A 72089-nucleotide genomic window follows, 5' to 3' on the forward strand; every position below is an offset into this window, starting at 1 on the left:
TGGATTTCATTGGTGTTTTGGAACTGATCCAGTAAACGTAGTAAATCCGTGGTGTCTTGGATGTATGATGGTATAAGTTTCACTAGAGGTTGGAGGAAGTGATCGCAAAATTGCGAAAGGGGTTCAAGAATGGAGTCAATCCCTGACACTATCGGGCGCCCTGGTACTGGTGTGGTCCCCTTATGAATAAAAATAGGGGATCCTGGGTTCTTTTTTTATGAGGAAGCCGGCCTCCTTCTTGCTCAACCAACCTTGACTCTCTGCAGAGTCCACCATACCCATGATAGTCTTCTTAAGACGTTCAGTTGGATTCCGGGATATGGGTGTGTAATACTTCCTATTGCCCAGTTGTCTTAGGCACTCCGTATCGTAGTCTGTAGTTGCCATTATGACTGTGGCACCGCCCTTATCGGCTTGTTTAATGGTGATAGTTGTGTCATTAGCAAGTGCTTCAATTGCCTGTATCTCTTTTTTAGTGGTATTGTTGTAGTGTTTTTTTCTCGTCATAGTTTTCACATCTTTGAGTACTGCTTGTTCATAAGTCAAAACCTCATTGGATACCATCCCGTTATGTAAACCAGAATCCTCATCAGAGGTATATTCCTTCCCTTCGAAGAAAAATTTGAGGCGCATTTTGCGAAAAAATTGATGTCATTGTTTGTGAGAAAAGATCAACTCGAGGAGTAGGAACAAATCCTAGTCCTTTCTGGAGGAAGTCGTCTTCTGTCTTAGTTAATTGTCTGGATGACAAGTTAACCACTAGGTTTGTTTTCTGCTGGTATGGCTCCTGGTCTCCATTCCTGCTTGGGGAGGTTCTTCCCATTGTACTCTTTTCTCCTGTTGGATGCCTCTTTTTCGCCCTCGCCCTCTGCCCCAACCTCTGCCTAAAAAAGGCTCTACCTTTGTACTTAGTCACCGAAATGGAAGTAGAAAAATTCCCGTGTGATTAAGTAGAAAGCTGTAGCCGCAGACAGCTCCATGCGGTCCGATACCCTTCTGGTGAAGGACGGCTGAAACGGATTTACTGCTACGGAGAAGAATTAAGCGAGAGAAGCCGCAAGGTCACTCCAACCAGTGATGCACCTTGGCGAGCAGGTTCTTTCCCAGCCTCCTTGTGGCATTCAGAGCATCTTTTGGGCAAATTATGTACAAGTCTTCAGTTTTAGAAAATAGCCATCCGAGCACCTTTGGCACCTCAACCCAAGGGTCCAGCAGCGATGAGACACCTCTTGGTGGTTCAGGACGCACTTAGGCTGGCTCCAGGTGTGAGTTTAAGATAGTGGGAGACTGTTATGTCCCTGTGGTGCAAAACAGGAGGCCAGCTAACTAGTTCTTGGAGTCACTTCTGGTAGTCTTGGGTGCAGGTGTAGATGCACAGCTCAACAGCAGGGCTGGTGTGTGATGGCTCAAAGCAGGCTCCAGGCAGCAGGTCAGTCCTTTCAGGTACAGCAGTAGTCTGGCAGAGTGCACAGCAGGTGACAGCAACAGACAGTCCCCTGAGAGTCCTTCCGCAGGTCCAGTAGTGAACTGAAGAGTGGGTCTGAAGGTTCTTTTTTTATACCCTGCTGCCCTTCTTCTGGAAGGTGGGAGAAGTTTCTGTATGAGTTATTTGAAGTGCATGGAATTTCATTACTCCACTGCCCTGGTTCCAAGTTAGCTGCAGTGACAATGCAGGGTCATTAGGCCCTTTCTGTGAAGGCAGAGCACAGGTTATTCAGGTGTAAGAGGGGCTGCGCTAAGCTTCGCCCTCACCCTGCCAGCAGATGACCCCTTGAGGCACCCCTAATCCCTCTGTTGTGTGACCGTCTGGGAGGAACTCATAAAGTCTAATTGTCAGCTATTTCCAGTCATGTGACCAAAGACAGGCTACATATACAAAGGGCTGAGGGCAGAAAAATGTCAGATTTCAAAAATGGCATTTTCATAATTGCAATGAAAAATCTGACTTTACCATTAAAGAGGGTTTATCATTACATTTTCATAGGTGCCAAACATGGCATATCTACCTGCTCCCAACTAGGAATAACAGCTTATTACATGTTATAAGGAATCATCTATGTTATCCTATGAGAGGGATAGGCCTCATAGGAGTGAAAAGCTAATTTAGGTGTTTTTCAATACCAGGACATGTAAAACTAAAAAGTACAAGTCCCACGTTTTAATTACACATCACCCTGCCCTGCGGGCCCCCTTGGGCCTACCTTAGGAGTGCCTCATAGGTAATAAAAGGTGAGGTTATGGATTGTCAATGGGGTGTTATTGCCAAGTCGACATGGCAGTTTGAAACTGCTTTCGGGTTGCAATGGCAGGCCTGGGATATGTTTTAAGGTGCTGCTTAAGTGGGTGACACAAGCCCACTGGTAGCATTTCATTTACAGGCCCTGGGTATATTCTATACCATTCTACAAGGGACTTATAAGCAACTTAAATATGGCAAATGGGTATATGCCAATCAAGCCATGTTTAAAAGAGTGAGCACAAGCACTTTAGCACTGGTTAGCAGTGGTAAAGTGCAGAGACCAAAGGCCAACAAAAATGAATTCAGTAAAAATTGGAGTTAAGTAGGCAAAAGGTTTGGGGGAAGACCACCCTAAGGCTGACAGGTCTAACATTACATTATTTATTTACCTTTAAACATGATGTATTTATAGACATTGCCTGTAGTTGGTGGTGACACAGCACAAGAGGACACAGAAGAGCTCTCTACAAGCCATGAATCACCACATGCTAGAAGATCAAAAGGTGGAGCATAAACATAAACCTGTGCTTCTTGTTGGTCCATAGACACAAAAGTGCCAACTACTCTGCTTGTTGGAAGCACTGCCTATGCAACCACAGTTTCAGTTGGTGCCACTGTAACAACCACTGCTTCTGTGTACCATAAACATTAAAGTGTACCAAAAGTGATGCATGGATTAATCTCACCCACTTCCCAGTTCATCATTATTGTGCATGCCATGCCACCTCAGTTTGAACCCAGCTATAAGCAAATCATTCTTCCCCCATGTACCAATGGGAACAGTCCAGCATGATCTTCGCAGCCAGATCCTCCCTGAACCAGAACACAAGCAGCCCAACAGTGACAGTTCCTCCACTAAGGCGGAGGAGCGTCACCTCACTGCCCTCTGCGGTATTAAAAAAGGAAAAATAAAATGATAATAATGCAATGTTATTATAATTTTATTCTTCCGGACTTACTCAGTCCTCGGGGCGGGACGGGCGGGGCTGGGCTGTGAGGAGGAGTGGCGAGCACTTTCTAAGTGCGCATGATGGTTTGGCTGGCCGTCTTAGGCCACCCTAACTGTCATGTGCACTTTGCATGTTCTCCACCGAGCTTTAATGCACAGTTTGGGTGGGCAACATACACAGGCTCTTGGTCCCGGTCTGAGTGCCGAACCACAGTGCTCAAACCAATCATGACGCTGCTGTAATGGTTACAACAGCATCATGATTGGATTAGGGGAGTGTGAGAAGTTGGCCTAGCATATGCTGTTCCTAGTTATAGGGACACCTTGCACCAGTCCAATTCGACTCTTATTGATGATAGGTTTAAGACAACCTTTAAAGAAAGCTATCCTAGTGGTAGCTGTGGAGAGCAGCCTTCAGGCTAAGTCTTGAAGGAGTGTTAAGCTTATTGTTTTACCATAATAACCTCTTGAATAACCAAATGAAAGAGTAGCCCACACAGGTATATATATAAAATATATGTATTTATTCTAGACAGATTCCCACAGTCACTTTGTGTGGCTAGTGGCAAAGTTACACTTCAAACAAGCATTTATAAACACAATAAATAGCACGGAAATCAATGGGCCCCGGGGGGGGGGGGGGGGACCAAACTATATACTAAAATAGTGGTATAAGAACCACGACAATTCTACAGGCAATGCCTAGGGCATTCAGGATCGCTTGCCCCTTCAGAATCCACCCACAGTTATGAGGAAGGGGACCCACGGGAGACGCGTGCAGTGCAAAGAGCTGCTATCGGGATCGCAATGTTAGCCTATGGAGAATGTCGCGGTTTGAAATAAACAGATGCCGTGAAGATCAAAGATGTGAAGAATGTAGAGAAGAACCTGAAAGCAGAGGGGACAGAGTCTGGGTCACGGCAAAGTGACCAGGAGGCTCAAAGCAAGGAGCCCTTCGATGTCGGATGCTTCAGGTGAGAGGTGCTGTTGCTTGGATCTGCAGCCACGGGCTCCGGGAGGCTTCAAGGAAGGCCAGTTTCCGGAGGGCGACTGTCCCACGTCGGATGAGGGTTGCTGCAATGTTAGTCTCCGGATTGGATCCACTAAGCCTTGGCAACCGCAACCCACGAAGGATAAACAAATCAGCTACAGTGCAGACACACGAGGTCTGGGAGAGGTCTCCTTCAAGGAGACTGTAGAACAGGCCTAGAGCAACCAGGGGAACTCTTGTTTTCAAAGATAGACCTTCGCTAGGGCCCACAAGTTGAGAGACAAGGGACCGCGGGAGGCGGCAATTTGGAGTGCGTAAAAGGGCAACCACGGGCCACCGGAGGGGGCTAGAGCGCTGGTCTTTGGCACAATTGCTGTAGAGTGGTTGGCTCGTAAATGGGCCAAAGCACAACTTCCCCACTGGTCAGGGTCGTGTGCTATGCAAGAAGAGGCCGGGGTCTTGGGGTATTGGGGATCTCGGCACCCACACGGTCCACGGTGCCCAAACTCGTTGAGCACACTCACTAGCCTCTGGGATATGCTGGAAACCCACCTCAAGGTTTCTGGAAGTCGTCAAAGTTCATGAGAGCAGTGAAGTTCCAACCGGGTCACTTGCAGTGTTTCAGGTGCCTGCCAAGCAGGGGGATAACTCCTTTATCCCAAGGGAGATTTCTTCCGTCAGCTGGGCAGCAGCTCATCAAAGGTTGGTTCTGTAAAGTTCCAAATTAATCTGAGGCTCTGGGGCCACGTTATTCACCTTTATCCCCAAGATTAGGGGAGTGTCCAGAGTAGTGTCCACCAATAGCTGGTGAGGCGGGAAAGGGTGGCTACACCCTCTCCCCTTTGTGTGTTTCCCGCCTGGGCGAGGGGCAGGATGCCCCTGAACAGGTTCCAAGCGGTATATGCAGAATTAGGTCTCTGCAGCTGCCTACGTGCAACTCTGAAAGGACATTTGGTGCACCCACCCTGTTCCAATCCACATTATCCTGTCTGGGAAGATGCTAGCACCTCCCTGCCATAGGAGCCCTATTGTCCAGCTGGCGAGGCTGGGGTTTTCCCCAGCAACAGCCAGCCAGGTCTTGTAGGGGGCGGGCAGTAGCCATTTTGTGTAACTTGTGCACTTTTAAATTGGTGTCTAAATTCTATCGCCCTTCTAGCAAGGGGGAATCGTACCCTCATGCCCATGGCTGGACTGGGGGTATGATTCCTACATGTTTGACACCAAACACGATATGGTTCTGTGTAGCCATTCTCAAGTTATCGCGATGACGCGATTTACTTATAATGCGGTTAAGAGTATATGGTATGGCTACACTACAAACAACCCAGTAACGATTTTACGAAGGTTGCAGAGAGGCCCTACTCACGTAGGGGTTCCCCCTCACACATACCTCAGCACCCAGCCCTGTAGGATTACCAGGGCCTGCCATAGGGGTGACCTATGAGAGTATATGTGTTGTAATGGTGTGGGATATAGGGTACCTACATCCCTGTAAGGGGTGCTAGCACCACCTTACCCAGACTACAGTAGTGGTCTGGTGGTGTCAGTTTGTAGGGCTGTCCCAGGGTGGCACAAGAGGTGCTGCAGCCCTGGTAGGCCTACTGGGGGACCCATGCCCTGGGTACCTAGGGTACCATCTACAAGGGACTGGTAGGGCATACCCAGCATCCAATTAGGTTTGTACCTAGAGTACTCACATCAGTTTTAGGGAGAAAGCAGATAGGCGGGGGTCCTGGATAGCAGGATCCCAGCCAGACTAGTCAAAAACCACTCAAATACCAGGTAAAAAGTTGGGGGCAACCATTAGTCAGATTCCACTCTCCTACAGGGAGCATGTGTGCTTCCTGCTTCGGACCAGGAATCATAAGAGATGAAGAGAGGTGGTGTGGCAGCACCGTACCCAGGTAAGTTATTTTTACTTTTTTCCACTCCTTCCTCCAACACCCCCACTCACACCCCCGTTCGGGTGCAGCCGCCACTGCAACAAAGGTCCGGTTTCACCCTAGTTATGGGCTCATCAGCCAGGTACAGCTTGGTCACAGTGACAGTGTGCACGGGACCCAAGTCTGGGCAAACCTGTCCCACTTAGGGAGACACACGATAGTATACAAAAAATGTACCATCAAGGGTGTCCAGAAAATGGACCATTTACCATTGTTACTATGGCCCTCTCACCTTGTCAATTGTGTCAGGTCCTCTTCGTCAACAGCAGAAACACCAGTGCAGAGGAGGAGCCTAGCATGCATCCAAGATGGTCGCGTGAGCACAGGGCTCCCCGGACCCTCGCTGCTCCTCGGAACTTATCCTGACTCTATCCTGACTTGGTTGACGGATTCTGGAAGATGAACGTTGGCTGTACCCTAAACTCTTTTCAGAAACCAAATCGGACCTGGGAGACCTGATCTATGGTGGTTTGAACTTTTGAGGCCCAACTGATGGCTGTGCCCGGTGCGAAGGTGAACTGTGGAGCCGGGGCATAGTTGAACAACAACGGCATCGGGGCTGTGCCGGCGGCCGTCTCATCACTTTCGGTTTCACTTTTGGATCTCTGAGTGGCTGGACAGTGGAGTTGCTTTGTGCGGCTGGGTTTTTACTCGGCCTTCGCTTCGTGCCTTTGCCTCCACCTGAACCCAGTGTGCCCATTGACTTTGATCCTCTCGCACCGCCACATTGCGGTCCCTGGTACGGCTCGTGTCGGCTTCGCCCGTGCCACTTTGACGCTTGCTCGGTGGTCCCCTTCGGCGAGCGTGGTTCCACATGGGAGGCAGAGGGGATCCCGAGAGGCGTAAGACCAAGACATCCCTACGTGGGGGACCGGACCAGACCAACAACATGGACCGCTACACTCAGGGTAAAGGGTCCCCTGGGACGGCCAGTGTTCTTCCGGATGACGCTGGGGGTGTTCCGTCCGCCCCTCCGGATTTGTCCCTGCAGGACATCATGGGCGCCATTAATGGCATCAAGGAGACCATCGCTCAGCAGTACGAGGCCTTGGCCCGTAAAATCGACACGGTTGCCATTGATGTTACGCTAATTCGGGCGGATCTCTCTAAGACCAATGAGAGGGTCCAATCGCTGGATTTGCGGACGTCCACCCTTGGTACGGATGTGTCGGACCTGCAGACTGCTCTCGGCGACCTCAAGTCGACCAACGACCTGATGGCCCGGCGGCTGGAGGACTTTGAGGGACGGGCTCGACGCAATAACATCCGCGTCATAGGTGTTCTGGAGACCTCCAACAATCGCCCGGTGGATCTTATGGTTGAGGAACTCATCCTCAAACAGCTTGCCCCCGCTGGCCTGAGTAAGTTCTTTGCCGTGGAGCGGGCCCATCGAGTCCCAGGCGGTCGGCCGCGACCGGGAGCTCCCCCGAGGCCTATTGTCGCAAAACTTTTTCACTACAGAGACCGAGATGCGATTCTGCAGGCCTCACGGGTACATGGCCCGGTCCGATATGGGAACTCATCCGTTAACTTTTTCCCGGACTCCACCCAACTGGTCCAGAAACAGCGGATGGGTTTCCAGGGGGTGAAGCGCCGTCTCCGGGACCTGGGTCTTAAGTACTCAATGCTTTTTCCTGCTAAGCTCCGAGTGGAATACGAAGACCGGGCTACCTTTTTTGACTGTCCTGCGACTGTGAGTGACTGGCTGGATTCTCTGCCGGACCGGGGTGACCGGCCTGGGCCTTCTGGTGGTGCCGAGGGTGGCGGGCCTCCTTCGGAGTGACTTTTGGTCCTTACTTTGACATTTTGTTTTGTTCGGCTGGGTTCTACTTCTTTTGTACATTTTGTTTAATTATGATCTATGTTGGGGGCGGGCAGGGACGGGTCCCTTTCCTCCTCCGGGGTCTTTTCGTAGAATGGGGTTTGTAGGGCGACAGGCACACTGCAAGTTGGGGTGGTTTTCTGGACCGCAGGGGTGCAGGGTGGGGGGAGTTGAATTTGGGGGGGGGTTGGTGGGTGGGAGGGGTTGTTTGGATTTGTGTTTTTTGTTTTCAAGGCGAGGTATTGGCTCTGTTTCAGTTTCAGGTGTCGCGCTATTTGCTGGGGGACCTTTGATCTATTGGAGGGGATGGGGGGGGCGGGTTGAGACTGATGTTTTGGAACGTCAACGGATTGGGGGATCGTATCAAACGGGGTGTTGTGCTGCAGTATTTGCGTCGTTTGACTCCTGATGTGGTATTCTTACAGGAGACGCATCTGGTTGGTAATGTTTGTCATGCCATGAACAGGGAGGGATACCGACTCGTGGCCCATTCCGGTTTCACCACTGGCTCTAGAGAGGTGGGCATTCTCCTACGATCTTCACTTCCGCTAGAGATCACCAGGGTTGTCCTAGACGATAGAGGGCGCTATGTGGCTCTGATTGGGAGGTGGGAGGGACAGTCCCTTTCCTTGGTTTCGATTTATGTTCCCCCGGGCCTCCAGAACTCCACTTTCTCAGACTTGGGTCGTATGCTGCTTGAGCTTCCTGACAGTCTTTTGCTTATGGGTGGGGATTTTAATTCGGTTGTTTCGGGTGATTTGGATCGCCACCCGCCCAGGGCCCTCCCTGCTGCCCAGGCGTGGCTCGGCGGACTCTTGGATACCTTCGGTCTGGTGGATTGTTGGAGGTTAATGCATCCGACACAGTGTCAGTACACATTTCACTCTGGGGCCCATGGGAGTCTCTCCAGATTGGATTATTTTCTTATGCCCGCGGCCCAGACTGCCCGGATTCGAGAGGTCAAGCACTTGGCCCGGGGTATCTCTGATCATTCCCCACTGTGGTTGCTTTTCGACACCGGGATGCGGTCCGCTGGGCAGATCGCCCCTATTAACCCTTGGTACTTGCGCGACTGAGGTTCTGGACTTTTAAGAGTCCAGAGGTGTCAGGGAAACAACACCCAAAGACCCCTGAGTTCCTCCTGTCTCGGTGCACAAATAAACAGAGACACGGGCTTCTCGATGGTGGCGTCAAAGACCAAGGTTTATTTACTGCAGGGACACAGAAGTCATAGGAACCACACAGAGGCAGAATCTACGAGACTGTTCAAATTGCATTAAGTGGGTTGTTCTTTAAATACACGCAAAATGTCTTTAGGCAACATTACACGAATATTTCTCATGCCCAACCCGGTATCCCAAACAAACAGTAAATAGACATCAAATAATAATTAGTCGTAGGATTTCGGTATTCGATCAGATTCCCTTGACAGTTTTCCATTCTTTGTCCGATCCTCCCCATCAAAAAAATCGTAACCTCCCCATTGTAAAAGCCCAGAAGGAGAGGAGCAGTGCCAGGTGCAAAGGATTGAAAAGTAGGATAAGAGGTGTTTATGGATCATAAACGGGCATGGCTACCGTCTTCGGCCTTTCAGTCAGGACAACGGACACGAGAACCAGTATAGCAGGACTGGCCTCAGGCAGGGGAGGCAGCTTGATTCTGCCTAGTCATGTAGCGTCAGCCTTTCTCGGGGCTTGAGCTTACGTGTCCTTAACAAGGTGACTCTGCTGGGGTCATCGCCCGTTCATTGACTATGTGAGGGCAAGAAACAAAATGGATGCCGTAACTAAAATGGATGCCATGACTTTACAACAGAATGCCCTATTTCTCAGTGAATTCATGATAGTTGCGTAGCGAAAACACTGTCATGCATGTAATGGATCATTTGCGGTTCATTGGTACCGAAATCGTGTCAGTACTACGATACCTAATTCACGGGTTCGGATCGCTACAGAACCTCAGACCGTCCTTTTGCCCTTACATAGGCAATAACTCACTCTATGTCAGAATCCATTTCTATGTTCATCAGGTCACTGATATGTTGTTGAAGCATTACTCTATCCCGTGACGTATCTCTAAAAACAGGTGGTCTTCTTACGCATGTTGAAATGCAGAGGTTACATAAGGCAGGACCACACTGAACAATGAGACAGCACGAAAATAAAAATACCAACGCAACACCAGTGACTATCAGAACCTTCCATCCCCACGCAGACAACAGGCTCCAGAACCATCCCATTAATGACCAGTCACCTTCCTCTACATGAATAGAGTCAGAAATCTTATGTAACTTAGAGATGGCCTTGTACACCGTTGGCGCATTATCTGGGATAAAAACACAGCAACTCGATTGGATCATCTTACACACTCCACCTCGATCTGCAAGTAACACATCAAGAACCATACGGTTCTGTAACGTCATGAGGCGATCCGCTTGAAGCTCAGCTGTCAGGTTACTAAGGGCACCCGCAGTTTCGGTGATAGTGGATTCAACTACTCGTGTTAGTTGACGTAAGTTTCTACTGTTGGCCATAGGCCCCCAGAACGGAAGGAAACCTTTGAAGAAGTCTCCTGCTTCTTGGCCAGCAGTATCTTCCTTACTGAAAACACCTCTCACAACTCTAGTTTTGTGATAGTCCGGTGCAGCAGTGTATGTCGGAGGTAGCAGTTGAGCGATATAACATGAGCCTGAGAAGTCAGCAGGCAGCCATGTGTATGCTCTGTCTTGGCAAACAAAATAGGTACCCTTAGCAGCTAAGAATGCAGGGGAAGACTGTGACGGGAAAACATATGTTTCGATACAGTCACTCTTCCCTAGTCGAGCTTTCGGATTCCTCCGATTTCCTTGCAAACAGACCTGACCTTGGTGGGGTACGACCCAGATCGGAGTCGAGCTTTTACATTTGTTCTCACCCAGAGTAATGCCATATTCCGTAACATTCCAACCCATGTAAACTCGCAATTCATCCTTGGGAATGAACGGAGTATTATTGACATCTCTAACCATGTCAGTGATTCCTTTTACCAAGGCTCTATTAGCAGAGTTATACCGAGTGGAACGCGGAGGTCGTGGAGGATAGGTCTCTAGGGCATAAGCGAACATGGTCTGAAATGCCCAGAATGATCCATTATAACTAAAGGGCAGAACCAGATAAGGGATGCCCTTGTCCATGGTATGTGGTATCAAGCCACACACCCAGCAGTTTGTTGTGTTAACCACTAGTTGATGTTGGTGCAAGAGCTGAATGAAAGTGTTATTTATAAACTCAGAGCGTCGAGCTTGCTCGTGGGCAGGAAAAGGATGGAAAGAATGGAGAGAAACAACAGTCGGAGAAACAGGAACATGGGGAGATACTGTAGATGTAACAGGTGTAAAGATCAACTGAATACCAAAAATAATTCCGCCTACCAAAGTTATCAAAACAATTAGAAGTGTCAGAGTACATTGCATTAGAAAACATTTACTATGTAATATGTCATATAGCTTTGTCTTGTGCACATTTATGACATTAACCCGTCGCAGTTCAGGAAGCTCCATCTTCTACAACCGTTCGCAACGGATGGTTTGTACCTGTTAAAAACTTGCCTCTGTTTACCCTGGGAGTTCCCAAGATAGACAGAAGAAACCGACCTTATGTCTGATTCCCTGCAAATTAAAACAAGGCACACGTTACGACCCTACGGTAACCCAGATGGTAAGGTGAGAGAAACAAAAAAAAAAAAAAAAGATAACAATTTTGAGCAAACTTCCTGACTGAATGGAATGCAATAAGATCAAAACAGTTTTAAAACAGAAAGGTAATTATGCAATGTCATTAGTTCATAACATGAGAACGTAGATTATATCTGTACTTTCCGGGTCTTGTCTGATCTTGAAATAGCTGGTCTACAGGTGCGGAAATGTTCGACTCCACAGGTGGCAAATGTTCACTTTGTACAATAATCGGTCCAAGATTCAAAGGAGCGATTCCTGCTGAGGTGTCAAAGTTCTGTGTTTCAGTTCGTGGGTGGTCCGTTATGTACTCTGCATCACTGAAAGGGATGTGCCTAGGAACAGGTTCTGTCTCGGATACATCAAATCCCTGTCTAACCCAATTGTCATAGCGGAGTGGGAGAGGGACACGCTTCGTATGGCTAACGTGCACCCAATTTTTCCTTCCAGCTAGGCGTACGGCAGTTCTTGTTGTGAGGAGTACCTGGAACGGACCCCCGAATCTTGGCTGGAGGTTCCGAGTTCGTTCGAAATTCCGAACTACAACTTGGTCGCCTGGTTTCAACGTGTGGCCTGGACTCTCTGGCAGTTTAGGCAAGGATTCGAATACCTGTTGATGAATAAGGCTTCATTTAGCAGTCAGATCATAAAGATAATCAATCAACATTGGGTATTCAATCTGTTTGAATTCCTTTGGCCTAGGGACTCCCCAAACATTAGCAGGACGACCGAACACAATCTCATATGGGCTAAGCCCTACTCGAGAGTGTACAGTCGCTCTGGTGGACAGTAGAGCTAAAGGCAGTGCGTCTGGCCAAGAGAGACCAGTGGAAGCTTGAATTTTAGCAAGTTTCAGCTTCAGGGTGCCATTGTACCCTTCAACCAAACCCGCTGACTGTGGGTGATTCGCACTGTGAAATTTCTGGGTAATACCCAGACCCGCACACACACTCTTCATAACTTTCCCTACAAACTCACTTCCATTGCCCGACCAAACAATCCGTGGCATACCATACCTGGGGAAGTATTCTTTGAGGAGGATTTTGGCAGTGGACATAGCAGTGTTATCCTTTAACGGATATGCCTCAATCCATCTTGAAAAGGCGCAGACTACCACTAGGACGTATTTAAGATTGTTACACCTATCCATGTGGATATAATCCAACTGAATCACTTCAAAGGGACAAGAAAGGGAGCAAAATGACCAGTTGGGGTTGGGGTTCCCTTGCCAGGATTATGCATCAGGCATATCATGCAGTTTTTCACCACTCTTTCCGCACACTTAGTAATTCCATCGTTCTTCCATACTGGAGCTAACATTTTACAGATCCCTTTCGAACTGATGTGCGCCGCTCCATGCGCCATCGTGACTACCGCAAGTACATACGCATCAGGTATCATCCAACGTTGCTGCTCAGACAAATCAACCCAACATCCACTTGAATCCATTTTACCCGTTTTCTCCTTCCATTCATTCTTCTCATTTTCAGTTGCTTCATTCTGGATTGCCTTCACACTTTCAATCGTATTCTCACACATCCCTGATTCGGCAATCCATCTTGCAGACGTTGCAACATACATTCGGCTCGTCATGTTTTTGGCCGTCTCTTTGGCGACCTCATCAGCAAACGCATTCCCACGGCCAACATCATCCGTAATCTTCCGATGTGCACTGCACTTCACAATCGCAACTTCATTCGGTAGGGTCAGGGATTCCAATAGATCACTGACTAACTGTCCATGTTGGATCTTAGTTCCATGAGACGTGAGAAAACCTCTTTCTCTCCAGAGACGTCCAAAGCTATGTGATACGCCGAAGGCGTATTGGCTGTCAGTAAACACATTCACTCTCTTTCCCTCAGCAAAAACGCACGCTCTTGTTAGTGCAATTAATTCTGCAGCTTGGGCAGAATTCTGACTTACTCTTGCGGTCTCAACAATCGTACTCAAAGTAGTAACTGCATACGCGGCCGTCACATCACCATTCTGTAATTTAAAACACGACCCATTGACATATAAGGTGCCGTCTGGTTCCAGTAACGGAGTATCTTTCAAATCAATCCTACCTTTTGTCTCTTCCTCAGTTCTAAAACAACAGTCATGGGGCTCTGAATCACTCGACTCCTGAGTAGTCGGCAACAGCGTTGCTGGATTCAATATGTTGCATCGCTTGATCTGAATGTGACTTGCCAAAAGCGTCAGCTCATAGCCTGATAGTCTAGCACTGGTGAGGTGCAGAGTTTTCGTTCGATTCATGAGTGTATCCACAGCATGTGGAACCATGACTACTAACATGTTGTTCATGACTAGTCCAGCAGACTGTCGAATAGACACTGCAGCTGCTGCTGTAGCTCTCAAACTACTTGGCAATGCTCTGGCTACCGGATCTAATGTGGATGAGAAATATGCGCAAGGTCGCTGTTTGTCACCAAATTGTTGCGTTAAAACACTCAGCGCACAACCTTCTCTTTCATGGACATATAAAGTAAACGGCTTACTGTAGTCAGGAGTACCCAACACAGGAGCTGAACACAGTGCCTCACGTAAGTCGTAGAAACTTTGTTGACATTCATCAGACCATGGCAAAGGGCTCGGAACACCTTTTCCAGTCAGGGCTACCAATGGTTTTGCCATGAGAGAAAAATTTGGGATCCATTGCCTGCAGTATGACGTAATACCCAAAAACGCACGCACTTCTCTCTGTGTGCTTGGTACAGTCATCTGCGAAATTGCTTTGATTCTCTCTGGGGTCAACCTTCTTCCCTCCTTTGACAAAAGATGACCTAAGTAGGTCACTTCTTGGCAACAATATTGCAGTTTAGAAGGTGACACCTTGTGATGTAAGTCTGACAAATGACGTAATAAAGAAATTGTAGCTGCTTTGCAAGTTTCCTTGTCATCAGCGGCTAGTAAAAGATCGTCTACGTATTGGATCAGAGCAACACCAGGAGGAAGTACAAGAGCATCTAATTGACTCTTCAATGCTTGACTGTAAATTGAAGGGCTCTCACAGTAACCTTGTGGAGCGCGCTTGAATCTGAAACTGCGACCTCCTAAGGAGAAACCAAAAATGTCTCTACTTTCCTCGGCTATCGGAATGCTGAAAAATGCATTTTTCAAGTCGATAACTGTAAACCATGAGGCTGAGGCAGGAATCAACGTCAATAATGCAGTGATATCTGGGACCACAGGAAACTGCGGAATCACGATTTTGTTTACTTCTCTGAGGTCAATCACAAATCTGTAGATTGGAGGTTTGGAAGGGTCAGTGCGTTTCAAAATCGGCAGAACAGGACTATTGCAGACATTTCCTCTAGTTTCCTCAATCACATCTTTCTGTATTAAGTCTTTCACAATCAGTAAGAGTGCTCGTTCACCTTCATTCGAAATCCGATACTGTGGGATTCGTGGGAATTTAACATTCGCTTTCAGACTTACCACATAAGGGGGAATTTCCAAGAGGCCTACATCGTTAGGACCAGTTGCCCAAAGAGTATCAGGGAGAGAACGCAGCTCCGGTGGGAGCTTATCCATCGACATATACATTGGAGAGATAACTCTTTTGCCTAATGTGAGCTGTACTCCCGAAGGAGAACAGTACAGTGTCGCATGCAGGCGTTTCAACAGATCTAAACCAAGTAGATTCTCATTACAACCGGTTGTTAGGATAAGGGGTGCTTCTAGTTCGCATGGCCCAACAGATATTGACAAAGGATTAGAAACAGGATTGTGAACAGGGGCGCCTGAGAAACCTACTGAAGTGTTCGTTAAGCCAGACAAAGGTGCGCCAGGGAGTTTCGCATGCATAATTGAACTTTTTGCCGCACCAGTATCCAACAGAAACGATTTGACCACGCCTGAGGTAACTACTGCGACATAAGGTCCACTCTGATCAACTGGAACTGATACTACTCCCTCTCTTTGCCTGTGGCTGTCCTAGTACTCGCTTCTCTGAATCTCCTCATTATGATCATGATAATCTTCAACATGATACTGTGGAGATCTACCTGCTTGCGCAGATTGTGCATTTCGCTGATCGAAATAATTCGATTGGCGATCGGCCTGTGGTGTCATAGTACCACGTCCTCTACCTCTAGGAGTTTGCATAAATCCAACAGTACCTCTCTGAGCTGGGACACCACTAGTCTGTGCGTGCAGTACCGGACACTCATTCTTATAATGGCCCTCCTTTTTACAATAGGCACACTGATTCCATGCTAACTGTTGTCGAGAAAAACCATAATTAAATCTTTGGGACGTCCCTTGCTGGAATTGTGGCTGTTGCTGAAACTGGGGTCGCTGCTGTGAATCTGACTGATTCGAACGAGGCGGATACGCCTGTTGCAAAAGAACTTTAGTCTTTAAATCTTTTGTTTTCTTTTCTGACTTTTCCTTCTCTTCTTTCTCTCTATTCTCGTAATACTGAGCAGTTGCAAGTATCTGTGCTGTTGTCGACACTGCCCATGCACTTTCAGAATCCTTTAACTTGTTACTAAGTTCTGGTAGTAAATTAAACACGAACTTGTCGACGAACAATCTCTGGCCTCCTTCAGTACTCATATCTTGCCCACTGTGGTCTACGAAGGTCTCTTCAAATCTAGTGAAAAAGTCAGAGACGCTTTCGTCCTTCTTTTGTTTGCATGCCGATAGTTTATCCCAATTGACTCGTAACGCTGGCATCAGCGTTTTCATCAGATTAATTATTCTGCCAGGCAAGGCAGCAATCAGAGGTTCAGGTTTAGCACCGCCAACTTGTTGCGCATCTGCTGCTACAATAGCTGGCCAATCACCTCCTAAGGCGACTGGGTGGTTCTCTTGTCGAATCTTGGCCCATATAGGCTGTGGCACTACATTACCAAATAACATTTCAATGTCTGCCAAATTCATGATGCACGCTTGAACTGTCTGCGTTAACTCTTTGTAATAACCAGCAGGATTTTTACGTGGGTCTGGTAACGCTTGTTTTACTGCTAATACTTCGGCCCGCTTCCAAGGGATGTGTATCCACACTCTCTGGAAATGTGCCGGGACAGCTACAATATTATTAGCCCCATCAGCTTGAACTGCATCACGCCATATCGGCGGAACTTCCCTCATCGGATATTGACCTCGTTTTTTCCTAGTAGTAATCGGTGAACCATCAGGGTCTCTTGTCGCTCGAAGAGGGGAATCATCCCTATGAGCTAAAATCAGTTCTATCGCTCCTCTTACTTCTGAACCTATCACCATTCCGGTGGCGAATTTCTGTTGAATATTTATCAGATCAGAGGGGACGGAATCTAAGTCATCATCTTCCCATTCTTCACGCACAAGAGAACACATCACGTCAAAAACATAACGTTGAGTTGGTTCATTCCATTGCATAAAAGTATCTAACACTCTTTGTGCATCATACTTCACAGCTTTCGACATCCACCTAAGAGCTGTCGAGTCTAACATGTCTCGTTCCTGAGGACCAGGAAGCTGGCTACGTCTCTGTATAGAGTCAGAAACGGGGGTCCCAATTAAAGACCTGTAGAGAGGAGTTAAGATATTAGTTACAGAGTCGGTTATTTTCCGACGAACGGAAAGCGGAGTCAGAATGTTCACAGGGTTCGGGGACAGGGCAGCTGGAGCAGATGAAATAGTAAGGGTGGGAGTAGCAGGTAAAGCAGTTTGCGTAACGACAGGCAAAGGCGGAGCAGGCGACCCAGGAAGAGGGGGTGCCGAAGGAACATTAACCACGGGAAGGACAGGAGCTGGAATCAAAGGAAGTAGAGCAACTATTCCAGGCTGACCAGCAGCTGGCTGTACAACAGGTAGTAACTGTGGTACTGTAATACCTTGTGCATACGGTGGAGGTGAATTCAACAGGTAAGATAACAGAGGATCCTTCTCATGATCCTCCATCGGCTTAGTAGGACAAGATGGTAATGCAGGGTAACATTTATCAATTGCCAAATTATATTTTCTATTCGCCATCTCCATTGCTTTCTCAGTCTCGTTGACATGCAGCTGCCTAGCAGACTCCATTAAAGTCAACCCTTTCTCTTTCTGTTCTTTCTTCGTCTTCCTAATTTCTCTCTGTTTGGCTTCTTTACGCCATACGCGAAAAGAATCAAACATTGCCGGCCGGGCTTTTCTCTTAAACAACTTCATTTCTAGATTGTCTAGAATTTCGGTTTCGAAGCTACCATGCGGTGGCCAACTAAGGACACCATCTTTTCTGGTATAACGGACCCATACTTCATTATACGTAATAGGACCAACACCATGTTTACAATAGAGCTCATATGTAGGAGTTCCAATCGGAGGAACCGAACACGAATCCTCCAACCGGGAATCCCCGTTGCAACGTAACCAGGACAGGAAACAATTACTACTGGTAGTCATGACGAACAAAGACAAATTCCAACCAAAATGCGCAAAGAACTTAGGCCTACCAAAATGAACTAATACCAAAACAAAGATTATCTAAACAAGAGCAACCAATGATAATCTACGAATTAAACCAGAGCAACAAGGAACAACCAAACTAAGCGTAACCCACTTAATACTTAACTGAAATGTGGAAGACGTCACCAAGGAGAACCCGTCTACGTCTCGCCGTACTAAGGTCTGCCCCTCGGGTCCAAGACAGGGCGACAGTCAGGGCAGCGGTCCTCTGCAGCCGTCTGGGAACGGGAACCCTCGTGGAAGAGATTGTCGGGCCACTTTTACGACATGCAGGGATCGATGAAGCGGGGTACCTCCCTCCGGAATCTTCACACGAAACTTCTCGAACTTTTCAGGCTTTGGACCGGTACCGGATGACGTCGCCCCACGTTGGGCGCCAATTTGAGGTTCTGGACTTTTAAGAGTCCAGAGGTGTCAGGGAAACAACACCCAAAGACCCCTGAGTTCCTCCTGTCTCGGTGCACAAATAAACAGAGACACGGGCTTCTCGATGGTGGCGTCAAAGACCAAGGTTTATTTACTGCAGGGACACAGAAGTCATAGGAACCACACAGAGGCAGAATCTACGAGACTGTTCAAATTGCATTAAGTGGGTTGTTCTTTAAATACACGCAAAATGTCTTTAGGCAACATTACACGAATATTTCTCATGCCCAACCCGGTATCCCAAACAAACAGTAAATAGACATCAAATAATAATTAGTCGTAGGATTTCGGTATTCGATCGGATTCCCTTGACAGTTTTCCATTCTTTGTCCGATCCTCCCCATCATAAAAATCGTAACCTCCCCATTGTAAAAGCCCAGAAGGAGAGGAGCAGTGCCAGGTGCAAAGGATTGAAAAGTAGGATAAGAGGTGTTTATGGATCATAAACGGGCATGGCTACCGTCTTCGGCCTTTCAGTCAGGACAACGGACACGAGAACCAGTATAGCAGGACTGGCCTCAGGCAGGGGAGGCAGCTTGATTCTGCCTAGTCATGTAGCGTCAGCCTTTCTCGGGGCTTGAGCTTACGTGTCCTTAACAAGGTGACTCTGCTGGGGTCATCGCCCGTTCATTGACTATGTGAGGGCAAGAAACAAAATGGATGCCGTAACTAAAATGGATGCCATGACTTTACAACAGAATGCCCTATTTCTCAGTGAATTCATGATAGTTGCGTAGCGAAAACACTGTCATGCATGTAATGGATCATTTGCGGTTCATTGGTACCGAAATCGTGTCAGTACTACGATACCGAATTCACGGGTTCGGATCGCTACAGAACCTCACGACCCCAAGATTCGTGATAGCCTTGTTAAGTCGATTGATCAGTATTTTCTCGAGAATGAGGGGTCGGTGTTGTCCTCAGTGTCCCTGTGGGAAGCCTTCAAAACAGTGCTCCGCGGGCATGCCCTATCCCAGATAGTGGAGGCCAAGAGGGTTAAGAATGAGGAGGTGGTGAAGCTGGAGACTGAAATATCGGGGCTGGAGGCGGCTTTGGAGACGGGTGTCACTCAGGATGGGCTTCATGCCCTCAGCTTGAAGCAGTTTGAATATAAGTCTCTTGTCACTGACGCTGCCAAGAGCATGTATAGGGAGCAACAGGGTAGGTTGTATGATGCCGGGGACAAGGCGGGTAAACTGATTGCTTGGTTGGATAAGAAGGAGAGAGTGAATCGTGTGGTCCCGGAGCTTCGGGTTTCGGATGGAGTGTGTGTGACTGACCCTGGTGAGATTGTGGAGTGTTTTGCTGACCACCTCCGGGCGGTGTACTCCCCGGTGTCTGATAGAGATGAGGATGACTCTCGTCTCTTGCTGCGGGATATTGCCTTGCCCGGCCTATCCGTCGAGGACCGTGAGCAGATGGATGCCTCCCTGTCTGTCGCCGAGATTGCTACCGCGATTCGTTCCCTTCGCTCGGGCAAGGCTATGGGCCCCAACGGACTGCCGATTGAACTGTATAAACTACGCCCGGATAAAATCGCGCCCTTCCTCCATCGTATGTTTCTGGAGTCGCTCGAGCGGGGTTCCCTTCCCGACGACCAGCGTCTGGCTACTATAGTTGTTATTCCCAAGGACGGTAAGCCACGAGACCGCTGTGCCTCATATAGGCCTATCTCCCTACTAAATGCCGAACCGAAAATCCTTGCCAAGGTTCTCGCTAATCGCTTGCTGGGAGTTATCTGTGATTTGATACATCCGGATCAATGCGGCTTTATCCCTCATCGTAATACCGCTCTCAACTTGCGGCGTCTACATGGCGTTCTCGCTAGGGCGGAGTACTTCTCTGAACCGGCCATATTGGTTTCCTTAGACGCCACCATGGCCTTTGATACCATCGAGTGGCCATTCCATTGGGCCGTATTGGCAAAGTTTGGCTTTGGGGAGGGATTTATTGGTTGGGTGAAGCTCCTCTATGCTGGTCCAATGGCTCAGGTGGTTGTCAATGGGCGGGTTTCTCGGCCCTTCGCGCTCGGGAGGGGTACTAGGCAGGGGTGCCCTCTGCTCTTTGCTCTCGCCTTGGAACCGCTCGCTGCCTGGCTCCGCTGGGAGCCCTCGATCAGAGGGATCCGGTGGGCCCCGGGCTTCGAGGATCGGGTCTCGTTGTACGCGGATGATATTCTTCTGTACCTCACCTCGCCGCGGAAGTCGCTCAATGTGCTTTTTGATGTCCTTACTTCCTTCGGGAGAAATTCGGGTTTGATAATTAACTGGTCCAAATCTTGCGTGTATCCTATATCCGGTGGCCTTCCTCTCTTGCCGCCTCGGCTTCCGATCCAAACGTCTCAATCCGGCTTTAAATACTTGGGGGTATACGTTTTGTTGGATCCGGCGGTCCGCTATGAGCAGAATCTCCTGTCTCCCCTCCGGCGTTTGAGGGCGGACACGGCTCGGTGGTGTAAGTTGCCCTTGTCTCCACTTGGTCGCGCAGCACTGTTTAAAATGATGTCCCTTCCCAGATTTCTTTACGCTCTCCAGAACTCCTTCGATATCATTCCGGCGGCCTACTTTAGGGAAGTGGAGAGTTTGCAGAGGAAACTGGTTTGGGACGGTCGTGCGCGTATCGCTTTGGCAAAGCTGACTCTTCCCTGGTATGACGGGGGCATCGCGCTTCCTGACATTAGAAGGTACTATTGGGCCTCCCAGCTGTCTGCCATTAACCATGCTACGTACGCTCCTGGCTCGAACCCGGCATATGAGATGGATAAATTCCTGCTTCCCGGCGGTAACTATAACAGAGCGCTTTACTCTCGATCTGCCGGAAGGACCCTCACGGGCCCTACTAGGATTGCGGTACGTGTGTGGAAGGCGGCGAATGTAGCTGTGGGCTGGAGTGGGCGGTTAACGTGTGCTACTCCTCTATTCGCCTCTGAGCGCTTGGGAAGCCTCTGGACAACGAAAGGCTTTGAGCACTGGGATACGATCGGCATTAGCAGAGTGGGGGACCTATGGGTTAAAGGCGCGGTTAAATCCTTCGCGGCGCTTCAGAGCGAGTATGAGCTTAGTGAAAGGGAGTTCTTCCGCTATGCCCAGGTTCGGCACGCCCTACTCTCGGTCTTTGGGGAGGGGACCACGGTCCCTGTCTCTTCGCCTCTCGAGGACCGTATACTCGACGGACACGTCCCCGACAGTACTATCTCCCTGATTTATAAAAAACTAATAAATAATCGGGCTGATCTCTTGGTGCGTCTTCGGGAGGCATGGACGGGAGATGGGGTGGAGTTGAACGACGAGGACTGGCAGTCTGCGCTGTCATCCCCTAAGGAGGTTGCCATCCCGGCCCGTCTCCGTCTGGTCCAGCTTAAGATTCTCCATTGTGTCTATGTGACGGGTCCCCGTTTGGTCTCGATGGGGTTTTCTGATGACGGGCTCTGTAAGCGTGGCTGCGGGCTCAGTGCCACCTTTCTCCACATCCTCTGGGAGTGCCGCGAGGTGGCGGAAAATTGGCGCCAGGTGCATGATGTTATGAAACGAGTCACTGGGGTCGCTCTGCTGCCGGAGGTGCGCCGATGTGTTCTGAATGTGTGGGAGCCCAATGACTATAATGCGGCTCAGGCTCGGTGGGCGGCCCTTGGGAACATGATCGCAAAGAGAGATATTGCGCAGCTTTGGGGTTCCCAACGGCCTCCCACCGTGTCCGTATGGAAGGAGAACATGGACTGGTGCATGTTCAGGGAGAAGACGGTGTATGTGGCTCGTGGTAAACCGGGGGCGTGGGGTAGAATCTGGGGTCAGTGGAACGTGTATCGAGGGACTATCTGTTCTCCCCCCCTGGTGGATACGTCTGAGGTTGCCTTGTCCCCCTGATCCTTGAGGGTTCCTTGCTTACTCTGTTCATCTGAGTATAGATTTGGTTTTCCCGTGGCCCCCCCCTCCCTCTCAGACCCCCCTTTTATTGACCACCCTAGGGTGGTCCTATGTGGAGTTCCTCTGCTATGGTTAGACGCCCTTTCAATGTTTTTCGCCTTGCTTTTTGTTTTTCTTTACTTTGGTTGATAGTTATGTAAAAAGGGTGTATCCTGACTTCCTTTAGGTGCAGCTTGATCTCCTGTCATTTAGCGGAGCCCCTGCGGGCCAGTCATTGTTTTTGAACTGCTCGATCATTTCTGCATACTAGCGGCCGGCCCAGGAGGTTGTAGGCCCGTGCTTGTACCCTTTTTCTCTGCACAATAAAATTTTTATAAAATTTAAAAAAAAAAAAGAAATACCAGTGCAAGAAGGAGTTGAGGAGGAAGAAGAGGGTTAGACAATGCCTAAAATGTGATATGATGTTTTTTCCTAGCAGTCCTCTTGCAGAGGATGACCTTCAAACCACTGTACCACGTACAACTGACGGCAAAAGCAGTACAATTGTGGCACACACATGGCACACATGTCCCACAGAATCTTTGCAATGGAATTGGTGATGAGCAATTCAAGAGAATCAATGTAGACCAGGTATGGCTATGTGGCCAGCGTAGAGATAGGTGCCCACATGTTGCTGTCATTGACCGCCCCTACACTCCTTTGCCTGCCCTGCATTCTGCACCACTGTGTACGAAGATTGATGCTACTCATGAGAAATGGTGTACAGATTTTCATTTCTACCATAAAAATTAGGGTTAGGAAAGAAATGCTCAACATTTTCTAGTCCTTGGAAATCCGTAGCATGAAATACACTGAAAGAGGGCCTGGGGCCTGCTGAAGTCAGCAGCCTCGACTCCTCCTGCGTGCCTCATCGAAGGAAATTAATACTAAAGCAGTTGGTAAATGTTTGAGGTTTTTTTCCACTGGAAAACATTTTTCCTACCTCTTTCCCTACATGCCTGGTATGGAGATGCTCTATGGGGTTTCTAATATTTTTAATGTGGCACGTTGGCTGATTCATTCAGTTATCTTTTTAATAGTGTGGAAAAGGCATTGGAAATGTTTGCCAACATCGAATTACGAAGCCTGAAGTGTTCTCGTCATTTGCATTGCGTTTCCCTGACTGCCACTGCTTTCAGAACGATCATGCATCTCCTCTCTAACGGATGCAAAAAAATCAATACCCTTTCCCGAATCTACAGCCTCAGAAATGCATCTCTGCATGTATGCTAAACTGTAGATCCAAGCAGTGGCCTAAGGTCGGCCATGGCGGGCCCTGCGTTTGCCGCTCGGGGGGCATTTCGGTGCTGGCGATTTCCGCAACGGCAACTGTACAAGCCCCCAAAACTCGTGCCTAGGGCGGACCGTAATGCCCCGGATCCCCCCCCCCTACAGCCACTGGATCCAGGTTTTGTGAATCAGGTCGCATCAGGGCCGGCTGAAGAGTCTGTGACGATTGGGGGTCTCTTGCTTGCCCTACCAAAAACTAGATAGTTCTCCTATTGCGCACTTTAATATTTTTCGGCATAAATCATGACGCGTAAAGAAAACATTTAAGTAAAAGAAAACATTTAGATACGTATTTATTAATTTATTTGTGCAGCAGATATATAGCGCGAACTAGACCCAGAGGTATCAGAGCGCTTTACATAAGAAAAATTACCACTGTGTGCAAGCAGTTAACATGGGGCAGTTACTAGTTTACATTTATAACAAGCATTGAAAATGCAATAGGCCTCGCCTTGCTTTCTCAGTCTCGTTGACATGCAGCTGCCTAGCAGACTCCATTAAAGTCAACCCTTTCTCTTTCTGTTCTTTCTTCGTCTTCCTAATTTCTCTCTGTTTGGCTTCTTTACGCCATACGCGAAAAGAATCAAACATTGCCGGCCGGGCTTTTCTCTTAAACAACTTCATTTCTAGATTGTCTAGAATTTCGGTTTCGAAGCTACCATGCGGTGGCCAACTAAGGACACCATCTTTTCTGGTATAACGGACCCATACTTCATTATACGTAATAGGACCAACACCATGTTTACAATAGAGCTCATATGTAGGAGTTCCAATCGGAGGAACCGAACACGAATCCTCCAACCGGGAATCCCCGTTGCAACGTAACCAGGACAGGAAACAATTACTACTGGTAGTCATGACGAACAAAGACAAATTCCAACCAAAATGCGCAAAGAACTTAGGCCTACCAAAATGAACTAATACCAAAACAAAGATTATCTAAACAAGAGCAACCAATGATAATCTACGAATTAAACCAGAGCAACAAGGAACAACCAAACTAAGCGTAACCCACTTAATACTTAACTGAAATGTGGAAGACGTCACCAAGGAGAACCCGTCTACGTCTCGCCGTACTAAGGTCTGCCCCTCGGGTCCAAGACAGGGCGACAGTCAGGGCAGCGGTCCTCTGCAGCCGTCTGGGAACGGGAACCCTCGTGGAAGAGATTGTCGGGCCACTTTTACGACATGCAGGGATCGATGAAGCGGGGTACCTCCCTCCGGAATCTTCACACGAAACTTCTCGAACTTTTCAGGCTTTGGACCGGTACCGGATGACGTCGCCCCACGTTGGGCGCCAATTTGAGGTTCTGGACTTTTAAGAGTCCAGAGGTGTCAGGGAAACAACACCCAAAGACCCCTGAGTTCCTCCTGTCTCGGTGCACAAATAAACAGAGACACGGGCTTCTCGATGGTGGCGTCAAAGACCAAGGTTTATTTACTGCAGGGACACAGAAGTCATAGGAACCACACAGAGGCAGAATCTACGAGACTGTTCAAATTGCATTAAGTGGGTTGTTCTTTAAATACACGCAAAATGTCTTTAGGCAACATTACACGAATATTTCTCATGCCCAACCCGGTATCCCAAACAAACAGTAAATAGACATCAAATAATAATTAGTCGTAGGATTTCGGTATTCGATCGGATTCCCTTGACAGTTTTCCATTCTTTGTCCGATCCTCCCCATCATAAAAATCGTAACCTCCCCATTGTAAAAGCCCAGAAGGAGAGGAGCAGTGCCAGGTGCAAAGGATTGAAAAGTAGGATAAGAGGTGTTTATGGATCATAAACGGGCATGGCTACCGTCTTCGGCCTTTCAGTCAGGACAACGGACACGAGAACCAGTATAGCAGGACTGGCCTCAGGCAGGGGAGGCAGCTTGATTCTGCCTAGTCATGTAGCGTCAGCCTTTCTCGGGGCTTGAGCTTACGTGTCCTTAACAAGGTGACTCTGCTGGGGTCATCGCCCGTTCATTGACTATGTGAGGGCAAGAAACAAAATGGATGCCGTAACTAAAATGGATGCCATGACTTTACAACAGAATGCCCTATTTCTCAGTGAATTCATGATAGTTGCGTAGCGAAAACACTGTCATGCATGTAATGGATCATTTGCGGTTCATTGGTACCGAAATCGTGTCAGTACTACGATACCGAATTCACGGGTTCGGATCGCTACAGAACCTCACGACCCCAAGATTCGTGATAGCCTTGTTAAGTCGATTGATCAGTATTTTCTCGAGAATGAGGGGTCGGTGTTGTCCTCAGTGTCCCTGTGGGAAGCCTTCAAAACAGTGCTCCGCGGGCATGCCCTATCCCAGATAGTGGAGGCCAAGAGGGTTAAGAATGAGGAGGTGGTGAAGCTGGAGACTGAAATATCGGGGCTGGAGGCGGCTTTGGAGACGGGTGTCACTCAGGATGGGCTTCATGCCCTCAGCTTGAAGCAGTTTGAATATAAGTCTCTTGTCACTGACGCTGCCAAGAGCATGTATAGGGAGCAACAGGGTAGGTTGTATGATGCCGGGGACAAGGCGGGTAAACTGATTGCTTGGTTGGATAAGAAGGAGAGAGTGAATCGTGTGGTCCCGGAGCTTCGGGTTTCGGATGGAGTGTGTGTGACTGACCCTGGTGAGATTGTGGAGTGTTTTGCTGACCACCTCCGGGCGGTGTACTCCCCGGTGTCTGATAGAGATGAGGATGACTCTCGTCTCTTGCTGCGGGATATTGCCTTGCCCGGCCTATCCGTCGAGGACCGTGAGCAGATGGATGCCTCCCTGTCTGTCGCCGAGATTGCTACCGCGATTCGTTCCCTTCGCTCGGGCAAGGCTATGGGCCCCAACGGACTGCCGATTGAACTGTATAAACTACGCCCGGATAAAATCGCGCCCTTCCTCCATCGTATGTTTCTGGAGTCGCTCGAGCGGGGTTCCCTTCCCGACGACCAGCGTCTGGCTACTATAGTTGTTATTCCCAAGGACGGTAAGCCACGAGACCGCTGTGCCTCATATAGGCCTATCTCCCTACTAAATGCCGAACCGAAAATCCTTGCCAAGGTTCTCGCTAATCGCTTGCTGGGAGTTATCTGTGATTTGATACATCCGGATCAATGCGGCTTTATCCCTCATCGTAATACCGCTCTCAACTTGCGGCGTCTACATGGCGTTCTCGCTAGGGCGGAGTACTTCTCTGAACCGGCCATATTGGTTTCCTTAGACGCCACCATGGCCTTTGATACCATCGAGTGGCCATTCCATTGGGCCGTATTGGCAAAGTTTGGCTTTGGGGAGGGATTTATTGGTTGGGTGAAGCTCCTCTATGCTGGTCCAATGGCTCAGGTGGTTGTCAATGGGCGGGTTTCTCGGCCCTTCGCGCTCGGGAGGGGTACTAGGCAGGGGTGCCCTCTGCTCTTTGCTCTCGCCTTGGAACCGCTCGCTGCCTGGCTCCGCTGGGAGCCCTCGATCAGAGGGATCCGGTGGGCCCCGGGCTTCGAGGATCGGGTCTCGTTGTACGCGGATGATATTCTTCTGTACCTCACCTCGCCGCGGAAGTCGCTCAATGTGCTTTTTGATGTCCTTACTTCCTTCGGGAGAAATTCGGGTTTGATAATTAACTGGTCCAAATCTTGCGTGTATCCTATATCCGGTGGCCTTCCTCTCTTGCCGCCTCGGCTTCCGATCCAAACGTCTCAATCCGGCTTTAAATACTTGGGGGTATACGTTTTGTTGGATCCGGCGGTCCGCTATGAGCAGAATCTCCTGTCTCCCCTCCGGCGTTTGAGGGCGGACACGGCTCGGTGGTGTAAGTTGCCCTTGTCTCCACTTGGTCGCGCAGCACTGTTTAAAATGATGTCCCTTCCCAGATTTCTTTACGCTCTCCAGAACTCCTTCGATATCATTCCGGCGGCCTACTTTAGGGAAGTGGAGAGTTTGCAGAGGAAACTGGTTTGGGACGGTCGTGCGCGTATCGCTTTGGCAAAGCTGACTCTTCCCTGGTATGACGGGGGCATCGCGCTTCCTGACATTAGAAGGTACTATTGGGCCTCCCAGCTGTCTGCCATTAACCATGCTACGTACGCTCCTGGCTCGAACCCGGCATATGAGATGGATAAATTCCTGCTTCCCGGCGGTAACTATAACAGAGCGCTTTACTCTCGATCTGCCGGAAGGACCCTCACGGGCCCTACTAGGATTGCGGTACGTGTGTGGAAGGCGGCGAATGTAGCTGTGGGCTGGAGTGGGCGGTTAACGTGTGCTACTCCTCTATTCGCCTCTGAGCGCTTGGGAAGCCTCTGGACAACGAAAGGCTTTGAGCACTGGGATACGATCGGCATTAGCAGAGTGGGGGACCTATGGGTTAAAGGCGCGGTTAAATCCTTCGCGGCGCTTCAGAGCGAGTATGAGCTTAGTGAAAGGGAGTTCTTCCGCTATGCCCAGGTTCGGCACGCCCTACTCTCGGTCTTTGGGGAGGGGACCACGGTCCCTGTCTCTTCGCCTCTCGAGGACCGTATACTCGACGGACACGTCCCCGACAGTACTATCTCCCTGATTTATAAAAAACTAATAAATAATCGGGCTGATCTCTTGGTGCGTCTTCGGGAGGCATGGACGGGAGATGGGGTGGAGTTGAACGACGAGGACTGGCAGTCTGCGCTGTCATCCCCTAAGGAGGTTGCCATCCCGGCCCGTCTCCGTCTGGTCCAGCTTAAGATTCTCCATTGTGTCTATGTGACGGGTCCCCGTTTGGTCTCGATGGGGTTTTCTGATGACGGGCTCTGTAAGCGTGGCTGCGGGCTCAGTGCCACCTTTCTCCACATCCTCTGGGAGTGCCGCGAGGTGGCGGAAAATTGGCGCCAGGTGCATGATGTTATGAAACGAGTCACTGGGGTCGCTCTGCTGCCGGAGGTGCGCCGATGTGTTCTGAATGTGTGGGAGCCCAATGACTATAATGCGGCTCAGGCTCGGTGGGCGGCCCTTGGGAACATGATCGCAAAGAGAGATATTGCGCAGCTTTGGGGTTCCCAACGGCCTCCCACCGTGTCCGTATGGAAGGAGAACATGGACTGGTGCATGTTCAGGGAGAAGACGGTGTATGTGGCTCGTGGTAAACCGGGGGCGTGGGGTAGAATCTGGGGTCAGTGGAACGTGTATCGAGGGACTATCTGTTCTCCCCCCCTGGTGGATACGTCTGAGGTTGCCTTGTCCCCCTGATCCTTGAGGGTTCCTTGCTTACTCTGTTCATCTGAGTATAGATTTGGTTTTCCCGTGGCCCCCCCCTCCCTCTCAGACCCCCCTTTTATTGACCACCCTAGGGTGGTCCTATGTGGAGTTCCTCTGCTATGGTTAGACGCCCTTTCAATGTTTTTCGCCTTGCTTTTTGTTTTTCTTTACTTTGGTTGATAGTTATGTAAAAAGGGTGTATCCTGACTTCCTTTAGGTGCAGCTTGATCTCCTGTCATTTAGCGGAGCCCCTGCGGGCCAGTCATTGTTTTTGAACTGCTCGATCATTTCTGCATACTAGCGGCCGGCCCAGGAGGTTGTAGGCCCGTGCTTGTACCCTTTTTCTCTGCACAATAAAATTTTTATAAAATTTAAAAAAAAAAAAGAAAAAAAAAAAAAGAAATACCAGTGCAAGAAGGAGTTGAGGAGGAAGAAGAGGGTTAGACAATGCCTAAAATGTGATATGATGTTTTTTCCTAGCAGTCCTCTTGCAGAGGATGACCTTCAAACCACTGTACCACGTACAACTGACGGCAAAAGCAGTACAATTGTGGCACACACATGGCACACATGTCCCACAGAATCTTTGCAATGGAATTGGTGATGAGCAATTCAAGAGAATCAATGTAGACCAGGTATGGCTATGTGGCCAGCGTAGAGATAGGTGCCCACATGTTGCTGTCATTGACCGCCCCTACACTCCTTTGCCTGCCCTGCATTCTGCACCACTGTGTACGAAGATTGATGCTACTCATGAGAAATGGTGTACAGATTTTCATTTCTACCATAAAAATTAGGGTTAGGAAAGAAATGCTCAACATTTTCTAGTCCTTGGAAATCCGTAGCATGAAATACACTGAAAGAGGGCCTGGGGCCTGCTGAAGTCAGCAGCCTCGACTCCTCCTGCGTGCCTCATCGAAGGAAATTAATACTAAAGCAGTTGGTAAATGTTTGAGGTTTTTTTCCACTGGAAAACATTTTTCCTACCTCTTTCCCTACATGCCTGGTATGGAGATGCTCTATGGGGTTTCTAATATTTTTAATGTGGCACGTTGGCTGATTCATTCAGTTATCTTTTTAATAGTGTGGAAAAGGCATTGGAAATGTTTGCCAACATCGAATTACGAAGCCTGAAGTGTTCTCGTCATTTGCATTGCGTTTCCCTGACTGCCACTGCTTTCAGAACGATCATGCATCTCCTCTCTAACGGATGCAAAAAAATCAATACCCTTTCCCGAATCTACAGCCTCAGAAATGCATCTCTGCATGTATGCTAAACTGTAGATCCAAGCAGTGGCCTAAGGTCGGCCATGGCGGGCCCTGCGTTTGCCGCTCGGGGGGCATTTCGGTGCTGGCGATTTCCGCAACGGCAACTGTACAAGCCCCCAAAACTCGTGCCTAGGGCGGACCGTAATGCCCCGGATCCCCCCCCCCTACAGCCACTGGATCCAGGTTTTGTGAATCAGGTCGCATCAGGGCCGGCTGAAGAGTCTGTGACGATTGGGGGTCTCTTGCTTGCCCTACCAAAAACTAGATAGTTCTCCTATTGCGCACTTTAATATTTTTCGGCATAAATCATGACGCGTAAAGAAAACATTTAAGTAAAAGAAAACATTTAGATACGTATTTATTAATTTATTTGTGCAGCAGATATATAGCGCGAACTAGACCCAGAGGTATCAGAGCGCTTTACATAAGAAAAATTACCACTGTGTGCAAGCAGTTAACATGGGGCAGTTACTAGTTTACATTTATAACAAGCATTGAAAATGCAATAGGCCTCGCCTTTTATTAAGTTAAAGCCATTTGCTTTGCTAATGGTATTATATAGCAAAGCAAATGGCTTTAACTTAATAAAAGGCGAGGCCTATTGCATTTTCAATGCTTGTTTATATTATGCAACTAGCAACCATTGACAAAGCCAATAGTCCTGACTTGTAGGTATGATGTGACTTGTTGTATCATATATCTGGACGCAGTGACAGGAACAGCAAAATACAATCAGGGCGACACACTGTGCTAAAGACAGATTTTTAGTTTACGTGTTTTTAAGCCACGCCCTTAATTACATTGAACACGCCCCTTTAAGAGACCCCCAGTTTTTTCAACCCCACTTAAAGCCCTGACTTCACAGTTCCCTGAGGGAGCTCACCCTGCTTTGAGGAGGCACCACACTGCTAGGACGGACGATGTCCTCAAGCTGGCCTAATTCTGATGTGAGGTATTCTGTCAGGCCTGGCTTTGTACCTCACACCACTCTGCGCTCTCCCAGTTACAGATTTGCATTTCCAGTTACAAATGTAGGTGACAAGATGCAAAGCCATATAATGAAACCCCCAGGGCTGTCTGGGCCGATCACAGCCAGATGTGAGATCCCTGGAGCTGTGACCGTCTTGTGTTTCACGAGGACCTGCCACGCTCTTGTGAGTCAGCGCCTGTTCGCCTCTCCAGTATCTACCCTGGCGCTCGCTGCAACAACAAAGAAAAACACAACTGTGGAACATGGCAACACGTTTCTTGGCACTTGGAAGGGGAGCTGGGTCTTCTTCGAGAACATAAAAATTACTTGTGTGAGAGTCAATGAAAGCTATGCTTGCACTCCGCCCCGACCCCCACCCCCCTCCAGCCCTTCCCCCCTTTAAATTCCCTATTGTTTTCCGTGCATTTGGCTGTACGGTGTGGCTCAAGGCCGGAAGTCCACGAGGTGAAACGGCTGACAGAAATATTCACTGATTAGCCCTGATTTTGGCATCCTATTGAATTTTCCAGGTCTTCAGGGCACTACGTTTAATACATCTTGGATTTATTTTAAGAGCCTATTAGGGTGCTTAAGGCGCCTACTGCAGACAGCCGAGTGCCCAAACTCAACAGGTTTCAATTCTAGTCAGATAGCTCAAGAGGTTCACGTCAGCTGCAAAGTTTATCTTAACATGCCACAGGCCCCAGTACTGTAGGGAGGTAAGTCACTCGGTTAAGGCGCATGCTGCGTAGCTGTGCGAGTTACCTGCACATAAAACGACCCGGTTGGGATCGGGTCCCCCGCTTCAAACCACACCACTCAGCTTCCACAGGGGGACGATAACAAAGAGGCATTGAGTGTTGAATTCGAAGCAGGCTCGCGGTACCCGGCTGCAGAGAATATGTCATGTTCTAGTGCCTATCCTGGCAGGATACTGTGTCTGTGTAAAATTATTTCAGCACTCACGCTTATTGCGTGGGTCTTCCTGGTGAGTGAATATCACCCGAAAAAGAGCCTGTTACCTCTCCGGGTTTAAGGGACAAAACGGTGTTCTCGCAAAAGGTATAAAAGACCATCTTTTCAAGAGTGTTTGTGGACATGCTGTTAAAAAAAGCAAAGGTGTGGGCTCCAGCGCAGACTCCGTGTCCGCCATGTCAGCTGCGGTGACAAGACCGGAGGTAAGCCGGGGAAAGCGAAGGCCAGGGAAAGCGAAGGCCGAAACGCCGTCGGAACACGGCGGGAGAGCCTCTTCTGCTGCCCTGCATTCAACTGCTGCAGCGCCTGACCGAGAGGAGTGAGCCCGGGTCCCAGACACTGCAGGCGCACGCTGCAACGCCAACAACAACTCTCTCTTAGAGCGTCCCAGTTGGACTGTCTCGCATGAATGGTTTCTTATCTTTATGGGGCCATGTGTTTGGCCCCATAAAGATAAAAAACCTTTTACGCCAGAAGTCGGGTCAGCCAGTCCAACTGGGACGGCTCTAAAAGAGAAAAGTGTACGTCACGAGACGCTCCTTTCCAATGGCTGGCCTCCGTTTAGCATAAACGGTGACGCCAGCCAATGGAAAGGAGGGGCGGGGCTTAAAGCCCACTAGAGAAATCTAACCAAAATATTGAATCTCGTCTGCGCAGTCTTACGCCAGGCGAGACCTATAAACGAGAAAAGAACATTTAAAAGGTTGCATATGACAAGAACAAATAGTAGCATTGAAAAACTGTAGACTTATGAAAAATGTCATCCAAATTGAGTCCAAGCAAGAGTTATTTAAACACTCTTATTTTTTAGCAAACATATGGATGCGACTTTCAAACAGCAGCATTTTTGCATTTTAATACTTTAACACTTTTATTGCTCATTGCACATGTTGGGGAAAAAACGCAGGCATGCCAAGGGCAGATAAAATAGGGTTACCAATGCCTGTTGAATGTGCTGATATGGGAGCGTTTTTCTAAGTTTATATTTTTGTGCAATAAATAGTAATCAATAATAATAATTTTAATCTTGGATCCAGTACGTATATGATGAGCTAATAAGAATACAGTTGAAACAACATTAATAAGATGTATCTAAGTGTGTTTATTCATGTGATTTAGTTATGCCACACTAAAATGAAAACTGGATTTTGGATAAATTGGATGATGTTTCTGTCATCCTCTCCTGCAGTTGTCTCCTTCTATCCTTTCCCCTGCTCATCTTCTCGTCTCACAAACTCTGCAGAGCGAAGATAGCTGATGTAATGGTTTATTCCAATGTTTTGAATACAACACTTTCAGTGAATGTTCTGTGTTCCTAACCTGTTGCAACTCCAAAGGTCCTTACGCTGTAGTTCTGTGGCTAGGACTGGTAATATTTATTTGTGCAAAACATTATTGTTGAAAAGTTTAATATTTCATTTGAACATCTCCGGATGGCTATAGCATGGATGAAGTTGAATGTTTTATTAAAATGTGATCGCACTTACGTGTTAAGGAAATGGCGTTCATATATCTGTCTTGCTAAAGAGTTGTTACTTTCAATCATACCATAATGATTTTGCTGCTTTTCTAATTTGTGATACACTAATTGCGTATAAAAATCCCTTGATTTGGGGGGTGATGGAGCAAGGACCCATATAAAAGAGACTTGCTTGGAAGCAAACCTCTCAAATAACTCGTAGCACTGTATTAATCATGTTTGTAAAGACTAATATGCACCACAATCCATATAATTAGCTTAGAGGAAGCTTGCATATGTGTCTTACTAACAAGTAACCCGAGAGAAACTTAAAATGGCTGCTAACGCGATAATTTGTACAGCGCATGCGTCAACTGCATCTACGCAGGATGACGAACTAAAGCTTGGAGGGAATTTTCTGCCCCTGCGCACTTGCTTCTAATATGGCCGCTTGAAGGCACCCATGCTAACCATCTGCCTCGCAGAAACTAAAACATGCTATTTACTAAATGCTGATGCAGGGAGGTTTATTTTAAGTGAATGGGATTAGAGTAGAGATCGGTGGTATACTTTGAAATCATTTTATTTTGATTTTAACATGTTTCTTTTTGACCTCTCTATTAGTTTGTATTTGGGCCTCAGAGTGATGCCAAAGTCTATACTTCATGTGGCTGCTCACACAGGCGCAGTGACTACCAGCCAGAAGCCATGAGGGTGTGCTTGGATCCCGTCCAAGGCCGCGTTCGCAACATGTCCTGGGAAAGTGATGGACATCCTGCAGGATGAACAAGACAACTGTTGAATGTATTCTTTTTTATTGATAAAGATGTGAAATGCGGGTGGGAAATAAAGCTTGGGAAAATACATTAAGGGGCGGGACCACTGAATAACGAACTAGAAAATTGTTAAAACTTAGCATGGTGCCAACAAAAAAAAAAATGCATGGTGTGATGATCATCCCCCCTTTCCTGCCCAATCAGAATTAGGAGTTTCATAAATGTGAAACATTTAGGGGTGGTACATGCCATTAGAAAAGTATAATTGAGGTAGTTTAGTTAGTTAGTAAAGGAGATGCTGATGGTGATGTTGATGCGGCTGCTGCTGCTAGTGTTGCCGAGAGACCGGGTTGCTGTCTGGGAGCTGATCCAATACTGAAGAAGAATCGAATTGCAGAACTTAGAGCCAAATCAAATTAATTAGAAGAAGATCGCGGAAGAATCGAGGAGGGAAATAAGGCAAAGAATTAGAAGAAGATCGCGGAAGAATCGAGGAGGAAGATAGTGTCAGAGAGGGGTATGGTTAGAAAATTGGATAGAATATACTAAAAGTGATGGAGTGTTAGCTTTCCCACAGAATGGCTCATGTAATGGGAGGATACTACATAACTTGAGAATGCGAATGAATGAATTAGAGCCCAGACCTAGATTAACAGAGTATGAGTCTTTATAAGAATATGAAACTGAGGCATTTGAGCACGACAGACCTAAAAGTAGTAGAAGTTACAGAAGATTTTTCCCTAAACAGATGCGCGAATCACGAGATAGCCAGATGAAACAATGGAGACAAGCAATGGTTACAGAAGGACTGTATCCTGTATTAATGGCGGAGGAACAGTCAGGAGGAAAATGTACAGAGAAAACCAGACATTTGACAATGACAGGTTGTGGGGAATCAGAAGATGAGTTCATGGAGGACATTTTTACGAAAAACCCTCCGCCATACCAGGAAGGACCCAGTAGAACTACTCCTAGTGCCCCTGTTTTGGGAACACCTTTGGTTCCACAAGTCATACATGAGCCAATGGATGGAAGGGTACTTCAGGAGAAGGAAAGAGAAGCAATAAATAAAAACAGAGAAGAACTAATACAGAAAATAGCTCAATTGAATACACACCTTGAAGCACTGACTATACCAGTGACCATAGGCCCGGTTTTTCCATTGTATGGGGATAAAATGATTTGTCCCAAACCACCAGTCATGACCACACCTATAATGGAGCCTAGAAAAGAAAATATAATAATTGATGATCAAGGCAGTGAGTGCGATTCGGAAATATCATTGATGGATTTACCAATAAGAGGACAGATAAATGAAACCCCAAAAAGAGTTACACCTAGTTTTTCAAAAGAAATACGACTTGAAACTTCAACAGGAGTTAACCCCTTCAGTGCCACGCCCTTTCCCCCTCCTGTGCCGGGCGTTGCACTAGTGGGTGGGGTTCATGACGATATAGTCTCGTCATGGGCACAGCGCAACCGTGCTCCATGACGAGACTATCTCGTCATGGGCACTGAAGAGGTTAAGAATGCCACAATAGTATCTCCAGAAGAATTAGAAAGATGGGCGCAGGGAAGAGATAAGCCGAAACAGTCGCTAAAGATTTTAGATATTTACAAATTAAGAGTGGAATTGGAAGAGATGATAGCTGGAAATGTGGGATTGGACCGATTAAATACCTACAGCGAAGAAGAATTGCTGTTTATTTGTAGAAGTATTACTAGAAATACGAAGGTATTGCATGAGAAATTGACAGATCTAGCTTTCGAAATGGGAATTGAGGTAGGGAAATCAAAGGTACTACTGAAACCATATAGAGCAGAATTTAGTGATAAGGATTTGGAAAACCTGAATGTGTCAGGGAGAAAATGACAGATTAAGGAATTAATTAACATTTTGCAAAAATGGGGCGATTAAGAGAAATGGAAAGCAAGGTGGATGAGAAAAAAGGAGGAAGCACAGGCAAATCGAACAACTTCAGAATTTTTATTGAAAGAAACAGGAAAGGTAGAAAGATTGTGCCCAATGAGAGAAGTTCCTGGAGGAGGATATGTACATGTCCCATGGACCAGACAAGATATTTTGTCATTTACTAATGATTTCCAGAGGTTAAGAGAAAAACCAGTTGAATGGTACCGGCAAGTTGAAAGGTTTGTGAAGGTTTCTAAGGTTTTGTTGAAGGATTTGGTGGTCTGTTTGACATAGTGGTACCTGCTGATTTATGGCCAGATGGCAAAATTACAGTTGATTGGCCTAGTGATGAGTACCCGAGAGACGAGAAAACAGGAGCCCCTTCAGAGGAGGTAATGAAGAAATATCACCAGGTGATTACTTTTTTGAAAGGGAAAATCCCTCCAAAGGAAACAGATTGGGTTAAGATAGATAGGACGACACAGTACTTGCCTATTATGAACGTCTACTGCAAGTATTCAAGCAGTACAGTGGAATGTGAGAACATCGGAGATAAAGATATGGGACATTTTGTGCATCGTTTTGTGTCTGGGTTAAGACCAGAAATCTGTCAAATGATTCAGCAGCACATGTTGTGCTGGCAGGCAAAGCCGATTGATGAGATTCTCAAGTACGCTAAGTACTGAGGAGATGACATTGACAATAGACGTAAAAAGTTAGAAGAAAAGGTAATGTGGACCCAAGTAAAATTAGCAGAGCACCGAGAACTAAAATTAAACAGTCAGACAGGGGATCAAGGGAAAGGACAAGGCCAGAATGAAAATAATGGGGGAAAACAAAGAGGACGAATTAGTAGAGAAGAGACAAAGAAGAAGAGTCCCTGTCATGGGTGTGGAAAATTGGGGCATTGGAAAAACGAGTGTAAAAATATTCAGAATAATAATGGCCAAAATCAAAATTTAAATCCACAGGCACAGAATGAGGTGATAATGAGTCAACCGCAGCAGGTTGTAAATCAGCAGAGTCTGTTTCCACCTGCCCTTCTGCCAAATTTTGTTAACAGAGCCAAGTACAGTGCGGACACCGGATTTCAAGAAGGAAGTGGTAAGAAAAATTCTGTAACTTCACAATTTCTTTTACAGAATAGTTATCTGGACGACAATGACCAATGACGGTGCCAGAGGGGGGAGGAAAAGGAGTGCGTACTTGGCGCATCCTTACCGGTAGATCAGTCAGGTCCATATATTGATGGTACATTAGAAGGAAAAGATATTACCTTTTTGTTGGACACTGGTGCTACCCGTTCTACTGTGAGAACAGCAGACATTCCAAACCTACCCCTCTCGGGAGAGGCGATCCAAGTAGTGGGCGTTTCAAATAAACACATTAGAACACCTATTACAGAACCAATGGAGGTGCGTATTGGTAATTTTAGGGAAATGCATACGTTTGTGGTGTGTGACTCTAGTTCAGTAAACTTACTAGGAAGAGACCTATTGTGCAAAATGAATTGCACTATATTTTGCACACCGGACGGTGTTGCAATTCAGACCCCAGACGAAGACGGAGTCTATAAAATCATGTTAGCTAAACAAGGCACAGATGTAGATGAGATGTATTCCTTAATGACAAAAGCCGATTTACCAGATGAGTTAAAAGCAACCGTAAATACTGATGTGTGGGATTTTACAGGAAAAGAAGTAGGGTTAATGGCAAATGTGGAACCAGTGAAGGTGACTGTGAAGGAAGGTGCAGTTTATCCAAACACTCGACAATACAAAATGAGTCTCGAAGTCAAAGCTGGTGTTGCAGCAGAAATTGATTGCATGTTTAAACAAGGCATTCTGAAAGAAATAATGAGCAGTCCCTGTAATTCACCTATAATTGGCATTAAGAAACCTGGTGGGAAATACAGGATAGTTCAAGATTTAACCCCTTCGACGCGCATGACGGAGCGGTTCCGTCATGCACGTCGGTTGCGCTTTGCGCATGACGGAACCGCTCCGTCATGGCCCCGCCCGCGTACAGAACCTTCAGCGCGGCGCGGAAATCCGCGCCGCGCTGAAGGGGTTAAGAAAGATTAATAAGATTGTCATGCCTTGTTGCCCCGTAGTGCCCAATCCAGCAGTAATTCTGTATCAGATACCATGGAAGGCAGGATGGTTTACAGTAATCGATCTATGCCAAGCCTTTTTCTCCATTCCATTACATCCAGACAGCCAGTATCTCTTTTCATTTAAGTTTGAGGACCGTATTTTAGTATGGAATCCAGTTCCTCAAGGGTATACAGAAAGTCCTTCAATCTTCAATCAGATTTTGAAAAAGTGTCTAGAAACCTTAGTACTGCCCAGGAAGTCAGTTCTAGTCCAATACATTGATGACTTGTTAGTCGCATCAAAAACAAGAGATGACTGTGTTACTGATTCAATTGCTTTGTTACATCATTCGGCTGATGGTGGGCATAAAGTGTCCCCAGAGAAATTGCAATTTTGCAGGACAGGAGTCAGATATCTAGGACATCAAATAGAACGAGGAGTGAGGAAAGTGACCCCTGAAAGAATAAAGATAATAAAACAAATGCAGTTACCACAAACCCAGAGAGAAATTAGAATGTTCCTTGAAGTGGTAGGATACAGTAGACAGTGGATTGTAGGGTTTTCGTTACTAGCCAAACCCTTAATCCGAATGAGTAAGAAACGAGCAAAGGACCCAATAGAATGGGATGATGAAAGCATGGAAGCCTTTGTGAGGTTGCCAAATTGTTTGTGTGAAGCCCCTGCCTTATGTATGCCAGATTACACAAAAGAATTTGCTCTATTCTGTTGTGAGAGAGACAGCTGTGCACTCTCAGTTTTAACACAAAGACATGGTTTGATGAGACGTCCAGTAGCATACTTCTCTGCTTCTTTGGATCCTGTAGCATCAGCGTTACCTGGTTGCTTGAAGGCAGTAGCTGCAACTTGTATGAGTCTGAAACAAAGTGAATCAATTGTGATGGGACATCCTGTAAAAGTGTATGTCCCACATTCAGTCGAGATTCTTTTAACAAGAACCCGAACCCAGTACCTTACTCCCAGTCAGATGACTAAGTATGAGAGAATCATATTGGGAGCTGAAAATGTGACAATAGTCAGGTGTACTGTAGTAAACCCTGCTACCTTATTGCCAGATGTACGGGGAGGGGAGGTGAAAGATGAAGTTGAGCATGACTGTTTGGATGTGACTGAACTATGTACTAAACCCCGTCCAGACATTCAGGAAGAGCCACTGAAAAATGTTGAACATGAGCTATTTGTAGATGGCTCGTGTTTCAGACATGAGGAGGGAGGATTAAGTGCTGCTTATGCAGTGTGCACATTGGCTGGAATAGTTGAAGCATCCTATTTACCCGGAGTCAAATCTGCACAAGTAGCCGAATTGATAGCTTTGATTAAAGCCTGCAAAACTGGGAAAAATTGGAAAGTAACCATTTTTACTGATAGCCAGTATGGTTACGGGGTTGTGCATGATTTTGGCCAGCTTTGGATGCAGAGGGATTTCATGACTTCATCAGGATCCCCAATTAAAAATGGAAAATTCTGGAAAGAACTGCTTGAAGCAATACAATTACCAAAAGAAGTGGCAGTGGTCATGTGTGCTGCACATCCGTCAGGAGATGACTATGTGACAGCTGGTAATAAGTATGCTGACCGGGTTGCCCAGTATTGTGCCAGAAATAAATTGGCGGTGAACAAGAAAATTGAAACAAGTGAAATTAGCTGCCAGCTTATGTTACTCTCAGGAATAGAAACATGGGAAGAAGTAAGACAACTACAGGATGAGGTGGAAGTGAGTGAAAGAGAAGAATGGATAAAAATAGGATGCCAGAGAAGGACAGAGGATGATGTGTGGATATATCTGGATGGCAGGTCTGTAATGCCAGATTACCTGCTTTCACAGATGGCCAGAATGTATCATGGAGACACACACATAGGTAGGGACGCCAGGATCAGACTCTTTCGACAGGACTGGTTTAATCCAGAGTTCAGGAATGTCGCAGAGAGTCTATGCCAGAGATGTCTAACCTGTCAACAAATGAATCCAGGCAGGAAAACAGTGGTCAGTTGGGGAAGAATTGGAAAGGCAGAAGGACCATTTGTGAGGTTGCAGGTAGACTTTATTCAATTACCACTAAACACTAAAATAGGGGGGACAGGGAGGGTTAAAGAAAAGGTAGGTCCAGTACCGTTGCTCCCAAGAACTGATGTGTACTCACTTCTTGGTAGTTGTTCCTAAAAGAGAGATAGGTAACCTACTGGGTTACATAGAACAGAAGTTAAAAAAAATTATCTCTATATGTGCTCTCCATCTGATGAAAAAGACGGAATTTCTCCTTTAGAAATTAGTGCCCTAATTTTAATATACACTTGCACCACCTCTTTTTTAGGCCCACACACCCACATGCACAACTGCCGTGTCTCCTAAAAGATCTCCGACAAAGAGCCCTCTCGCGGGGCCTGTGGAGGACAGCAGCGCCACCCCCACGAGGAGCAACACCCGATGATGAAGCATGACACTCGCAAGAGTGCGTGAGGGCCTAATTTCTAAAGGAGAAATTCCCCCTTCTTCATCAGACGGAGAGCACATATAGAGACCATTTTTTCTAAACTTCTGTTCTATATAACCCAGTAGGTTCCCTATCTCTCTTTTAGGAACAGCTGATCCGCGCCACCAAGAAGACGGCACTCAAAGAACGACTGGACAACAACGCCCACGACAGCAAGGAACTCTTCAGCATCGTCAAAGAGTTCTCCAACCCCAGCGCCGGAAACAACGACATCACTTCCTCACAAGACCTCTGCGACTCACTCGCCTCGTTCTTCCACCGCAAGATCGCCGACATACACAACAGCTTCGACGCACAGACCACGCACCCTACCACCGAACCAACGCCCGCCACCACCTCCCTCTGCAACTGGACCCCGATCAGCACCGAAGACACCACCCGTACAATGAACTCCATCCACTCCGGATCACCAACCGACCCGTGCCCACACCACGTCTTCAACAAAGGCGACGCCATCATCGTACCCCATCTCCGAGACACCATCAACTCGTCCTTCCACACCGCCACCTTCCCGGAGAGCTGGAAGCACGCCGAGCTGACCGCCCTCCTGAAGAAACCAACGGCGGACCCCACCGACCTCAAGAACTACCGTCCCATCTCGCTCCTTCCTTTTCCGGCCAAAGTCATCGAGAAGACCGTCAACAAACAGCTTGCCGCCTTCCTCGAGACGAACGGATCCCTCGACCCCTCGCAGTCCGGGTTTCGGGCCAACCACAGCACCGAGACCGCCCTTATCGCAGCCACCGACGACATAAGAACCCTGATCGACAACGGGGAAACAGCGTCCCTCATCCTCCTGGACCTCTCTGCGGCGTTCAACACTGTCTGCCACCGCACCCTAGTGAAGCGCCTCAGCAACATCGGAATCCGAGAGAAAGCGCTGGAGTGGATCATCTCATTCCTCACCGGAAGAACCCAGAGAGTCCGCCTCCCTCCATTCAGATCTGAGGCCACCGAAGTCATCTGCGGCGTACCACAAGGATCTTCACTCAGTCCAACCCTCTTCAACGTCTACATGAGCCCCCTCGTAGCCATGGCACGCCAACACAGCCTCAACATCATCTCCTACGCCGACGACACCCAGCTCATCCTCTCCCTCACCAACGACCCCACCACCGCCAGAGCCAACCTACACGAAGGGATGAAAGACGTCGCCGACTGGATGTGGAACAGCCGCCTTAAACTGAACTCAGACAAGACGGAAGTCCTCATCCTGGGATCATCACCCTCCGCCTGGGACGACTCCTGGTGGCCCCCGGCTCTGGGCACCGCTCCCAAACCAACGGACCACGCACGCAACCTGGGCTTCATCCTGGACTCCTCCCTGTCAATGACCAGACAAGTCAATGCCGTCTCATCCTCGTGCTTCAACACCCTGCGCATGCTCCGCAAGATCTTCAGATGGATCCCCACTGAAACCAGGAAGACCGTCACCCAGGCACTCGTCACCAGCCGACTGGACTACGGGAACACCCTCTACGCCGGAACCACAGCCAAACTTCAAAAAAGACTCCAACGCATCCAGAACGCCTCCGCACAACTCATCCTGGACATCCCCCGACACAGCCACATCACCGGACACCTGAGAGACCTGCACTGGCTCCCCGTCAGCAAGAGAATCACGTTCAGACTCCTCACCCACGCACACAAGGCTCTCCACGACCTGGGCCCCAAATACCTCAACGACCGCATGACCTTCTACACGCCCACCCGCCAGCTACGATCGACCAGCCACGCACTCGCCACCGTACCACGCATCCGCAGAGCCACCGCCGTGATGAAGATCCTTCTCCTACCTGGCAGCCAAGACTTGGAACTCCCTCCCCACCCACCTTCGGCGAACACAAGACCATCTCTCCTTCAGGAAGCAGCTCAAGACCTGGCTGTTCGAGCAGTAACATCACCCTCTCCCAGCGCCTTGAGACCCTCCCGGGTGAGTAGAGCGCTTTACAAATGCCGTGATTGATTGATTGATTGATTGTATTCAATTACAACCTTGCAGGGGATTGAAGTACATCCTTGTCATAGTTTGCTTATTCTCACTATGGGTGGAGGCATACACTACTAGAAGAAATTACAGCATAACAGTTGCCAAACTACTGTTGAGGGACTTGATCCCACGATTTGGTTTTCCAGTAACTTTGGAATCAGATAGAGGGTCTCATTTTAATAATGAGATAATTTGATTAATCTGAGAAGCATTTAAAATTGAACAAAAACTGCACTGTGCATATCGCCCAGAGGCTTTTGGAGTGGTTGAACAAATGAATGGCACAATAAAGGCAAGATTGGGAAAGGTGTGTGCATCCACACCGCAGGAGTGGCCTGATGCTTTACCTCTTGTTCTGACAGAAATACAGGATTGAGTCCCCATGAAATTCTCATGGGAAGAGCAAGGAGACAAGCATGTATACCAGGACACAAACTGTTGAATATATCTGATGATCTGATATTAGATTATTGCAAAGGATTGGCTGACCTAGTGCATTCTGTCTCTCACCAGGTTGGAGAGGACGCAGTTGACAGCCAGACAATTCAAGCACATGATCTGAATTCCGGTGACTGGGTGGTGGTGAAGAATCACACTCGAGATTCGTGCCTAGCACCCAGGTGGGAAAACCACATCAGGTTATATTGGTTACAACAACGGCAGTAAAATGTGCAGGTTTGCCTAACTGGATTCACGCAAGCCATACTAAAAGAGTACCAGCGCCTGACGAAGAGGGACCACAACTGACTCATGCAGTTGAGGCCGCTGAAGGTTGTGCAGCTGAAGGATCTAGGATATCATGTCCTGAAGTAGCTGACCAAGAACAACCGAGCACAAGTCAAGACGACTGGATACCAGTGGTTGACATACCCGAAGTGATTGTAAAACCAAGAAGCAGAACAAGGTTAAAGAGACAGGAAAATAGAGAGGACCAGATAGGTGTAGAAGAATAAGCTCAGGGAAGGGAAAATCAAACAGGATCAGACAAGGAAATAACAATATACTCAGACAGAGGTGAACGAAAACGTTCACGGATCTGAGGAGGGACAGATAGATCTAGAAGAAAACCAAAGTGCAGTAAGACCTGAGCAGGACCAGATAGGAGAAGAAGAACAAGTTCAGGTGAAAGAAAAGGAACAAATAGAAATAAATCCTGAAGAGGCTCAGATAAGGGAAGAAGAACATGTCCAGGCAGATGAGGCCACAGTTATAAGCCCTGGACAAGGACAGACAGAGAGGTGTTCTGAAAACGAAGATAATCAAATTGTGCTACAACTTAACGAAAATAAAAGAACACACGAAGAAAGAGACAGTGCAGTGCAAGCAAAATGGGTCAGAAGAGGTGACAACTGGCCAGCTGGTGCTAAAAGGTTAAAATATCACTTCAGAACAATAAGTGAAGAACCTGAACAAGTAAACGAAGTCACTAGCCAGTCTGGGCAATCAACTAGTAGGTCCTGAATGGACTTACGTGAGTCTTGAAGAATTCAAGAATTTAGATTTAAATGAAGAAAGTGATGCAGAAATAATTGCAGAACAGATTGACGAAGAAGAAGTGAGACCCACTTGAAAAGGCCCCGAATATAAAAATCCCATAGGCAAATCAGAAATAAGGAAGAGAAATCTTCTTAGTCCAAAATGGCTGATGATAGGGTTTCTGGAAGACCAAAACGAAATTGCCTAAAGAAATGTTGTAGAATATATATATATATGTAGTATATTTTTAGTACTCATAATGTGGTTAATATTAACAGTAGCCATCTCTTATTTGAGGGTGACAGAAAAGAAAAATATCACAAACACTAATGAAAGGGTAGCTAATTTTAAAGGAGATAGAGTAACATTAGAAGCATCAGATGACTTAAATATTAAAGGGGATAGAGTAGCATCAGAAGCACCAGATACATTAGATTTACACCACACTGTAACAAATAATGACACTGCTGTAAATGTATTTACAAAGTTATTAGTGCAATATGTAGACACTATGGAAGTTAGTGATTGTTATGTATGTATGAAATTACCAGCATCAGTAGCCAAAGGTGTAACATATCACCATTTACCATTAACATATGGTATTTCATGTAGTATTTTGTCGAGTTTATTTTATCGAACAGGAAAATTACAGTATTATTATTCTAACGTAGATGTGAGTTTTTCAGAGGTTCCTATTCGAAATAATATGAACCCAGTTCTTAGTAATAAGGATGCACAGTTTATGGGTGAATATCTCCTAACAATGAAAACAATAGATATAGCTGAAGCGCACAAGTACAACTTAACATGTACATTACATGAAGAAGAAAATATCTTTTTGAATTTAGTGGAGCAAAGGAGACAGGATTTCCAAAGAAAGGCTTCTGAAAAGAAACCTCAGATTCCTCAATGGACTGAGAAAGAGGAGATTTATACAGCTGGCAAGACTCATGCTGCGATGTCCCTGGATTTTGAAAAGAAAGATCTGCCTCCATAGGTTAAAAAGTGACTATAACAATGCATTTATTGGTTCCAGTGAATGTAAACATAATTTCTTAGTTATCGGGGGACTAAAAGGTGGAACAGACCCAGTATTTCCTAGAGTTTATTACGTGTGTGGGAATAAAGCCTATTTTAGGCTGCCTGCACATTGGTACGGGAGTTGCTATTTTGGAATAGTATTCCCAAAGGTGTATCATGTGAAAAGAATCACTGGAAGCAATGAAGACAGAAAGGAACTAACACGCATCAAGAGAGCTAGTTTTTCAGCAATAGTAGGTGATATATTTAGTACATTGATACCTTCAGTGGGAGTAATTCTGAATTCACTGAAAATGTGTCAATTACCCACAGTAGTTGATCGTCTATCAATGGATACTGCTGGGTGTTTCTTGATGATCAATACAGAAATGGTTGCAATTAGGTCAATGGTTTTACAAAATCGACTTGCTCTTGATATAATATTGGCAAAAGAGGGCAGAGTCTGTAAAATGTTGACAGCACAACATTGTTGCACTTATATTCCTGACAAAAGTGTTGAAATTGGAGGATACATTAACAATATTATGAAATTGGAGGAAGATTTGAAACCACTGGAAGTTGACAGTGTATGGAAGAAATTAACCAATAGTATTACTACCATAGGGAGCTGCTATACTAATATAGGTAAAGTCAAATAATACTACCAATACTTAGAATAACAATATTAGTTTTAGCAATAATGACATGGCACAAATGCAGTAAGAAAAGAAAGAGATATGAAGTGAACGAAAGGGGAAAGAAAAGGAAGTATGATTAAATTCAGTTGGAAGCAATGAAGGAAGATTTATACAAAAAGATGAAGAATTTACAATACAATAATGAAGAAGGAGATGAAAAGACAGAAAAGGCAGTTGAGATGTGCTAAAGTTGGCATCTGATTTAGTGATAGGTAAATTGGTGATGGCACAAATGCCAGCAGAGAGGGGATTGATGGAGCAAGGACCCGTGTAAAAGAGACTTGCTCGGAAGCAAACCTCTCAAATAACTCTTAACACTGTATTAATCATGTTTGTAAAGACTAATATGCACCACATTCCATATAATTAGCTTAGAGGAAGCTTGCATATGTGTCTTACTAACAAGTAACCTGAGAGAAACTTAAAATGGCTGCTAACGCGATAATTTGTACAGCGCATGCGTCAACTGCATCTACGCAGGATGACGAACTAAAGCTTGGAGGGAATTTTCTGCACACTTGCTTCTAATATGGCCGCTTGAAGGCACACATGCTAAGCATCTGCCTCGCTGAAACTAAAACATCCTATTTACTAAATGCTAATGCAGGGAGGTTTATTTTAAGTAAATGGGATTAAAGTGAGATAGGTGGTATACAGTGAAATCATTTTATTTTGATTTTAACATGTTTCTTTTTGACCTCTCTATTAGTTCGTATTTGGGCCTAAGAGTGTTGCCAAAATCTATACTTCACGTGACTGCTCACGCAGGTGCAGTGACTACCAGCCAAAAGCCATGAGGGTGTGATTGGATTCCGTCCAAGGCCACGTTCGCAACATCTCCTGGGAAAGTGATGGACATCCTGCAGGATGAACAAGACAACTGTTGAATGTATTCTTTTTTATTGATAAAGATGTGAAATGTGGGTGGGAAATAAAGCTTGGGAAAATAAATTAAGGGGCGAGACCACTGAATAACGAACTAGAAAATTGTTAAAACTTAGCATGGTGTGATTGTCATCCCCCCTTTCCTGCCCAATCAGAATTAGGAGTTTCATAAATTTGAAACATTTAGGGGTGGTACATGCCATTAGAAAAGTATAATTGAGGTAGTTTAGTTAGTTAGTTAAAAGGAGATGCTGATGGTGAGGTAAATAAGGCAAAGAATTGGAAAAAGATCGTGGAAGAATCGAGGAGGAAGATAGTGTCAGAGAGGGGTACGACGCAGGCGTGTGATCTAGAAGAGGTCATCTATCCTGTCCCTGAAACCTGTCCTGAAACCTTTGTCACCTGAGCTGTCCCAGGGGACCCTTCCAGCTCCTTGCCCAAGGGGTTTGGTTTCCACACCATCCTAGGTAACTATAATTCTGTGTAGTATGTCATTGTACTGCTCTCTCTATTTTCTCCTCTCCAGGTACTGTCATTGAAATAATATTGTTTAGATGATATACTGACATATTTGATAGATTGATTTTCCTTCCTTGGAGAAAACGGTGTTCGAATTGTATTTTTGCTTTGGCTCACATGAAGTTAACTAGATAAACATTTAAACTCTTCCCGAGTCTGTGTTTTTTGTTTTTTTTTAAATATTCAATTTATGTAATTTCACCTTATACTAGCTTAACTAAAAGGTCCATTTACCAGAGGAATGTACTTTTGGTTTAGAAACATATTAAAGAAATGTTAAGGTAAATTAAAATGTAAAGCATATCACACAAATTGACCCCAGTGGCACTTTCCCAGCTTCCGTGAGTGTGTGTTTATGGGCCCAGGTGAGTATGTGGATTCTGAGTATTTCTCGCTGGTAACAGGGGTGAGCCAGCTTAATTTTGAAGATTTTCCTGTTTACTAGGAATGCTGTTCAACTTCCAGAGGGAGGGTAGGATGTTTCTTGGAATTGTTGGCTACTCTCGTCAGTGGATTCTGAACTTTTTCTTGATTGCAAAGCCTTTAGTTAGGCTGACTCACGGAGACATATAAGATTCGGTATCATTTGACAAAGGCATCCAAAGAGTTAAGAGAGAGTCTTTGTCATTCACCAGCACTTGGAATGCCAGATTATAATCTAACTGTCTTCCTGTTTTGTCATGAAAAGGGTGAATATGTGTTATCAATTCTTCCAAAAAGGCACAGTGGGTTGATGCGACCCATGGCACACCTTTCAGCAGTATCGGATCCAGTAGCTATAAATCTTCCAGGCTGTTTGAAATCAATTGCAGATGTTTGTGTTGCCATTAAGCAAAGTTCTGGAATAGTGATGGGACCTACTTTAATTGTATATGCTCCTCACTAGGTGGAGATCCTGTTGACACAAACGATAACTTAGCACATGACAAACAGTAAGCTAAATCATAATGAGCAAGTCATTCTTAGGGCAGAGAACATTTCCATTAAAAGATGTAATCCCTTGCATCCAGGACTGCTTCCTTTTCCAGACAGAAACTGCAAAGGCAGGGAGGTTTATGAAAATGATGATGAAGCAGAACACAACTGCATTGCAGTTACTGAGTTATGTACCAAATCATGACCAGATATTGGAGAAACTCTTTTAGAAATGGCTGTTCTGACATTATTTGTTGATAGTTCTTGCATGAGAGACCAATATAAAGCATAGATAGCAGCTTCTGGGGGATCTTCCATTTCCAAGACTATGGAGGCATCTTTTCTGGTGAATGTCACCTCAGCAGAAGTAGCAGAACTAGTAGCATTAATGAGAGCCTGCTGCCTTTCAAAGACTTTAAATGTGACAATTCATGCAGACAGACAATATGGTTTTGGAGTGGTTCATTACTTCGGTCAACAGTCGTCACAAAGGGGCTTTATGACATCTTCTGGAGCTCCTGTAAAGAACAGTGTTTACATATTGGATTTATTGAAAGGAATAGAGCAGCTAAAATAAATTGCAGTGGTCAAGTGTGTTGCCCATGAGGATGGAGGAGATTTAGTCAATCTTTGTAATAAATATGCAGACTAAATGGTACAGTACTGTCCAGTACAAGATGAGACAGTTGTGCAGGGAAATGAAAATGATGAATCAAGAATAGGCACTATACAAAATGAAAAGAAATTGAACTCTTTCTTCATGAGTTCAATTCAGACTTCTTTAAGAGAGTTGAGAGATCTCCAGAAGGAAGTCTCAGAAGATGAGAGAAATAAATGGGTGAAACTGGGTTACAAGAAAAATCATCAGGATTTGTATGTTGATGCTGAAAATAAATACATCATTCCAGATGCAATTTTGTATCCAGTGGGTAAATACCTTCATAATAAATCACACACAGGATGAGATAGTGTGATACGTATATTCAGAAAATATTGAGAAAATTCAGGATTCAGAAATGTTGCTGAGGACATATGTGTTAGGTGCCTGAGAAGCCAGAAAAACAATCAAGGTGAAAGAACATTCACTGTGATGAACAATATTGGCAAACCAGAAGGCCCATTTACAAGACTCCGAGCATGACTTTGAGGAGGTGCCAGCTTGCAGTGGTTTAAAATACACTTTGGTCATTGTCTGCTTGTATCCTAAATGGGTTGGGGAATACCCCGCTCAGAGGTCGGATAGCCCTACAGTTACCAAAGTCTGTTGAGGGAGTTGATACCTAGATTTGATCTTTCAACTTCTATTATGACGGATTGTTACACTCATTTTAAAAATTAAGTTTTGCAAATAAGCTGCACAACATTCCAGATAACTCAAAGATTTCATTGTTGGTATTGTCCTCTATCTTCAGGTGTTATGGAGAGAATCAATGGAACTATCACAAATACATTGGCTAAAGTATGTATTTCTACTGGTTTAAAGTGCCCTGATGTAATTCTGCTTGTTTTGATGAGCATGAGAAGTACTTCTGACAGAAAGACTTGTACATCGCCCTATGAAGTGATCCTAAGAAGAGCAATGAGACCTGCCTATATTCCTTCAGCTGGATACGTTTCAATAACTGATGACATAATGCTAGATTACTGCGAAGGTCTGGTTGATATGGTGAAATCTCATCTTATCAAGTGAATGAATCAACAGAAGAGACCAGGGACAAACCTTGAAACGGTCAGAATCCTGAGGACTGGATAGTAATACCAAAGCACGTCAGGAAGAATTGCTTTGAAGTGGTAGAAACAGCCACTGAATCAGTCACTCATCCACAAAGGCAAACACAAACTGAAGCTCAAAACCATGCTCAAGTTTGCAGTGTGGATCCAGAGGGGAGTAAGAATTTTGAAACTTGTGAAGGAAGCAATGAACCTGTAAAATTTCAGTTCATCAAGAGCTCTGAATGAAAAATCTGAAATGTCTAAAGTCCAGTTTCGAAGCTAATATCACTGTAAAGGGCTGCTAATGTGTAAAAGCCAAAGGCATAAGTGTCAGCAAGAAGGCTTAGTCTCTGATCCAATCAATGAGAAATTGCAGTTGAAAATCTGAGTCACAGAAACCCCTAGGGAAGAATCCAGTTTGTAGTAAATTTGTGCAGTTAAGGCTGATCAAGATTTAAGGACAAGGTCAAGCTCAAGTCTAAGTTCTTCAGAAAGCACAAACTTGACAAAGACTATTGGTGAACAAAGAAATGATGAAGAAGAGTTCCAAATAGAAAATTTGCTTCGCCTGAACGGGTATATCTAGCTACAGTATCAGAAGAAGAGTCAGAGTTAGTAAGATACAATTCAGTGAATCATTACCAGTACAAATTTGAGAGTGAATCTGAGAGCGCAGCAGAGACAGAAAAAGAACCACCTTGAAAATGAAGAGACTGTTAAAATTAAAGCGAGAAACTATTGTTAAACAAGATAAAGAATCACACAATTAAATGAACTTTTCAAAGAAGCAAAGAAGAAGATCATTTTAGAATGTTTGTTTTGATTACTGCTCCAAAGAAATAAGAAGAAAAGAAGTTTATTATTATTATTTTAAAGAACATTTTTGTTGCCTTTGATATTTGGAGACTCACGATAAATGTTTGTTTCAATAGAAGACGGAGAACAGCAAATGATTTAAATAGTAGGTTAGGGATAATATTAATAATATTATCAGTCCTATTTGGGCTGTTGCTGTGTTTATTTTCTCCAGTGGGACATGCCTCTATGAACATTGAATTAACTACTCTTAAGACTAAGGCATAACAAAGCCCCCTGCAGCCCCCGCAGTGCGGGTGGCCGTTAGCTCCTCAAATTTCGTTATGCCAGTCCAAAGGCGGATCCAAAAGGAAAGGCGGGAACAAAAAGACCATCTTAAATCATGCAGACATCTACACCCTGTTCAGGCCACCACCTTGACAAACAGTGAACAAAGACTGGGTCACCTGATTGCCAAACATTTCAGTGTGCGTCAGACAAACCTCCAGTAAAGAGTCACTCCTCTATCAAAGCACTGAGGGGAAACCTAGACCAGAAGCTAGGCCAGTACTACCTTCCAGATTACGAATGCACCTGTGCCGGCTACCCAAACCTCCTCCGAAGAGTCCGCTTCCCAACAAACCACAAGGGGGGAAGCCAGGCCCATAGCACTGGCACCATCAACACTCAAGTGCATGAGTGTTGCACTTCATATCCCTGGAGGGGCACATAGAGCAACACCCTGGCAGCTCCATTGACCCCCACACCAGGGGTACACCTTCGTCCATCGCCCCTCCTTAGCCCGCAAAGGGGGGAAACTCAGCCAAAAAAACGGGCTCTACAATAAGTGACATCAGTACAGAAGGTGGGCCTTGCAATGTTCCCACTGCAGCCCGGATCGGAACCAACTGCCTTCTCACTTCGGCCTTGGGCACAACTCCACAAGTAACCATTGGTGAGAAGCAGGTACCATAAACCAGTGACTTTAGATTGGAAGATACACACTTCTCTGAGCAGGCCGGTATCTGGACATCAAATAATAACTTCACTGCCATAATGGCAAGCTTCCAGCAGCCAGAGGAACAGGCTCAAACCATGCCAGAAGGACACAGATTAGCTACACAGCACTTGGGAGGTATGAACTATCTGACACAGGTTCCTATCCGACACAGGTTCTACTTGTCCTGCCGCAGGATACAAGAAATTGAATCTTCAAACATGAGTACAAATCCAGAGGAAACTGCGATGTCCTGAACAGAGGCAATATCTTACTGCTACTGTCTTCCATTCCAAACTTAGCTGGTCTAAGATCAGCTGATCTATTGTCAATAAAGTCCATCCGCTCTGAAATACCCTTGGCATATGAAGCCACCAAGATGTCCTGGAGAACACCCACAATCACCCAGAAAGTCTTCGCAGAAAGCCTTGTTTTTAAGAACTGGGGGATAAATATCATTCCTTATCACAAGCCTGGCTACCTCTCACCCCTGCTTTTGCCCGCCCAGGGCAGAGGGTCTGCAGGCTCGAGCAACTCCTCTCACTCAGTGTTCAAAGGGGCTTTGGGGCAATCACCAATAAAAATGAGGGCCCCAACAAACCCACACAGCCAGCACCGTAGCACAACTGAGTCACACTACTTGGGCACTGGCCTTACATGGATGTCTAGAACAAAAAACGGTCCACCTGGCAGCCAATGACAATGTTGCAGGCACTAAGAACAGTAAAGGCTTTCTTTGACTGTGTTCATGGAATGCCAATGGCCTTGCAGCAAAATATTAGACTGGGACTTTCTTTATTTTATAAAATCCTTTGATATAATTTCGATGCAGGAAACTTGGTTGGCTGAAACACACCACCTGTAGGCGTTTATGTGCTTGTCTATGGCAGCGGTCAAAGGGGCAAAATACAGCCACCTACGCAGCGGCTTAGCAATTCATGTTTCAATAGTTTGAACAGCCTCAGCATGCCTATTACACTCTGCCTCACCAGCTATCAGCACAGTCAAGATTACTACGTCTCTTCAAAATATTGAAACTGAGATAATAATCGTTAACACCTACATTCACCCAAAAAACAAAGCAAATGCCTCACGTCAGCTTGTAAAACACATAAGCGAGGATACCAACAAGTAAAGGGCTGAAGTAGGTGTGCGTTCTAGCTCCCACTTTATTTAACCTTTTTTTGGCTGACCTGATGCAGGCACTCAATGCTTGCAACTCCCATGCCCCTAGACTGGGGGGTTTGGCATTGGACAGCTTCCTCCATACTAAAGATGTGGTCCTGGTTAGTCACAGTCAGGTGGGACTACAACACCTCCTCACATGTATACTCTGCTGAAAATGGTTTGAAAGTCAACTTTGATAAGACACGTACTATGATGATCAAGAACAACAGGAAAAGGACAACAGCCTGGTTCTGGGGTACTACACGAATACAGACAGCAACAGAATACAAATATTTAGCGGTAATTGTCGACAAAGAGGGCCAATTTGTGCATCAGAAGGAGCCAATCAAAATGAAAGGGTTGGTCTTGGCAGTGACGCTACAAAATCTAAAATCACAACTGATGGCAAGGTGCTTTTAGAATCTGCTGTGGCAAAATCAGAAAGGCAGCCCCTGACACCTTAAATTACTATCTGTGGCAGGAGCTGCAACAGGGAGACACATCACCCGCCAGAACTTATCTTCCAAACCACGCAAAGCTCCATGAAGAAATGCAAATGATGTTTGAAGTGCATAAGCCAAACTGTGCGGCTTTGAATCAGTTGTTGAGATTTGTGGTGCCAAGAAAAGTGAGAGACTCATTGGTAGATAAAAGTGTTTGGCCGTGACAGGGTCCAGCAGATGATGCCGCTTTAGCAGTGGCATAGGACATGTTGTTGAATGCTGTGATGGAAGTGTATCCAAGATTTAGAGATGTGATGTATACTTCAGTATAGATTATTTCACAAAATCTGCTCAGGAAGCTGTGGGGGCAATTTTTATGTAGGGATTGTTGCCAAATGTTTAGAATCAATTTCACACTCTTTACACTGGATGAAAAATTGAGAGCTAAGTCGAACTTATGTCACTACCCTTGCAACTCAGGCAGAAGGACAATAAGATTTATCCCACATTCTCCCCTTCAAAGTGGTCCTCCTTCCTATATCACTCTCCAAGAAAGTAGGAAATACCCGGTTCTAAAAAAGGTATGTACTGTGTGGGATTATAGAGAGAGATAAAACACTAATCTCCAGCAGGATGGCTGGAAAGTATCTGGACAGGACTCTATATGATAAAGGATGACACATCGTCACAGAGGCACAATACAATGCACTGGTGTGAGGTGAAGCATTACTGTAACTAACTTCCAGGCAAACCTGGAAACCTGCCCAAGAACAGCAGACGAGTGGCATTCCCCTCCACCGGAAAGCTAAATCATATTCGGCAGACCAAAAGGATAAATCTGAAGCCAGGTGTAAAACGGGTTACAAGTCGTCTAAGCCAAATCAGAAAGGATAATTGGAGCAAGGTCAAAAAACAGCAGCCAAGTCAAGATGCAAAATATCCAAAAAACAATAAAATGGAGGGGAAGAGAAGGAGCACCAGGCGCTCAGGTAGGGGCCTGTGTGGAAGGTGGACAGGTCAATGGAATGGAAGGGGAAGAAGTGAGGAAAATCCTCCTGAAAAGTAATGCTTCACTTGTGGTCAATTGAGACACTGGAAGATAAACTGTCCTAACTTAACTTAAGGTGTCCCTTCACAACCCAATCCATCTGAACTCATACAAGTTAGGAAGTGCCTATAGTACCATAGAAACCCTTATCCTGGTAGATCAAAACAGCACCTTTGTTAAGTGTATAATCAATGTTAAACCCACCACGTCTAATTGATACCAGTACCAGCCATTCTGCCCTCAAAAAGTTTGAGTTTCCATTATTACTCTCTTGAGCTTCTCCATAGATGGACTCTGTTCCTTGTGACATTACTGGTCATGTTTCTGTTACTTTGCATTCCTATTACCAATAAACATGTTTTCTAGCTGAGTCCTACTTCACCTGCAAATTTGTTGTGCAGGGGCCTATTGTGGAAGCTCAGCTGTACAGCCTTCTGCACTTGAATGTTCCACAAGTCAACAAAAATGAGGTGTTGGTAGTGCTCTGTGAGTCAAATCATTAAACTGTGATGTAGGATTCTCAAGCGCCTGAAACTTCCACTAAGTTACTTGAGCAACTTCCTCTTGTTTTGTTCCATGCTAATGATGTTGCTTGCATTTTGGCTATAGACCCAGTTAAGGTTAAAGTGAGGAGTACAATTATCCATTATGTCCTGAAGCTATTTAAGGAATGAACCCTGTGCCTGCCAGACTCATAAAACAGTGAGTTTTAGTCCCCGATGTTAGCATTTGCAATACCTCAATTCTCATCAAAAGGTGGGAAAGACAAATTTGTACACTTTTGTTCAAGCGATTATCAGCATCAGTATCCCCAGTTTGCTAGTAGTGCCCAAACTTGCTACCATCCTCTCCTGAACCCCAGCCACCAGCGTTTAGTGGTGATTCAATGTTCTGCTTTCTTTTCTATTCCCATTCACAAGCAAAGTCAATACTTCCTTACCTTCACATTTGGGAAAGGCCAGATAATCTATTGGAGAAGTGCACATGGGTTTACACATTTGCCCTCCATCTTTTGCCAAGCCCAAAATGGGATCTAAACACCTTGGTTTTGCCTTAAAAATCTATGATGGCTCAGTATCTTGACAACCTTTTGCTTGTCTCTGTAATTTTTTAATAATGCATGGGGAAGGTAGGATAAAGTAGGCCTTGGATCATAGGCTTTACTGCTACGATGCTTCCATTCCAAAGTTATATTAAGAAAGGTACCCCAGAATCCTTGCATTGGACTGAAGAGGCAGAGGAGCCTTTGTGGAGGTTGTCACACCAAGGGCCACTGACCTGAATTCCCAGGACATCTGCAGAAGTGAAGATCTTCCATCACCTCCCCCGATCCTTAGAATCAGTAGTGACGACTACCTCTAATGTCTGACCCTGGGTTTTGGGGGGGGGGGGTGGAGAGAGAGAGAGCTATATAGAGAGAAGGTCATGGTTCCTGAGTAGCAGGAGCTTCTGCAGAAAGAATGATGGTGTGTGTTGGTCCTTATGGGCGGGACCCTTCATGGTATAGTGGTAAGTCACCCTTCTTCTGCCAGGAAAGGTACTCTGTGACAAAAGAGCACAATCACTTTAGGGAACAAAATACAAATGGTTTACAATCAGCTTGGCCATGCTTTTTTTGCCCCTCCCCCCTTCAATTATTTGTGGCTTACCCCCACAATCCCTAAACTCGCTTGCCCAGACCACTATTGAGTTTACCCTTCTGCTCTCCGCAAGGCAAAAATAAACTTAAGAAAAAAAGGTTCAATTTTTAGGTGTGAATCGTTCAATTTTTACAGATGGTGAGAGAATGATTGTTGTAGTCAAGGCAAGGGAGGCACAGTGGTGCCAGCTGAACAATTAGGTTCCAGGTTCGAAGAGGCAAAAAGTCATCTCAAAGGGATGGGATTCCAAGAGAAGTTGCAAGCCCCCAGCTTCTAGGTGATAGTGTGAGGGTTGCTCTTGTCACAGGCGGCAGAGCTCGGAACCTACAGGCAATGCTGATGGAATACACCACTCTCTCTTCAGAGGTACACATTTTGATCGTGGTATTTATAGCCTGTCATGCATATGCAGACTGCTGCATGCCAATCAGAAAATAGTCTCCGGCAGCAAACAGAGGCAGGAAACAGAGGACCTTAATTGGTCAACAGTTGTTGTACAAACAAAGACAAAATATCATACATTCTGGAAGTAAAAAAGGGCAGCAGGAAGCAGAGGTCTTTAATTGCTTAGCAGTGTATAATTAGTTGGGTTTTATTGTACAAACAGAAACAAAATACCAAACACTCCAGAAGGAAATGAGGGCAGCAGGATACAAAAATCTTTAATTTCTCAACAGTGTATATATTCATCAGCAGCAATTATACAATTAAAAATGCCAGACAATCCGGCAGGAAACGAGGACATCAGAAAACAGTGGCCTTTAATTGACTGCTCAGCAGTGTATGTTACTTTAACATAAATACCAGCCATTTGTACTTTATTAAACAGACTTGTTTACAGTTCACACAAACTAAAGTGCATAGCATGCCTTTTAAAATAAAAACTGAGCAGATCATGCAAAATAAAGTATATAGCAGAGTGCATATCACCTGCCTAGTTGGAAAATAGAGATGGTAATGGGAAACATACAGAACAGGCAGACCGAGTTTTCCCGCCCAAACGCCAAATGAATGGGCGTGGCTAATCTGGATGTTGAGTATAAAAGATGCGTACCAGATGGGGGGGCATGGACCTGTGCGGCTGGTTCCCTGGACCTGTCTTACAAGCAGTAACCTTCCCAATCGATCAGATAATACAGTTCCCTTTTCCCATTTAGAGTCTAAAATTTTGTGGACCTCATATTCAACATGTTTACAACCATCATATGGGGGAGATGGGGATTCACTATGAGATCCTGATTGGTAAGCCTTGAGAAGGGACACATGAAAGTCAAGATGGATTTGGCAATCGTCGGATAAGCTAGTCAGCTTCTCCTGTCCAGAGAAAGGGGGTTCCTTTTCCAAAAGTCTTGTGATAGGGGTCACTATTTCTGAAAAATGCATGATAAAACACAGAAAAAAGTTGCCCAATCCCCAAAAACTCTGACCATCTTTGACATTGCTCGCTCTTGGCCACTTAGGAATTGTGTCCACCTTTTTTCTTATCCATCTGAATTGCTGTTGGGGAAATTACAAACCCTAAAAGCTCTACTGGGGTGACAAGAAATGTACCTTTGTCTAATTTAGCAAAAAGTTGGTTTGTGCGTAGTCTTTCCAAAAATACTCAAGATTAAGCGATGTGTTTTTGCTCATTCTGAGAGGACATGTCAATGTAGACAATTATTCATGTGTTAAGTAGATCTCTGAGAACCTTGTTAATAAAAAAACAAAAATGCCGCTTAGGTGTTACATAACTCAAAGGGCATTACACAGTAATTATATAGTCCATACTTAGTGAGGAAGGGGGTCCTTCATTTGTTGTCTTTGTGTACAAGAATCAAATAATACACCCGCCTGTAAATCGAATTTGGTATATATTGTCAAGTTCTTTACATGGTCTAAAATGATAGGAATCAATAGTAATGGGCATCAATTATTAATAGTCACATTATTTAGGGCTCTAGATACATTCTCAATGCGCCGTTTCTTTCAAGGATATGAAACAATGGAGAAGAGACTGGCGGAGGAATGACTAAAGAAATAGCTGGCCAGAAGTTCATCCAAAAGCTCTTTTATGTGTTCATTTTCGGGTTCAGAAAGTGTGTAGATCTGTTTACAAGCCAATGTTAACCCTGTTATTAAGTCAATGTGACAGTCAATTTTTCTGTGAGGGAACAACACAGCAGCTTTCACCTTATCAAACACATGCTGGTAGTCCTGACCTTGACAGGGTAAATGTTCGACGGTGGATTTTAAAGATGATGCACATGTGAGCCTAAGTGCCCCATCAGTGGACAGTTTATCACAGCTTTGCACGCAAAATTTGGAATACAGGGTCAGCTTTTGTAGCCTCCAGTCTATTTTGGGGTTATACAGCTGGAGCCAAGGTACTCCATAGATGGTTTCAAACATTGGAGTATCTATCAGATCAGATCTGATGGCGTCAGAATGACCCTTGTCAAAAACTACTTGGATGGGTTTATTTGAAAAGGGATGAAGCCAGATGAAAATACCAACTTTAAATCCTTACTAGCCATGGTTAGCCTAGCCAAGGGTTGTGGCTAGGGTGACATTTCCAGTTGCTCCAGAATCCAAAGTGACTAGGAGAGCTTTTTTCAATTGATTGGGGATTATTAGCATGACAGTGATGGTAGAATACCAAGGATTGCTAACCAACATGTGAGCAAGATATTGTGAGATTCAAAGTCCTGAGGCACCTGAAGAGTGCACCTTGTTACTCTCCGAGCTTTTCAGATTTTCTGCCCCGGGAGAGGGTTAATGGCAATCACTGGTGCCTTTCTGGGATTTTTGGGCATGATGGGGTATTCACGGAAAAAATGCCTGGTATTTCCACAATACAGACTGAGGTTTAATTTTCCCCTTTTGTCCTCTTCTTTTAAAAAAAGGGTGCGAGTTACCCCAATCTACACAAGTTTCCCTACAACGGATGTCTGGACCTCTATTTCTTTCTTTTTCCCTCAGACTATCACTACTTTTTAATCAAACAGGGATTTTTCCGCCTTACGCTCTTCAATTCTATGATATAACTTAACCACTAGGTTAATGAATTCGGAACAATTCTTCGGGTGGGGGGGGGGCTATTTTCAGAGCAAAATCATCTTTTAAGTCATATCCGGATATCTGCCTGACTGTTCCCGTGGGCTATAGAATGGTTATAGCCAACAGAGCTGATAACAGACTTGGGGGTGGTCTAGCAATAATTCTGAAAGAGGAGTGGGAAATCTCTTACAAGAAAGTAGCAGTGCTGGGTCCCATTGAGGCCATGTCCTTCCAAATTAAATCTACCAAAAATCTTTTGGTGGCAGGACTCTTGATCTATAGACCCCCTAGCACTCCGATTTCCTACTGGCCACTACTATTCAACTGCATTGCCAACCTATCGTTACGCTACTCCAACTATATGGTGCTAGGAGATTTTAACGTACATATGGACCTGGCTAATTGCCCTCTGGCCTCTTTAGTAGGCGATGCGCTAAAAAGTTTAAATTTTGTGCAAAGAGTCCAAGCTCCCACTCATGCAGCTGGACACACATTAGATCTCATTTTTACCAATGACAGGTCCATCACTGTGGATAAGCCGCTGCCAGTAATCTGGTCTGACCACATGCTAGTCACTTTCAAGCTGGGACTGATGTGCCCGGCTAAGCACTGTGGACCTACTATACAAAACAGAAGAAACTGGAGGAAAGTTACCCCTGATACAATGAGAAGTGAATTAGACAATACCACTCCTACCCCCTTCGGCAACCCCTCTAGAGATTCCTCCCTCTTCAATGCATGGATGACCTCTGCCCTAGATAAGATAGCCCCGATCAAATCCTGTAAGGTACCTAGGAGTAGGCCATCAGCGCCTTGGTTCAACACTGAACTCCAATTGGAAAAAAGTCATTGCAAAAAGCTGGAATGTATCTGGAGGAAAAATTATGAAACCTCAGCAAAAGAGACCTATAAGGAGGCAATGAGGAAATTTCATACCCTCAAACGTAAAACCATGAGAGACTTTTTGGCTAAACAAATCATGGAAGCAGAAAACTCCTCAAGGGAGATCTTTAAGATAATGGAGAGTTTCTTGAAACCTCAGTCCCTAAAAAGCACGATCCCGGCGTCTCTTCCGCTGTGTGATGAACTAGCCTCTTTCTTCCATGATAAGATTGCGGACATCTACTCCACATTCCCGACTACGGATGAGCAGGTGATGCCTCCGATATGCCATTTAGTCAAATGGTCAGACTTCCGTCGGTATGAGAAGGACGCTTCCTTGAGAGATTTAATGAAAGTCAAGTCTGGATGCCCTTCCGATCCCTGCCCGGCGAGAATACTCAAACTCCTAGCCCCCGTAGTCAACAACACTCTGAATATTGTTTGGAATACCTCACTGGTCACCGGAATCTTCCCTACTGAATGGAAGAAAGCCTTTGTCCGTCCTATCCTTAAAAAAGAGGACGCTGACCCAACAGAACTGAAAAATTTCAGACCAATCTCTCTGCTCCCCGCCCCTGCTAAGATTCTAGAAAAGGAGGTACAAAGACAGTTGTCGGATTTTCTTGAATCCAATAGCTGCCTGCACGACTCACAATCAGGTTTTAGGGCGGGTTACAGCACCGAGACAGCTCTCTTGGAGGTGGTAGAATCTATTCGGGAGACGATGGATACAGGAAACTGTGCCATGCTCGTGCTGCTTGACTTGTCGGCAGCTTTCGACACGGTCTCTCACAAGATCCTGCTTAATAGACTCCACGCATTAGGAGTCACAGGCACCGTGTTACGCTGGTTCCAGTCGTTTTTGGAAGACAGATCTCAACAAGTCTTCCTCCCCCCACATGTTTCCAGCTCTAGGACACTGCTACAAGGGGTCCCGCAGGGATCCGCCCTGAGTCCGTCCTTGTTTAATGTGTACCTGGCCCCACTGGCATCTATCGTAGAAGATCTGGGTGTCCGTGTTGTCTCCTATGCTGACGACACTCAACTCATCTTTTCCTTTAAAGAGCAGAGTGAGAATGCTTTTATCAATTTCAGGCAGTGCCTTCTGAATATTTCATCCTGGATGACAGACAACTGCCTGAAGTTGAACACTGATAAGACTGAGATACTGTTTTTTAATCAGCCTCTCCCTCCTCAATCCGAGCTCTGGTGGCCAGCAGAATTAAACCCTCCTCCGATTACGGTCAACTCAGCCAGGAATCTGGGTTTTAGAATTGACACCCAACTAACAGGCAGGGCTCAAATATCGTATATATCTTCACAATGCTTTTGGAAACTGAAGGCACTGCGCAGGTGCCTTCACTTTCTTCCTATGGAATGCAGGAAGACAGTGGTCCATGCGCTCATCACCTCTCAGTTAGACTACGCCAACAGCCTTTTCATTGGTCTCCCTGACTATCTTTTTAGGAGACTTCAAAGGATCCAAAATGCTGCCGCGAGACTTATTAGAAATGTGCCCCTACGGTATCACATCACCCCCCATTTGCAAAGCCTACATTGGCTGCCGGTCAAAAAAAGAGTGATGTTTAAGGCCCTGGTCCTAGCCCACAAAGCACTCAGAGAGGTTGGGCCTCTCTATCTGAGACACAGGCTCCAAAAATATCAGAATGCTAGAACTCTTCGTTCCAGCAATCTGAATCTCCTAACCATTCCACGTTTTAGGAAAGTAAGGTTGGGAGGAAGAGCCTTTGCGGTAAAAACAGCCACGCTCTGGAATCTGATGCCTAACCCCCTGCATCAGATAAAGGAGGAACTTCCTTTCAGGAAGGCTCTTAAAACATGGCTGTTTGGCCTTTCTGTTATCCTCTAACTCCCTGAATCTCTCCTCGGGTTTAACACCCTCTCTGGTTGGATGCTAGCGCCGGGACACCTCCGTTGGAGGTAGCTGTCGCGCTCTACAAATGCTATAATAATAATAATAATAATACTTCAGGCCTCACTAGAATAAGGAAGTTCTTTTTTCCTCAGGCCCCTTTGTTTCCAGTATTAATAAGTTAAAGTTTGTTAAATAGGACAGTAGGTATTTCGTTTCTCTGCTTAAGATTTAACAACTCATTGTTGGTTTACTGTATAAAAGTATGTTTGGCAAATAGCTTGTGCATCCCCTCTTCGAATGCAGCAAGATTGAGTAGCATCGGATCGTCTTTTTCAACTAGGGATATAGACATATTTTCTGCATTTACCACTAAACGCGAGATAGTGAACCCCATTTTGGTGTTACTCTTGAAGATTTCACTAGTGTGTTCAGACATCCAGATGAAATGGGCCAATACTATTTCCTTAGCACTATAGTTTGTTACAGCCATTCCATCTCAGAAAAGGAAACTGAGCAAATTCTAAATAGTGATGACAGACCCCCGATCTCCCATCAAACCCTTGAGTGTTGCCTGCCTCTTTAAATCTGCAACTAAATGATGATATGGTTCTAGGATTCTGAAGCCAACTGTTTCGTGGTCTTTGCAGTTTTGATTCTTAGGTCTGAGCTGTGACACCTAAGTGCCCAATCAAAGTCTACCATGACCAGAAACTAGGTTGCTTTGTACATATAAAGATCCATCAATGGGAGTCATCCCTGCAGCCATATAGGAAAATATATCACCAGGTCATACTGATGTCCCTGCCTGGATCAATGTCAGTTCCCGTAATTAAATAAATATTGTTTATCAAGGGTGACCCCATAACTTTAGGGAACCTGGTGTAACACTATATGTTAGGTAAACAATGGTTTGCTGGGATTTTAGAGTATGTAACGAGAAAAGAAAGAAGAAATAGCTTCTCTTAGTAGACAACCGAGGGTATATACACTTATACTACACCAAGGCATCCAATAAAGGCAGGATTTTTGCAATTAATTTATTCATTGCATGTTGCAGATTCAATATATGCTCATTAAATAGAAAAGATCCAGTGCTCATGCTTGTGGTGAAGAAAGGTGCTGTGAGGAGTGAAGAGATAAAAACAAAGTGCATCACAATTAAAAAAGACATATGACTCTTTTCTTTTATAGCAATATGTTAGTGGTCTATAAAGGTCTGTTGTCAATGGCGTTTCAACCTTGTCTAATATAAGGTCATCATCAGGACAGGAGCGTCCAGTATCTAAAATTTTAACATGCTTATTCAGTGTACTATGGGTGATAGTTACATCACTTGCCTGGTATGAGGGGAAGGCGATCCTTCAACAATTAGCAGGAACCTGCAAGGGATGGCAATTAGTGTCCTAGAAATAAGGAAAACAAGGTAAGGTACGGGCAAGAAAATTAGCACCTATCCACTGATCCAGTGCGAGATCAATACCTGATCAGGGATCAACACCCAATTCATACATTTACAATGGCCCATGTTACATTCAATGCTTTTCTTTTCTGTAAATCATGTATAACGTCATTAGACTGCTTACTAATTTAATTGATCAACTTTCCTTCTACTTGGTCGATGGACCAATTAGTTAAATAGTTGATGATAATGATTATCCTATATAAATTAACTCTATAGTTAACAAAATAACCACAGACACTCGGTAAAGTTATGAAGCTTTATCTTAATATAAATACAGGTTGCTCATTGCATACAGCTACAAATGCAAATAATGAAACTCACAAAGGAAGAGATAAACATCCGCAAACATCAAATGATTACAAACTCATCTCTTAAACAATGACATTATGCATGAAGGAGTGGATAGATTAAGAGATAGAAGTTTCAGCACAATAATATGCAAAAACAGAATACACCTAACGGAGGGGATAGATGAAGAGACAATAGTTTCACCTAAATAATTCGTTCAATGTATCAATAACGAAGTGGACAAGTGGAGAGACAAAAGATTCAGGAATGAAAATTACATTTGCAACAATTTGCATGTTTGAATCAGAGACAGAATACAAACCTATCGGTTTGTGGAAAACCACCCCCTCGGCCTAGGAGATGGTGGAGGTTCCCTGAAATAGGATCAGGGAACAAAGATTTCTAGACCTAAAGGTAGGACAGGGACAAGAAATCAGCTACGCCTCTCTGCAAACCGACAAACAGCGACGCATTCACCCGTTTATTTTATTTATTTTTATTTATTTATTTATTTGAAAAGTTTTATATAGCGCTGGCTAGACCCAGAGGTATCAGAGTGCTCTACATGAGATAGGACATTGCATCAGAACATTGTTACAGAGTTACATCAGCTACAGTTGCAGTTGCCAGTAAATGCTTGGGAGAAAAACGTGAGTTTACACAATAATACCAGAAATTAGCGCGTAGCATATCCAAGACACAAGTCATATGGGGAATGGAAGGTAGTGGGGGAAACAGGGGAGAGGAAAACAGACAGAGTGAGATAGATCTGAAGGGGGAAAGTACTCCAGGGGGAATAAAGCAGTCAAAGTAGTCAAAGAGAGAGACAGATAAAACCATGAAGAACCGTGAAAAACAATGTCTGATGTCCGGCTGTGTAGGTGACCGGCAATGGCGTGACCCAGAGCCAGACTCCACTATAGCTGCATAGGACAGCTCCACCGGTTATCGGCCAAGGGTACTCGGGCTCCGCGGTAAGTACAAACAGTTTTAGTTTCAGCCAGTGGGGCATCGTCATAGTTCCATAGAAGGCATCAGTCCCGGGGTTACTGGGCGGCACCGCCCACCTCATCCTCCATCTCGTGTTGCGTTGTTTGCTGGAGAAAACGGAGGTCGGCTGCATCACGGTGCACTTCTTTCGGCAACCAGCATGTTCTCAGCTTCCCGGGTGCCAACTTAGTATATTCATTGGCAGGGACGTCACGGCTCATTTCAGAGCGATGTAAGATCAGAGCAGGGTGATATTGATCTTCAGGCGATCTGCCTGCAATCCGGTTGCGGGATTGTTGTTCTGGGTGGGATAACAGTGCGGCGGAATGTCGCTCAGGAAGCTGGTAAGAGGGTTCATCACAGAGCATCAACTCCGAGCGGCAATGCTGGGGGCTGGCTTCTCCATTCCATTGTCTAGGCTTTCCTCCCAGCTTGCAAACTTCTTGCAGCCTCAGTGGGTGTCTTCCTCTCTGCGCGGTACCAGGTCACTGTGTAGTGAGGACTTTAGTGTGTTCATGCTTCCTCAGCTGCCATCTTAAGGTCAGGCATCTAGTTCCTTTGTTGCTCACTAGTATCCTGGTGACAGTCCCCACTTTATATTTGGGCGCCACTGTGTCTCTCTATTCACTGGGCCTTGTGCTGTGCCAAACGCCTCCTATTTCTGTGTTGGTACGGTCGCCATATTAGAGTCAGGCATCTTCACCCGTCGGCCTCAATATGCTTCCACCTTTCATCTTCCTGTGCTTTATGGCCGGTTTCCAATAGATGGTCCCTGACGCTGCCGCTCCCCCTCTGCTCCTGAGCCCTGGCTGCTTTGCTGAGGTCTGCCGCTCAGGGTCGGCGACTCACGGCCGCACCTCTGTTTCTCCCTGCTTCCCAATGCCAGCCGGTTGTCCTCTCACCTCACCGCTGAGTTCCTGTTCCAACGTCCAAATCCCCATGCTGCGTTCCCACAATGGAAGACTAAATGTCCAATATGGTAGAGAACTGGGCTAGGTTGGATTTATGACACTCCCCCGAGGGTGCCAATGTCTTTCACATGACAGCGCTCATGTTTCCTTGGAGCCGGCTCTCTCCAGGCAGCTCCAATACACAGCCCTCAGGTCGCTGTATGTGCCTTGTTCGAGTACGCGGTAGCAGTCAGCCCTGGGCCCGCTCCACGGCTTTCATCTCTACTAAGAGCAGTCGCTCCCCGTCCAGTTCTCCAGGCTCGACTCACCCGCCTTCTCTTCCTCCCTATATGTCTAAAACACACCCCTAAAGGCACCCCAGTTACACCCTCAAACGTACATGCCCATCCCACATAGATTGAAACATTACTAAAAACGAAGCAAATGATTGGTGGCTCTGTCACACCATGGTGACTTCATGTACAATTTAGTCACCTTATTGTTCAGACGTCTTTCTCACAGTTCAAATTCTTAACACATGCTCACGTTTCTTTCACAAGAAACATTTAAATACTTTAATTCATAAAATAGACAACATCTGCGGAATAAGACTATGGTCCCATGGTCGACTCCATCCCTTGGCAGATGAACGTCATATTGGCCTTCAACTCAGGCATTCTTTCTTCTGTGCACAGCGTGTCTGTCTTGTCTCTGTCAGTTCAGATTCGCTCTTCATTTCACCCCTCCCACTCTGGGCAACTTATGACAAGATGGAGTTTCATCCAGCACACTATAGTGAATGGGAAACAAACATTTATTACTTATATGACAATATAGTTTTCACTGTGTATTCCCCTCCCTTGTACTATTCCTTATTAGAGTTACCTAGTATAAGCTTTAAGCGCAAAGGAGCATTACTCTTTGTTTGAAAGCAAAATGCAACGTGCAACTACGAAATGCACATGCGGCTTAGTCATGCATTTATTTTCATTTTCTTCAAAGCATACTGCAAATAAATTTTATTTCTTTAGCATATTATTTCATATTAGTGCATACATGCGCAAAGCTGGTTCCCTCGTGTTTGTGTCAGGTGCATGTTAGTCCATTTACTACTTACTGTTAGTACGTATTATGGGGGTATAAATCCGAGCAGGTTTCTTTTTTCGAACCCCTGCTCAATCACCACTTATGACTCCACTTCAAATGTGAGTGATCATCTTGTGAAAGACAACGAATTGTCCTGCTGTGCGGTGGGAGTGCTATTTAGTATGATAATTTATTTGCAAAAGGACCTTCAATGCCAGCTGGCCTGAGGAGAGGACCATAGCAGCTGCTATATAGTCCTAGGTTGCCTGGTTCCAGTTACCGAAATCCTAGAATATGAAGGAAGTTAATAAGATTATAAAGGCTGCTGTTGTGAGGTCCGCCTTGGCCCTGCACGGCCCAGAGTGGCTGTAAGTACTGTGTACTGACCCGAGGCAGTGGCCATTTATGGGGCACTGGAAGGCAGGCAGGCAAAAACTCTTGATATAAATATTTCAGGAAACCTTATTGTGGTTTAGAGATGCTGTTGTCTGTTGTCCGAAGGAGGATTTGTGCAGTGTGACTAATTCAAACTTTTCTCAGAATCAGTGCCGCAGAATTTGTGGGAACTCGGTGCCTGGGAGAAAATGCGGAATATTGGGATATAAATAAATAGCCCAGAACAGGGCTTGATTAGAAAAAGAAAACACGTTTACCAAGAAAAATCCGATCAGCATAGGTAATGGATAATCTTAGACTGGATTGCGAGGCAGCACTTCTGGGAGTCGAATAATGGAGTCTCAGGAATACGTGCTCAAAATAGTGAAATGACAATAGCGTACATTTAGGATGTTGGCACTGGGGAATAGATCAGGAGGTGAAAGTTAAAATGCTTCCCCGGATCAGTCAGGGCATGGAGGCAGGCAGGAATTGTGAAATACAGTCCAGTTCAAGAGCTGATGTAGGTCTGGCGTCTTTGGTTGCACCGGCTATCGTAGTAATTATATGCATCGGCACATGCGCCTGCCTGTAAGGCTATGAGCCAAAGGGAACTAGACCGCTGAACTCAGTCGTGGGGGTCCTGTGCGGGACATGCCTTAATTGAGAAGGAAGAAAAAAAAAGAGAAGGTCAGTCATGACGACTGGCAAAGTAAAAATTTGAAGGGAAACAATAGCTAACAATCTATTCATAATGATCCAACATCAATACATGTAAAAGCAAAATAAATTAATAATAAGGGAGAAGGAACAAATTATTTACAAGAAAAATACACTTGCTAACAAAGTTCAGTGATTAGAAGGAATGGTTACATGAGCTTGTCGGAATTTTTCACACTGGTAGCATAATGTTGTGATGAAGGAAATGCTGATTAGAAAGGGACCATACCTGGTTAGGTAGTCCTCTTAGTCTTGTAGTTGGGAAAATATTTACATGATACTGTTCCATTCTTCCTTGGTGTTTAGGCCTTTTGAAACTGAGTCATATTTAAACATCCATTTACATTCCAAAAGATTCAGTAGGTTCCGATTGTTGCCTGCTCTTGGTTGGGGTATCATGACGTCGATTACTTACCAGGTTTTCATTCTCGTCGTGACCTTTTTGGATGAAGTGTTCTATTAAGGGTGCCATTGTTATTTTGCAGCGAATCCTGCTTTTGTGCTGGAAAAATCTGTGTTTCAGCTTTTGGGTGGTTTGCCCAATGTAGTTCAAGTTGCAGGGGCAGCGAATACAATATACAACATTATTGGAAATAACATTTGAAGAAGAAATTGAGGATTTGGTGAATATTGTCATGGTCAAATGTTTTTGTGTTCAAGACACAAAATAGCGGGAAGGCCTAGGAGGGGATGTGTCTTTCAGTCTAAGCCCTCACTAAGCGGTCCTTGATGTTGCGTCCCCTTTTAAATACAAACAGTGGTGTATCTCGAGCCAGATTGGTCGTGAAAAGGAAGTTCCAATTTTTTGTTATACTTTTAGTCCATTTGTTGGTGATAGGACAGAAGGTGGTGACATGTGACTCTACTGCATGGTGCTCTGTCTGTCGGTTGTAGGAGCACTTCCCCATGAGTGTACCAAGCGCGTTTGACGGAGCGTTTGATTAGACGTCTGGGGTAGCCTTTTTCAATGAGTTTATTAGAAAAGGTCTCAGACTCTCTGAAAGAATCTTTCTTCAGTCTACAGTTGCGGCGGATGTGAAAAAACTGACCATAGGGGAGGCCATCTTTTAGCGACCGTGGGAGTGAGCTGGAGTATTCAAGTAAAGTGTTCCTCTTGGTTGGTTTAAGGAACATCGTGGTGTAAAGTCGATTGTCTGCTGTCATGACTGTAACATCCAAGTAGTCAATACTGCCATTACTGTGGTGGTGAATCTAAGGTTAGGTTGGTATAAGATAAGCCATTCACAAAAGAGTGTTAATCCTTGGTCTTTGCCAGACCAAACCATGAAAACATAATCTGTGTACCTTTTCCAAGTATGTATTGTTTGGAGAAGAGGATTGAGGGCATAGAGGATGTACTTTTTCTCAATTGCATCTATGAAAAGTATTCCAAAATTTGGGGTAAAAACCTTTCTGTTGTTAGTAGTATTTACCCTCAAACAGAAAGCAGTTTCTGGTAGAGGCGATTTAGAGTAGGAAAATGATTAAATCAGTGGGGACTCTTGCGGGGCTGCTCTTGAGTTGAGGTGGTACCTTATTACTCCAATCTCTCCCATCTGGGGTATGTTGGTATACAGGCATTCAATATCTAGTGTCACCAAGATTTCAGACTCAGGGTTGAAACATTCCATCTCAATGAGGTTGATGAAATGAGTGGTATCTTTGACGTAGGTAGTTGTCAAGAGGACTATGTTTTTAATAAAAAGGGCAATGTAGCACCCGAGCTACAGCATGATAGTATGCGCCTGCCAGGTAGGAAATCAGGTTGTTTGTAGATTTTGGGAAGTATGTACAGGATGGGAGTATGATTGTTAAGAAATACGTACTCGTTATGGCTGATAAAACTTTCTTCCATCAGCTGATTGTATTTCTGGATGCCAGCTCAGGTTGTCATTCAGGTAGGAGATTGTGTGTGAGTACCTCATAGTGATTGGTGTTACGTAGTTGATGAAAAACTTTATTGAACAAACTTGAAGAGTAAGCACATAGAGAGAACCTGATCCCATTCTATCAGACAGGTTTCAGGAAAAAGTCAACTACTGACAACATTGTTGCACTGGCCTACCTCACCCACCGTTCGCTTCAAGGTTTCAGACAACTAATGTTTGCATGCTTCATCGACTACTTTGCGGTTTTCGATAGGGTGGTCCGGAAAAAGCTGTGGGCAAAGTTTGCAAACTGGGGCATACCCAATCCTTTATTTAAAGCTATTTCTCTTTACTCAGATACCTGGGTGTGTATCAAGTTAGGGGCAGAAAACACAGCAATGTGCCAAATACCAACAAAAAAAAGCCTTAAATAAGGGTGCGTACCACTCCAATGTTATTTAATTTATATTCTGCCGATTTGGGTCGCGCAGTTAGAAAGGCAATTACAATTCCCTCCAGGACAGGATGTTAAAACGCTGCCTATCATCCAGTATGCTGATGATCTCGTTATACTGGACCACACTAAATACGGCATGCTTAGCAAGCTGAATTAACTAAATAACTATCCTTTAGACAATAAGCAGATGGTAAATGCCGCAAAGACGAAGGTGATGGTTTACAGGACATACAAGCACAAAACAACACACAAGTGGAGGCTTTGCAATATTAAAATCGCATCAATCACAAACTATAATTATTTAGGCACCGGGTTCTTGCAAAATGGTAAACCACATCTACATCTGAATCATTTCACAAGTAAAACCCCACCCTTAATATTCATGTTATGCAAACTAATCAAACATCTGCACAGTCTGGATTCGGGTCAGCCTGGCTGATATGGGGTGATGCCTCGAAACCGGTCCCAGGATGCTAGTTTCCGATCCAAGGAGGGCCTTGCTTGGCAGTTCGGGCTGGACAGTTCCCACGAGGAACAGGGTCAAGACTGATTTGCATATGGCAGGGACCAAACTGGGATGGTGTGGTGAGCAAAAGAATGATTGATTAAACCATGATCTTTGTAATTAGGGGTGAATGTTTGCATTGTTTAGCATTCCATCCATCATGTGTTCCTTTTGCTTTTGTTGCCTAAGTGGGATGGGTATGCCCAGGCGTGGGTCCCGTGCTCACTGAGCCACTGGATTCAAGCTAGCCTGGCTGATGAGGGGTGATGCCCCGAAATCGGTCCCAGGATGTTTGCTTCCAGTCCAGGGAAGGCATGGCTTGGCAGTTCATGCTAGACTGATCTTGTGAGGAGGTCAAGACTGATTTACATATGGCTGGGTCCAAACTGAGGTGGAGTGGTGAGCAAAAGAACAATGGATTAAACCCAGATCTTTGTGACTTGGAGTGAGTGCTTGCATTGTTTAGCATTCTGTCCATCATTTGTTCCTTTTGCTTTTGTTGCCTTAAGTGGGAAGGGTTGCCCAGACGTGGGTTCGTGCTCACTGCGCCGGTTGAATGACACAACCACACATTCATTTTCCATGCGTTCCTTAACATCGCGGGTGGAAGAACGAATGCGTTTGGACCACGCATTTTATTTACAATGCAAGTCGTTACAACAACTTGCCTTAGGGGGTGCTGGACTTTGGAATAGTATAATTTACTATTTCATCTCCAGTCACCATAACAGTAGGGAAAGCGTTGGACTTTAAAGTCCAAAGCCGCTTGGCCTAATGCATGTCGTTGTAACGACTTGCGTTATTATTATTATTATTATTTAAAACATTTATAAAGCGCGACTGTCACCTGGCAGGTATCCTGGCGCTGGTAGCTACTCTTGTGGTTTATTGACGGGGGTGAACTGGAACTGAACCGGTTTTTATAGGGACAGGGGAAAGAGCCAAGTTTTAATACGTTTCCTGAATGGGAAGAGGTGAGGGATATGGCGTATGTCGACAGGTAGACTGTTCCATAGCTTGGCTGCAGCTACTCGGAACGATCTTCCTCCCATCCTGGCCCTCTTACAGCTGGGCACTCTCGCGAGGCAGGCAGTTGTGGACCTGAGTGTTCTTGTGGGAGTATACCAGGAGAACAGACGTTGAAGAGGTCTGGGTCCTATTCCATGTAATGCCTTGAAGACCAGGCAAAGGGCCTTGAAGGCAATGCGTTGCCTCAAAGGCAGCCAATGCAACTCGGCCAGTGCGGCAGTGGCCGAGGATCTCCTGGTCCATCCCAGAGCCAGTTTGGCTGCTGCCGACTGGACTCGTTGGAGTCTGTCCAGTAGTGTCGCAGGGGATTCAAGCAGCAGGGCGTTGCAGTAGTCAAGGCGACTAAGAATAGTACACCTGACTACTAGAGCTCTGGCGGAGGATGGAAGTAGAGGCAAGACTTTGCGCAGTGAGCGCATAA

Source organism: Triturus cristatus, chromosome 2_1 (assembly GCF_964204655.1).
Source record: "Triturus cristatus chromosome 2_1, aTriCri1.1, whole genome shotgun sequence".
Taxonomy (NCBI): domain Eukaryota; kingdom Metazoa; phylum Chordata; class Amphibia; order Caudata; family Salamandridae; genus Triturus; species Triturus cristatus.